This window comes from Pleurodeles waltl, chromosome 4_2, assembly GCF_031143425.1.
Source record: "Pleurodeles waltl isolate 20211129_DDA chromosome 4_2, aPleWal1.hap1.20221129, whole genome shotgun sequence".
In the NCBI taxonomy this organism is placed as follows: Eukaryota; Metazoa; Chordata; class Amphibia; order Caudata; family Salamandridae; genus Pleurodeles; species Pleurodeles waltl.
Window position 1 is genome coordinate 1,068,199,256 of NC_090443.1, and position 72,089 is coordinate 1,068,271,344.

A 72,089-nucleotide genomic window follows, 5' to 3' on the forward strand; every position below is an offset into this window, starting at 1 on the left:
TCACTCCAGCTTCCATCCTCTGCATACAAGACACAATGCATGCCATCACCATCCCTCACTCCAGCTTCCCTCCTCTGTATACAAGACACAATGCATGCCGTCATAGCCCTACGTCCAGCATCCCTCCTCTGCATACAAGACATGATGCATGCAGTCACCATCCCTCACTCCAGCTTACATCCTCTGCATACAAGACACAATGCATGCCATCACTATCCCTCACTCCAGCTTCCCTCCTCTGCATACATAAGACAATGCATGCTGTCACCATCCCTCACTCCAGCATCCATCCTCTGCTTACAAGACACTGTGCATGCTGTCACCATCCCTCACTCCAACTTCCCTCCCCTGCATACAAGACACCATGCATGCCGTCACCATCCCTCACTCCAGCTTCCCTCCCCTGCATACAAGACACAATCCATACCATCACCATCCCTCACTCCAGCTTCCCTCCTATGCATAAAAGACACGATGCATGCGGTCACATCCCTCAGCTCCAGCTTCCCTCCCCTGCACACAAGACACAATGCATGCCGTCACCATCCCTCATTCCAGCATCCCTCCTATGCATACAAGACACGATGCATGCCGTCACCATCCCTCACTCCAGCTTCGCTCCTCTGCATACAAGACACAATTAATGGTGTCATCATCCCTCACTCCAGCTTTCCTCCCCTGCATACAAGACACGATGCATGCCGTCACCATCGGTCACTCCAGCTTCCCTCCCCTGCACACAAGACACGATGCATGCTGTCACATCCCTCCCTCCAGCTTCCCTCCCCTGCATACAAGACACGATGCATGCCATCACCATCCCTCACCCCAGCTTCCCTCCCCTGCACACAAGACACGATGCATGCTGTCACATCCCTCCCTCCAGCTTCCCTCCCCTGCATACAAGACACAATGCATGCCGTCACCATCCCTCACTCCAGCATCCCTCCTCGGGATACAAGACACAATGAATGCCGTCACCATCCCTCACTCCAGCTTCCCTCCTCTGCATACAAGACACAATGCATGCCTTCATATCCCTCAGTCCAGCATCCCTCCTCTGCATACAAGACACAATGAATGCCGTCACCATCCCTCACTCCAGCTTCCCTCCTCTGCATACAAGACACAATGCATGCCTTCATATCCCTCAGTCCAGCATCCCTCCTCTGCATACAAGACACAATGCATGCTGTCACTATCCCTCACTCCAGCTCCCCTTCTCTGCATACAAGACACGATGCATGCTGTCACCATCCCTCACTCCAGCTTCCCGCCTCTGCATACAAGACACGATGCATGCCGTTACCATCCCTCCCTCCAGCTTCCCTCCCCTGCATACAAGACACGAAGCATGCCGTCACCTCCCTCACTCCAGCTTCCCTCCTCTGCATACAAGACACAATGCATGCCGTCACCATCCCTCACTCCAGCTTCCCTCCCCTGCATACAAGACACAATGCATGCCGTCACATCCCTCACACCACCTTCCCTCCTCTGCATTCAAGACACGATGCATGCGTCACATCCCTCTCCTCAGCTTCCCTACCCTGCATACAAGACACAGTGTATGCCATCACAATCCCTCACTCTAGCATCCCTCCTCTGCATACAAGACACGATGTATGCCGTGACATCCCTCACTCCATCTTCCCTCCTCTGCATACAAGACACGATGCATGCTGTCACCATCCCTCACTCCAGCTTACTGCCTCTGCATACAAGACACAATGCATGCCGTCACCATCCCTCCCTCCAGCTTCCCTCCCCTGCATACAAGACAGGAAGCATGCCGTCACATCCCTCAGTCCAGCTTCCCTCTTCTGCATACAAGACAGGATGCATGCTGTCACCATCCCTCACTCCAGCTTACTGCCTCTGCATACAAGACACGATGCATGCCGTCACCATTCCTCACCCCAGCTTCCCTCCCCTGCATACAAAACAGGAAGTATGCCGTCACATCCCTCAGTCCAGCTTCCCTCCTCTGCATACAAGACACAATGCATGCCGTCACCATCCCTTACTCCAGCTTCCCTCCCCTGCATACAAGACACGATGCATGCCGTCACCATCCCTCCCTCCAGCGTCCCTCCCCTGCATACAAGACACGAAGCATGCCGTCACATCCCTCACTCCAGGTTCCCTCCTCTGTATACAAGACACAATGCATGTCTTCACCCTCCATCCCTCCAGCTTCCCTCCCCTGCATACAAGACACGAAGCATGTCGTCACATCCCTCACTCCAGCTTCCCTCCTCTGTATACAAGACACAATGCATGTCGTCACCATCCCTCACTCCAGCTTCCCTCCCCTGCATACAAGACACAATGCATGCCGTCACCATCCCTCCCTCCAGCTTCCCTCCCCTGCATACAAGACACGATGCATGGTGTCTCCATCCGTCACTCCAGCATCCCGCCTCTGCATACAAGACACGATGCATGCCGTCACCATCCCTCACTCCAGCTTCCATCCTCTGCATACAAGACACAATGCATGCCATCACCATCCCTCACTCCAGCTTCCCTCCTCTGTATACAAGACACAATGCATGCCGTCATAGCCCTCCGTCCAGCATCCCTCCTCTGCATACAAGACATGATGCATGCAGTCACCATCCCTCACTCCAGCTTACATCCTCTGCATACAAGACACAATGCATGCCATCACTATCCCTCACTCCAGCTTCCCTCCTCTGCATACATAAGACAATGCATGCTGTCACCATCCCTCACTCCAGCATCCATCCTCTGCTTACAAGACACTGTGCATGCTGTCACCATCCCTCACTCCAACTTCCCTCCCCTGCATACAAGACACCATGCATGCCGTCACCATCCCTCACTCCAGCTTCCCTCCCCTGCATACAAGACACAATCCATACCATCACCATCCCTCACTCCAGCTTCCCTCCTATGCATAAAAGACACGATGCATGCGGTCACATCCCTCAGCTCCAGCTTCCCTCCCCTGCACACAAGACACAATGCATGCCGTCACCATCCCTCATTCCAGCATCCCTCCTATGCATACAAGACACGATGCATGCCGTCACCATCCCTCACTCCAGCTTCGCTCCTCTGCATACAAGACACAATTAATGGTGTCATCATCCCTCACTCCAGCTTTCCTCCCCTGCATACAAGACACGATGCATGCCGTCACCATCGGTCACTCCAGCTTCCCTCCCCTGCACACAAGACACGATGCATGCTGTCACATCCCTCCCTCCAGCTTCCCTCCCCTGCATACAAGACACGATGCATGCCATCACCATCCCTCACCCCAGCTTCCCTCCCCTGCACACAAGACACGATGCATGCTGTCACATCCCTCCCTCCAGCTTCCCTCCCCTGCATACAAGACACAATGCATGCCGTCACCATCCCTCACTCCAGCATCCCTCCTCGGGATACAAGACACAATGAATGCCGTCACCATCCCTCATTCCAGCTTCCCTCCTCTGCATACAAGACACAATGCATGCCTTCATATCCCTCAGTCCAGCATCCCTCCTCTGCATACAAGACACAATGCATGCTGTCACTATCCCTCACTCCAGCTCCCCTCCTCTGCATACAAGACACGATGCATGCTGTCACCATCCCTCACTCCAGCTTCCCGCCTCTGCATACAAGACACGATGCATGCCGTTACCATGCCTCCCTCCAGCTTCCCTCCCCTGCATACAAGACACGAAGCATGCTGTCACCTCCCTCACTCCAGCTTCCCTCCTCTGCATACAAGACACAATGCATGCCGTCACCATCCCTCACTCCAGCTTCCCTCCCCTGCATACAAGACACAATGCATGCCGTCACATCCCTCACACCACCTTCCCTCCTCTGCATTCAAGACACGATGCATGCGTCACATCCCTCACCTCAGCTTCCCTACCCTGCATACAAGACACAGTGTATGCCATCACAATCCCTCCCTCCAGCTTCCCTCCTCTGCATACAAGAGAGAATACATGCCGTCACCATCCCTCACTCCAGCATCCATCCTCTGCATACAAGACACTGTGCATGCCGTCACCATCCCTCGCTCCAGCATCCATCCTCTGCATACAAGACACTGTGCATGCCGTCACCATCCCTCACTCCAGCTTCCCTTCCCTGCATACAAGACACCATGCATGCCGTCACCATCCCTCACTCCAGCTTCCCTCCCCTGCATACAAGACACAATGCATACCATCACCATCCCTCACTCCAGCTTCCCTCCCCTGTATACAAGACACAATGCATGCCGTCACCATCCCTCACTCCAGCTTCCCTCCCCTGCATACAAGACACAATGCATGCGTCACATCCCTCACACCAGCTTCCCTCCCCTGCTTACAAGACGCAAAGCATGCCGTCACATCCCTCACTCCAGCTTCCCTCCTCTGCATACAAGACACAATGCATGCGTCACATCCCTCACACCAGCTTCCCTCCCCTGCTTAAAAGTCTTGCTGCATGCCGTCACCATCCCTCACTCCAGCATTCCTACTCTGCATACAAGACACAATGCATGCCGTCACATCCTTCACCCCAGCTTCCCTACCCTGTACACAAGAAACGATGTATGCCATCACCATCCCTCACTCCAGCTTCCCTCCTCTGCATACAAGAAACGATGCATGCCGTCACATCCCTCACTCCAGCTTCCCTCCTCTGCATACAAGACACGATGCATGCCGTCACCATCCCTCCCTCCAGCTTCCCTCCCCTGCATGCGAGACACGAAGCATGCCGTCACATCCCTCACTCCAGCTTCCCTCCTCTGCATACAAGACACAGTGCATGCCGTCACCATCCCTCACTACATCTTCCCTCCCCTGCATACAAGATACAAAGCATGCCGTCACATCCCTCACTCTAGCTTCCCTCCTCTGCATACAAGACACAATACATGCAGTCACCATCCCTCACTCCAGCTTCCCTTCCCTGCATACCAGACACGATGCATGCCTTCACCATCCCTCCCTCCAGCTTCCCTCCCCTGAATACAAGACACGATGCATGCCGTCACCATCCATCACTCCAGCTTCCATCCTCTGCATACAAGACACAATACATGCCATCACCATCCCTCACTCCAGCTTCCCTCCTCTGCATACAAGACACAATGCATGCCGTCATAGCCCTCATTCCAGCATCCCTCCTCTGCATACAAGACACGATGCATGCAGTCACCATCCCTCACTCCAGCTTACATCCTCTGCATACAAGACACAATGCATGCTGTCACCATCCCTCACTCCAGATTCCCTCCTTTGCATACAAGAAACAATGCATGCCGTCACCATCCCTCCCTCCAGCTTCCCTCCCCTGCATACAAGACACGAAGCATGCCGTCACATCCCTCACTCCAGCTTCCCTCCTCTGTATACAAGACACAATGCATGCCGTCACCATCCCTCACTCCAGCATCCCTCCTCGAGATACAAGACACAATGAATGCCGTCACCATCCCTCACTCCAGCTTCCCTCCTCTGCATACAAGACACAATGCATGCCTTCATATCCCTCAGTCCAGCATCCCTCCTCTGCATACAAGACACAATGCATGCTGTCACTATCCCTCACTCCAGCTCCCCTTCTCTGCATACAAGACACGATGTATGCTGTCACCATCCCTCACTCCAGCTTCCCGCCTCTGCATACAAGACACGATGCATGCCGTTACCATCCTTCCCTCCAGCTTCCCTCCCCTGCATACAAGACACGAAGCATGCCGTCACCTCCCTCACTCCAGCTTCCCTCCTCTGCATACAAGACACAATGCATGCCGTCACCATCCCTCACTTCAGCTTCCCTCCCCTGCATACAAGACACAATGCATGCCGTCACATCCCTCACACCACCTTCCCTCCTCTGCATTCAAGACACGATGCATGCGTCACATCCCTCACCTCAGCTTCCCTACCCTGCATACAAGACACAGTGTATGCCATCACAATCCCTCACTCCAGCATCCCTCCTCTGCACACAAGACACGATGTATGCCGTCACATCCCTCACTCCATCTTCCCTCCTCTGCATACAAGACACGATGCATGCTGTCACCATCCCTCACTCCAGCTTACTGCCTCTGCATACAAGACACAATGCATGCCGTCACCGTCCCGCCCTCCAGCTTCCCTCCCCTGCATACAAGACAGGAAGCATGCCGTCACATCCCTCAGTCCAGCTTCCCTCTTCTGCATACAAGACACGATGCATGCTGTCACCATCCCTCACTCCAGCTTACTGCCTCTGCATACAAGACACGATGCATGCCGTCACCATTCCTCACCCCAGCTTCCCTCCCCTGCATACAAAACAGGAAGTATGCCGTCACATCCCTCAGTCCAGCTTCCCTCCTCTGCATACAAGACACAATGCATGCCGTCACCATCCCTTACTCCAGCTTCCCTCCCCTGCATACAAGACACGATGCATGCCGTCACCATCCCTCCCTCCAGCGTCCCTCCCCTGCATACAAGACACGAAGCATGCCGTCACATCCCTCACTCCAGCTTCCCTCCTCTGTATACAAGACACAATGCATGTCTTCACCATCCATCCCTCCAGCTTCCCTCCCCTGCATACAAGACACGAAGCATGCCGTCACATCCCTCACTCCAGCTTCCCTCCTCTGTATACAAGACACAATGCATGTCGTCACCATCCCTCACTCCAGCTTCCCTCCCCTGCATACAAGACACAATGCATGCCGTCACCATCCCTCCCTCCAGCTTCCCTCCCCTGCATACAAGACACGATGCATGCCGTCTCCATCCGTCACTCCAGCATCCCGCCTCTGCATACAAGACACGATGCATGCCGTCACCATCCCTCACTCCAGCTTCCATCCTCTGCATACAAGACACAATGCATGCCATCACCATCCCTCACTCCAGCTTCCCTCCTCTGTATACAAGACACAATGCATGCCGTCATAGCCCTCCGTCCAGCATCCCTCCTCTGCATACAAGACATGATGCATGCAGTCACCATCCCTCACTCCAGCTTACATCCTCTGCATACAAGACACAATGCATGTCATCACTATCCCTCACTCCAGCTTCCCTCCTCTGCATACATAAGACAATGCATGCTGTCACCATCCCTCACTCCAGCATCCATCCTCTGCTTACAAGACACTGTGCATGCTGTCACCATCCCTCACTCCAACTTCCCTCCCCTGCATACAAGACACCATGCATGCCGTCACCATCCCTCACTCCAGCTTCCCTCCCCTGCATACAAGACACAATCCATACCATCACCATCCCTCACTCCAGCTTCCCTCCTATGCATAAAAGACACGATGCATGCGGTCACATCCCTCAGCTCCAGCTTCCCTCCCCTGCAAACAAGACACAATGCATGCCGTCACCATCCCTCATTCCAGCATCCCTCCTATGCATACAAGACACGATGCATGCCGTCACCATCCCTCACTCCAGCTTCGCTCCTCTGCATACAAGACACAATGAATGGTGTCATCATCCCTCACTCCAGCTTTCCTCCCCTGCATACAAGACACGATGCATGCCGTCACCATCGGTCACTCCAGCTTCCCTCCCCTGCACACAAGACACGATGCATGCTGTCACATCCCTCCCTCCAGCTTCCCTCCCCTGCATACAAGACACGATGCATGCCATCACCATCCCTCACCCCAGCTTCCCTCCCCTGCATACAAGACACAATGCATGCCATCACCATCCCTCACTCCAGCATCCCTCCCTGGCATACAAGACACAATGCATGCAGTCACCATCCCTCACTCCAGCTTCCCGCCTCTGCATAAAAGACACGATGCATGCCGTCACCATCCCTCACTCCAGCTTCCCGCCTCTGCATAGAAGACAGAATGCATGGCGTCACCATCCCTCACTCCAGCATCCCTCCTCTGCATACAAGACACAATGCATGCCGTCACCATCCCTCACTCCAGCTTCACTCCTCTGCATACAAGACACAATGCATTTCGTCATATCCCTCAGTCCAGCTTCCCTCCCCTGCTTACAAGACAGGATTCATGCTGTCACCAACACTCACTCCTGCATCCCTCCTCTGCATATAAGACACAATGCATGCTGTCACCATCCCTCACTCCAGCATCCCTCCTCTGCATACAAGACACGATGCATGCTGTCACCATCCCTCACTCCAGCATCCCTCCTCTGCATACAAGACACAATGCATGCCGTCACCATCCATCACTCCAGCTTCCCTCCCCCGCATACAAGACACAATGCATGCCGTCACCATCCGTCACTCCAGCATCCCGCCTCTGCATACAAGACACGATGCATGCCGCCATCATCCCTCACTCCAGTTTACCTCCTCTGCATACAAGACACAATGCATGCTGTCACCATCCCTCACCCCAGCATCCCTCCTCTGCATACAAGACACGATGCATGCTGTCACCATCCCTCACTCTAGCTTCCCACCTCTGCATACAAGACACGATGCATGCCCTCACCATCCCACACCCCAGCTTCCCTCCCCTGCATACAAGACACAATGCATGCGTCACATCCCTCACCCCACCTTCCCTCCCCTGCTTACAAGACACGATGCATGCTGTCAACATCCCTCAGTCCAGCATTCCTCCTCTGCATACAAGACACGATGCATGCCGTCACATCCCTCACCCCAGCTTCCCTACCCTGCATACAAGACACGATGTATGCCATCACCAACCCTCACTCCAGAATCCCTCCTCTGCATACAAGACACGATGCATGCCGTCACATCCCTCACTCCAGCTTCCCTCCTCTGCATAAAAGACACGATGCATGCTGTCACCATCCCTCACTCCAGCTTTCTGCCTCTGCATACAAGACACGATGCATGCCATCACCATCCCTCCCTCCAGCTTCCCTCCCCTGCATACAAGACACGAAGCATGCCGTCACATCCCTCAGTCCAGCTTCCCTCCTCTGCATACAAGACACAATGCATGCCGTCACCATCCCTCACTCCCGCTTCCCTCCCTTGCATACAAGACACGATGCATGCTGTCACCATCCCTCCCTCCAGCTTCCCTCCCCTGCATACAAGACACGAAGCATGCTGTCACATCCCTCACTCCAACTTCCCTCCTCTGTATACAAGACACAATGCATGTCGTCACCATCCCTCACTCCAGCATCCCTCCTCGGGATACAAGACACAATGCATGCCGTCACCATCCCTCACTCCAGCTTCCCTCCTCTGCATACAAGACACGATGCATGCCGTCATATCCCTCAGTCCAGCATCCCTCCTCTGCATACAAGACACAATGCATGCTGTCACCATCCTTAACTCCAGCTCCCCTCCTCTGCATACAAGACACGATGCATGCTGTCACCATCCCTCACTCCAGCTTCCCGCCTCTGCATACAAGACACGATGCATGCCGTTACCATCCCTCCCTTCAGCTTCCCTCCCCTGCATACAAGACACGAAGCATGCCGTCACATCCCTCACTCCAGCTTCCCTCCTCTGCATACAAGACACAATGCATGCCGTCACCATCCCTCACTCCAGCTTCCCTCCCCTGCATACAAGACACAATACATGCTGTCACCATCCCTTACTCCAGCTTCCCTCCCCTGCATACAAGACACAATGCATGCATCACATCCATCACCCCAGCTTCCCTACCCTGCATACAAGACACAATGTATGCCATCACCAACCCTCACTCCAGCTTCCCTCCTCTGCATACAAGACACGATGTATGCCGTCACATCCCTCACTCCAGCTTCCCTCCTCTGCATATAAGACACAATGCATGCCGTCACCATCCCTCACTCCCGCTTCCCTCCATTGCATACAAGACACGATGCATGCCGTCACCATCCCTCCCTCCAGCTTCCCTCTCCTGCATACAAGACACGAAGCATGCTGTCACATCCCTCACTCCAACTTCCCTCCTCTGTATGCAAGACACAATGCATGTCGTCACCATCCCTCACTCCAGCATCCCTCCTCGGGATACAAGACACAATGCATGCCGTCACCATCCCTCACTCCAGCTTCCCTACCCTGCATACAAGACACAATGTATGCCATCACCAACCCTCACTCCAGCTTCCCTCCTCTGCATACAAGACACGATGTATGCCGTCACATCCCTCACTCCAGCTTCCCTCCTCTGCATACAAGACACAATGCATGCCGTCACCATCCCTCCCTCCAGCTTCCCTCCCCTGCATACAAGACAGGAAGCATGCTGTCACATCCCTCAGTCCAGCTTCCCTCCTCTGCATACAAGACACGATGCATGCCGTCACCATCCCTCCCTCCAGCTTCCCTCCCTTGCATACAAGACAGGAAGCATGCCGTCACATCCCTCAGTCCGTCTTCCCTCCTCTGCATACAAGACACAATGCATGCCGTCACCATCCCTCACTCCAGCTTCCCTCCTCTGCATACAAGACACGATGTATGCCGTCACATCCCTCACTCCAGCTTCCCTCCTCTGCATACAAGACACAATGCATGCCGTCACCATCCCTCCCTCCAGCTTCCCTCCCCTGCATACAAGACAGGAAGCATGCTGTCACATCCCTCAGTCCAGCTTCCCTCCTCTGCATACAAGACACGATGCATGCCGTCACCATCCCTCCCTCCAGCTTCCCTCCCTTGCATACAAGACAGGAAGCATGCCGTCACATCCCTCAGTCCGTCTTCCCTCCTCTGCATACAAGACACAATGCATGCCGTCACCATCCCTCACTCCAGCTTCCCTCCCCTGCATACAAGACACGATGCATGCCGTCACCATCCCTCCCTCCAGCTTCCCTCTCCAGCATACAAGACACGAAGGATGCCGTCACATCCCTCACTCCAGCTTCCCTCCTTTGTAAACAAGACACAATGCATGTCGTCACCATCTCTCACTCCAGCTTCCCTCCCCTGCATACAAGACACAATGCATGCCGTCACCATCCCTCCCTCCAGCTCCCCTCCCCTGCATACAAGACACGATGCATGCCGTCACCATCCGTCACTCCAGCATCCCGCCTCTGCATACAAGACACGATGCATGCCGTCACCATCCCTCACTCCAGCTTCCATCCTCTGCATACAAGACACAATGCATGCCATCACCATCCCTCACTCCAGGTTCCCTCCTCTGTATGCAAGACACAATGCATGCCGTCATAGCCCTCAGTCCAGCATCTCTCCTCTGCATAAAAGACACGATGAATGCAGTCACCATCCCTCACTCCAGCTTACATCCTCTGCATACAAGACACAATGCATGCCATCACCATCCCTCACTCCAGCTTCCCTCCTCTGCATACATGAGAAATTGCATGCCGTCACCATCCCTCACTCCAGCATCCATCCTCTGCATAGAAGACACTGTGCATGCCGTCGCCATCCCTCACTCCAGCTTCCCTCCCCTGCATACAAGACACCATGCATGCCGTCACCATCCCTCACTCCAGCTTCCCTCCCCTGCTTACAAGACACAATGCATACCATCACCATACCTCACTCCAGCCTCCCTCCTATGCATACAAGACACGATGCATGCCGTCACATCCCTCAGCTCCAGCTTCCCTCCCCTGCATACAAGACACAATGCATGCTTCACATCCCTCACACCACCTTCCCTCCCCTGCTTACAAGACACGATGCATGCTTTCACCATCCCTCACTCCAGCATTCCTCCTCTGAATACAAGACAAGATGCATGCCGTCACATCCCTCACCCCAGCTTCCATACCCTGCATAGAAGACACGATGTATGCCATCACCAGCCCTCACTCCAGCATCCCTCCTCTGCATACAAGACACAATGCATGCTGTCACCATCTCTCACTACAGCTTACTGCCTCTGCATACAAGACACGATGCATGCCGTCACCATCCCTCCCTCCAGCTTCCCTCTCCTGCATACAAGACACGAAGCATGCTGTCACATCCCTCACTCCAACTTCCCTCCTCTGTATACAAGACACAATGCATGTCGTCACCATCCCTCACTCCAGCATCCCTCCTTGGGATACAAGACACAATGCATGCCGTCACCATCCCTCACTCCAGCTTCCCTACCCTGCATACAAGACACAATGTATGCCATCACCAACCCTCACTCCAGCTTCCATCCTCTGCATACAAGACACGATGTATTCCGTCACATCCCTCACTCCAGCTTCCCTCCTCTGCATACAAGACACAATGCATGCCGTCACCATCCCTCCCTCCAGCTTCCCTCCCCTGCATACAAGACAGGAAGCATGCTGTCACATCCCTCAGTCCAGCTTCCCTCCTCTGCATACAAGACACGATGCATGCCGTCACCATCCCTCCCTCCAGCTTCCCTCCCTTGCATACAAGACAGGAAGCATGCCGTCACATCCCTCAGTCCGTCTTCCCTCCTCTGCATACAAGACACAATGCATGCCGTCACCATCCCTCACTCCAGCTTCCCTCCCCTGCATACAAGACACGATGCATGCCGTCACCATCCCTCCCTCCAGCGTCCCTCCCCTGCATACAAGACACGAAGCATGCCGTCACATCCCTCACTCCAGCTTCCCTCCTCTGTATACAAGACACAATGCATGTCTTCACCATCCATCCCTCCAGCTTCCCTCCCCTGCATACAAGACACGAAGCATGCCGTCACATCCCTCACTCCAGCTTCCCTCCTCTGTATACAAGACACAATGCATGTCGTCACCATCCCTCACTCCAGCTTCCCTCCCCTGCATACAAGACACAATGCATGCCGTCACCATCCCTCCCTCCAGCTTCCCTCCCCTGCATACAAGACACGATGCATGCCGTCTCCATCCGTCACTCCAGCATCCCGCCTCTGCATACAAGACACGATGCATGCCGTCACCATCCCTCACTCCAGCTTCCATCCTCTGCATACAAGACACAATGCATGCCATCACCATCCCTCACTCCAGCTTCCCTCCTCTGTATACAAGACACTATGCAAGCCGTCATAGCCCTCCGTCCAGCATCCCTCCTCTGCATACAAGACATGATGCATGCAGTCAGCATCCCTCACTCCAGCTTACATCCTCTGCATACAAGACACAATGCATGCCATCACTATCCCTCACTCCAGCTTCCCTCCTCTGCATACATAAGACAATGCATGCTGTCACCATCCCTCACTCCAGCATCCATCCTCTGCTTACAAGACACTGTGCATGCTGTCACCATCCCTCACTCCAACTTCCCTCCCCTGCATACAAGACACCATGCATGCCGTCACCATCCCTCACTCCAGCTTCCCTCCCCTGCATACAAGACACAATCCATACCATCACCATCCCTCACTCCAGCTTCCCTCCTATGCATAAAAGACACGATGCATGCGGTCACATCCCTCAGCTCCAGCTTCCCTCCCCTGCAAACAAGACACAATGCATGCCGTCACCATCCCTCATTCCAGCATCCCTCCTATACATACAAGACACGATGCATGCCGTCACCATCCCTCACTCCAGCTTCGCTCCTCTGCATACAAGACACAATGAATGGTGTCATCATCCCTCACTCCAGCTTTCCTCCCGTGCATACAAGACACGATGCATGCCGTCACCATCGGTCACTCCAGCTTCCCTCCCCTGCACACAAGACACGATGCATGCTGTCACATCCCTCCCTCCAGCTTCCCTCCCCTGCATACAAGACACGATGCATGCCATCACCATCCCTCACCCCAGCTTCCCTCCCCTGCATACAAGACACAATGCATGCCATCACCATCCCTCACTCCAGCATCCCTCCCTGGCATACAAGACACAATGCATGCAGTCACCATCCCTCACTCCAGCTTCCCGCCTCTGCATAAAAGACACGATGCATGCCGTCACCATCCCTCACTCCAGCTTCCCGCCTCTGCATACAAGACAGAATGCATGCCGTCACCATCCCTCACTCCAGCATCCCTCCTCTGCATACAAGACACAATGCATGCCGTCACCATCCCTCACTCCAGCATCCCTCCTCTGGATACAAGACACAATGCATGCCGTCACCATCCCTCACTCCAGCTTCACTCCTCTGCATACAAGACACAATGCATTTCGTCATATCCCTCAGTCCAGCTTCCCTCCCCTGCTTACAAGACAGGATTCATGCTGTCACCAACCCTCACTCCTGCATCCCTCGTCTGCATATAAGACACAATGCATGCTGTCACCATCCCTCACTCCAGCATCCCTCCTCTGCATACAAGACACGATGCATGCTGTCACCATCCCTCACTCCAGCATCCCTCCTCTGCATACAAGACACAATGCATGCCGTCACCATCCATCACTCCAGCTTCCCTCCCCCGCATACAAGACACAATGCATGCCGTCACCATCCGTCACTCCAGCATCGAGCCTCTGCATACAAGACACGATGCATGCCGCCATCATCCCTCACTCCAGTTTACCTCCTCTGCATACAAGACACAATGCATGCTGTCACCATCCCTCACCCCAGCATCCCTCCTCTGCATACAAGACACGATGCATGCTGTCACCATCCCTCACTCCAGCTTCCCACCTCTGCATACAAGACACGATGCATGCCCTCACCATCCCACACCCCAGCTTCCCTCCCCTGCATACAAGACACAATGCATGCGTCACATCCCTCACCCCACCTTCCCTCCCCTGCTTACAAGACACGATGCATGCTGTCACCATCCCTCAGTCCAGCATTCCTCCTCTGCATACAAGACACGATGCATGCCGTCACATCCCTCACCCCAGCTTCCCTACCCTGCATACAAGACACGATGTATGCCATCACCAACCCTCACTCCAGAATCCCTCCTCTGCATACAGGACACGATGCATGCCGTCACATCCTTAACTCCAGCTTCCCTCCTCTGCATACAAGACACGATGCATGCTGTCACCATCCCTCACTCCAGCTTACTGCCTCTGCATACAAGACACGATGCATGCCATCACCATCCCTCCCTCCAGCTTCTCTCCCCTGCATACAAGACACGAAGCATGCCGTCACATCCCTCAGTCCAGCTTCCCTCCTCTGCATACAAGACACAATGCATGCCGTCACATCCCTCACTCCCGCTTCCCTCCCTTGCATACAAGACACGATGCATGCTGTCACCATCCCTCCCTCCAGCTTCCCTCCCCTGCATACAAGACACGAAGCATGCTGTCACATCCCTCACTCCAACTTCCCTCCTCTGTACACAAGACACAATGCATGTCGTCACCATCCCTCACTCCAGCATCCCTCCTCGGGATACAAGACACAATGCATGCCGTCACCATCCCTCACTCCAGCTTCCCTCCTCTGCATACAAGACACGATGCATGCCGTCATATCCCTCAGTCCAGCATCCCTCCTCTGCATACAAGACACAATGCATGCTGTCACCATCCTTAACTCCAGCTCCCCTCCTCTGCATACAAGACACGATGCATGCTGTCACCATCCCTCACTCCAGCTTCCCGCCTCTGCATACACGACACGATGCATGCCGTTACCATCCCTCCCTCCAGCTTCCCTCCCCTGCATACAAGACACGAAGCATGCCATCACATCCCTCACTCCAGCTTCCCTCCTCTGCATACAAGACACAATGCATGCCGTCACCATCCCTCACTCCAGCTTCCCTCCCCTGCATACAAGACACAATACATGCTGTCACCATCCCTTACTCCAGCTTCCCTCCCCTGCATACAAGACACAATGCATGCATCACATCCATCACCCCAGCTTCCCTACCCTGCATACAAGACACAATGTATGCCATCACCAACCCTCACTCCAGCTTCCCTCCTCTGCATACAAGACACGATGTATGCCGTCACATCCCTCACTCCAGCTTCCCTCCTCTGCATATAAGACACAATGCATGCCGTCACCATCCCTCACTCCCGCTTCCCTCCCTTGCATACAAGACACGATGCATGCCGTCACCATCCCTCCCTCCAGCTTCCCTCTCCTGCATACAAGACACGAAGCATGCTGTCACATACCTCACTCCAACTTCCCTCCTCTGTATGCAAGACACAATGCATGTCGTCACCATCCCTCACTCCAGCATCCCTCCTCGGGATACAAGACACAATGCATGCCGTCACCATCCCTCACTCCAGCTTCCCTACCCTGCATACAAGACACAATGTATGCCATCAAATCAAATCAAATCAAATCAAATCAAATCATTAACATTTATAAAGCGCGCTACTCACCCGTGCGGGTCTCAAGGCGCTAGGGGGGAAAGGGGGGGTTATCGCTGCTCGAACAGCCAAGTCTTTAGGAGTCTCCGGAAAGCGGAGTGGTCCTGGGTGGTCCTGAGGCTGGTGGGGAGGGAGTTCCAGGTCTTGGCCGCCAGGAAGGAGAAAGATCTCCCACCCGCCGTGGAGCGGCGGGTGCGAGGGACGGCAGCAAGTGCGAGCCCAGCGGAGCGGAGGGGGCGGGTGGGGACGTAGAAGCTGAGGCGTCTGTTGAGGTATTCCGGTCCCTTGTTGTGGAGGGCTTTGTGTGCGTGGGTGAGAAGACGGAAGGTGATCCTTTTGCTGACTGGGAGCCAATGCAGGTGTCTCAGGTGTGCGGAGATGTGGCTGTTGCGGGGTACGTCGAGGATGAGGCGGGCCGAGGCGTTTTGGATGCGTTGCATGCATGCATCACCAACCCTCACTCCAGCTTCCCTCCTCTGCATACAAGACACAATGTATGCCGTCACATCCCTCACTCCAGCTTCCCTCCTTTGCATACAAGACACAATGCATGCCGTCACCATCCCTCCCTCCAGCTTCCCTCCCCTGCATACAAGACAGGAAGCATGCTGTCACATCCCTCAGTCCAGCTTCCCTCCTCTGCATACAAGACACGATGCATGCCGTCACCATCCCTCCCTCCAGCTTCCCTCCCTTGCATACAAGACAGGAAGCATGCCGTCACATCCCTCAGTCCGTCTTCCCTCCTCTGCATACAAGACACAATGCATGCCGTCACCATCCCTCACTCCAGCTTCCCTCCCCTGCATACACGACACGATGCATGCCGTCACCATCCCTCCCTCCAGCTTCCCTCTCCAGCATACAAGACACGAAGCATGCCGTCACATCCCTCACTCCAGCTTCCCTCCTTTGTAAACAAGACACAATGCATGTCGTCACCATCTCTCACTCCAGCTTCCCTCCCCTGCATACAAGACACAATGCATGCCGTCACCATCCCTCCCTCCAGCTTCCCTCCCCTGCATACAAGACACGATGCATGCCGTCACCATCCGTCACTCCAGCATCCCGCCTCTGCATACAAGACACGATGCATGCCGTCACCATCCCTCACTCCAGCTTCCATCCTCTGCATACAAGACACAATGCATGCCATCACCATCCCTCACTCCAGCTTCCCTCCTCTGTATGCAAGACACAATGCATGCCGTCATAGCCCTCAGTCCAGCATCTCTCCTCTGCATAAAAGACACGATGCATGCAGTCACCATCCCTCACTCCAGCTTACATCCTCTGCATACAAGACACAATGCATGCCATCACCATCCCTCACTCCAGCTTCCCTCCTCTGCATACATGAGACATTGCATGCCGTCACCATCCCTCACTCCAGCATCCATCCTCTGCATAGAAGACACTGTGCATGCCGTCGCCATCCCTCACTCCAGCTTCCCTCCCCTGCATACAAGACACCATGCATGCCGTCACCATCCCTCACTCCAGCTTCCCTCCCCTGCTTACAAGACACAATGCATACCATCACCATACCTCACTCCAGCCTCCCTCCTATGCATACAAGACACGATGCATGCCGTCACATCCCTCAGCTCCAGCTTCCCTCCCCTGCATACAAGACACAATGCATGCTTCACATCCCTCACACCACCTTCCCTCCCCTGCTTACAAGACACGATGCATGCTTTCACCATCCCTCACTCCAGCATTCCTCCTCTGAATACAAGACACGATGCATGCCGTCACATCCCTCACCCCAGCTTCCATACCCTGCATAGAAGACACGATGTATGCCATCACCAGCCCTCACTCCAGCATCCCTCCTCTGCATACAAAACACAATGCATGCTGTCACCATCTCTCACTCCAGCTTACTGCCTCTGCATACAAGACACGATGCATGCCGTCACCATCCCTCCCTCCAGCTTCCCTCTCCTGCATACAAGACACGAAGCATGCTGTCACATCCCTCACTCCAACTTCCCTCCTCTGTATACAAGACACAATGCATGTCGTCACCATCCCTCACTCCAGCATCCCTCCTTGGGATACAAGACACAATGCATGCCGTCACCATCCCTCACTCCAGCTTCCCTACCCTGCATACAAGACACAATGTATGCCATCACCAACCCTCACTCCAGCTTCCCTCCTCTGCATACAAGACACGATGTATTCCGTCACATCCCTCACTCCAGCTTCCCTCCTCTGCATACAAGACACAATGCATGCCGTCACCATCCCTCCCTCCAGCTTCACTCCCCTGCATACAAGACAGGAAGCATGCTGTCACATCCCTCAGTCCAGCTTCCCTCCTCTGCATACTAGACACGATGCATGCCGTCACCATCCCTCCCTCCAGCTTCCCTCCCTTGCATACAAGACAGGAAGCATGCCGTCACATCCCTCAGTCCGTCTTCTCTCCTCTGCATACAAGACACAATGCATGCCATCACCATCCCTCACTCCAGCTTCCCTCTCCAGCATACAAGACACGAAGCATGCCGTCACATCCCTCAGTCCAGCTTCCCTCCTTTGTAAACAAGACACAATGCATGTCGTCACCGTCCCTCACTCCAGCTTCCCTCCCCTGCATACAAGACACAATGCATGCCGTCACCATCCCTCCCTCCAGCTTCCCTCCCCTGCATACAAGACACGATGCATGCCGTCACCATCCGTCACTCCAGCATCCCGCCTCTGCATACAAGACACGATGCATGCCGTCACCATCCCTCACTCCAGCTTCCATCCTCTGCATACAAGACACAATGCATGCCATCACCATCCCTCACTCCAGCTTCCCTCCTCTGTATGCAAGACACAATGCATGCCGTCATAGCCCTCAGTCCAGCATCCCTCCTCTGCATACAAGACACGATGCATGCAGTCACCATCCCTCACTCCAGCTTACATCCTCTGCATACAAGACACAATGCATGCCATCACCATCCCTCACTCCAGCTTCCCTCCTCTGCATACATGAGACAATGCATGCCGTCACCATCCCTCACTCCAGCATCCATCCTCTGCATAGAAGACACTGTGCATGCCGTCGCCATCCCTCACTCCAGCTTCCCTCCCCTGCATACAAGACCCCATGCATGCCGTCACCATCCCTCATTCCAGCTTCCCTCCCCTGCTTACAAGACACAATGCATACCATCACCATCCCTCACTCCAGCCTCCCTCCTATGCATACAAGACACGATGCCTGCCGTCACATCCCTCAGCTCCAGCTTCCCTCCCCTGCATACAAGACACAATGCATGCTTCACATCCCTCACACCACCTTCCCTCCCCTGCTTACAAGACACGATGCATGCTTTCACCATCCCTCACTCCAGCATTCCTCCTCTGAATACAAGACACGATGCATGCCGTCACATCCCTCACCCCAGCTTCCCTACCCTGCATAGAAGACACGATGTATGCCATCACCAGCCCTCACTCCAGCATTCCTCCTCTGCATACAAGACACAATGCATGCTGTCACCATCTCTCACTCCAGCTTACTGCCTCTGCATACAAGACACGATGCATGCCGTCACCATCCCTCCCTCCAGCTTCCCTCCCCTGCATACAAGACACGAAGCATGCCGTCACATCCCTCAGTCCAGCTTCCCTCCTCTGCATACAAGACACAATGCATGCCGTCACCATCCCTCACTCCCGCTTCCCTCCCTTGCATACAAGACACGATGCATGCCGTCACCATCCCTCCCTCCAGCTTCCCTCCCCTGCATACAAGACACGAAGCATGCCGTCACCATCCCTCCCTCCAGCTTCCCTCCTCTATATACAAGACACAATGCATGCCGTCACCATCCCTCACTCCAGCATCCCTCCTCGGGATACAAGACACAATGCATGTCGTCACCATCCCTCACTCCAGCTTCCCTCCTCTGCATACAAGACACAATGCATGCTGTCACCATCCCTCACTCCAGCTTCCCGCCTCTGCATACAAGACACGATGCATGCCGTTACCATCCCTCCCTCCAGCTTCCCTCCCCTGCATACAAGACACGAAGCATGCCGTCACATCCCTCACTCCAGCTTCCCTCCTCTGCATACAAGACACAATGCATGCCGTCACCATCCCTCACTCCAGCTTCCCTCCCCTGCATACAAGACACAATACATGCTGTCACCATCCCTCAATCCAGCTTCCCTCCCCTGCATACAAGACACAATGCATGTGTCACATCCATCACCCCAGCTTCCCTACCCTGCATACAAGACACGATGTATGTCATCACCAACCCTCACTCCAGCTTCCCTCCTCTGCATACAAGACACAATGTATGCCATCACATCCCTCACTCCAGCTTCCCTCCTCTGCATACAAGACAGGAAGCATGCTGTCACATCCCTCAGTCCAGCTTCCCTCCTCTGCATACAAGACACGATGCATGCCGTCACCATCCCTCCCTCCAGCTTCCCTCCCCTGCATACAAGACAGGAAGCATGCTGTCACATCCCTCAGTCCAGCTTCCCTCCTCTGCATACAAGACACGATGCATGCCGTCACCATCCCTCACTCCACCTTCCCTCCCCTGCATACAAGATACGATGCATGCCGTCACCATCCCTCCCTCCAGCTTCCCTCTCCTGCATACAAGACACAAAGCATGCCGTCACATCCCTCCCTCCAGCTTCCCTCCCCTGCATACAAGACACAATGCATGCCGTCACATCCCTCACTCCAGCTTCCCTCCTCTGTATACAAGACACAATGCATGTCGTCACCATCCCTCACTCCAGCTTCCCTCCCCTGCATACAAGACACAATGCATGCCGTCACCATCCCTCCCTCCAGCTTCCCTCCCCTGCATACAAGACACGATGCATGCCGTCACCATCCATCACTCCAGCTTCCCTCCTCTGCATACAAGACACAATGCATGTCGTCACCATCCCTCACTCCAGCTTCCCTCCCCTGGATACAAGACACAATACATGCTGTCACCATCTCTCACTCCAGCTTACTGCCTCTGCATACAAGACACGATGCATGCCGTCACCATCCCTCCCTCCAGCTTCCGTCCCCTGCATACAAGACACGAAGCATGCCATCTCATCCCTCAGTCCAGCTTCCCTCCTCTGCATACAAGACACAATGCATGCCGTCACCGTCCCTCACTCCAGCTTCCCGCCTCTGCATACAAGACACAATGCATGCCGTCACCATCCCTCCTTCCAGCTTCCCTCCCCTGCATACAAGACACAATACATGCTGTCACCATCCCTCACTCCAGCTTCCCTCCCCTGCATACAAGACACAATGCATGCGTCACATCCATCACCCCAGCTTCCCTACCCTGCATACAAGACACGATGCATGCCGTCACATCCCTCACTCCAGCTTCCCTCCTCTGCATACAAGACACGATGCATGTCGTCACCATCCCTCCCTCCAGCTTCCCTCCCCTGCATACAAGACAGTAAGTATGCCGTCACATCCCTCAGTCCAGCTTCCCTCCTCTGCATACAAGACACAATGCATGCCGTCACCATCCCTCACTCCAGCTTCCCTCCCCTGCATACAAGACACGATGCATGCCGTCACCATCCCTCACTCCAGCTTCCCTCCCCTGCATACAAGACACGATGCATGCCGTCACCATCCATCACTCCAGCTTCCCTCCTCTGCATACAAGACACAATGCATGCCGTCACCATCCCTCACTCCAGCTTCCCTCCCCTGGATACAAGACACAATACATGCTGTCACCATCTCTCACTCCAGCTTACTGCCTCTGCATACAAGACACGATGCATGCCGTCACCATCCCTCCCTCCAGCTTCCGTCCCCTGCATACAAGACACAAAGCATGCCGTCTCATCCCTCAGTCCAGCTTCCCTCCTCTGCATACAAGACACAATGCATGCCGTCACCGTCCCTCACTCCAGCTTCCCGCCTCTGCATACAAGACACAATGCATGCCGTCACCATCCCTCCTTCCAGCTTCCCTCCCCTGCATACAAGACACAATACATGCTGTCACCATCCCTCACTCCAGCTTCCCTCCCCTGCATACAAGACACAATGCATGCGTCACATCCATCACCCCAGCTTCCCTACCCTGCATACAAGACACGATGCATGTCGTCACCATCCCTCCCTCCAGCTTCCCTCCCCTGCATACAAGACAGTAAGTATGCCGTCACATCCCTCAGTCCAGCTTCCCTCCTCTGCATACAAGACACAATGCATGCCGTCACCATCCCTCACTCCAGCTTCCCTCCCCTGCATACAAGACACGATGCATGCCGTCACCATCCCTCACTCCAGCTTCCCCCCCCTGCATACAAGACACAATGCATGCCGTCACCATCCCTCCCTCCAGCTTCCCTCCCCTGCATACAAGACACGATGCATGCCGTCACCATCCGTCACTCCAGCATCCCGCCTCTGCATACAAGACATGATGCATGCCGTCACCATCCCTCACTCCAGCTTCCATCCTCTGCATACAAGACACAATGCATGCCATCACCATCCCTCACTCCAGGTTTCCTCCTCTTTATGCAAGACACGATGCATGCCGTCATAGCCCTCAGTCCAGCATCCCTCCTCTGCATACAAGACACGATGCATGCAGTCATCATCCCTCACTCCAGCTTACATCCTCTGCATACAAGACACAATGCATGTCATCACCATCCCTCACTCCAGCTTCCCTCCTCTGCATACATGAGACAATGCATGCCGTCACCATCCTTCACTCCAGCATCCCTCCCCTGCATACAAGATACGATGCATGCTGTCACCATCCCTCACTCCAGCTGCCCTCCCCTGCATACAAGACACAATGCATGCCATCACCATCCCTCACTCCAGGTTTCCTCCTCTTTATGCAAGACTCGATGCATGCCGTCATAGCCCTCAGTCCAGCATCCCTCCTCTGCATACAAGACACGATGCATGCAGTCATCATCCCTCACTCCAGCTTACATCCTCTGCATACAAGACACAATGCATGTCATCACCATCCCTCACTCCAGCTTCCCTCCTCTGCATACATGAGACAATGCATGCCGTCACCATCCCTCACTCCAGCATCCCTCCCCTGCATACAAGATACGATGCATGCTGTCACCATCCCTCACTCCAGCTGCCCTCCCCTGCATACAAGACAGTAAGTATGCCGTCACATCCCTCAGTCCAGATTCCCTCCTCTGCATACAAGACACAATGCATGCCGTCACCATCCCTCACTCCAGCTTCCCTCCCCTGCATACAAGACACGATGCATGCCGTCACCATCCCTCACTCCAGCTTCCCCCCCTGCATACAAGACACAATGCATGCCGTCACCATCCCTCCCTCCAGCTTCCCTCCCCTGCATACAAGACACGATGCATGCCGTCACCATCCGTCACTCCAGCATCCCGCCTCTGCATACAAGACATGATGCATGCCGTCACCATCCCTCACTCCAGCTTCCATCCTCTGCATACAAGACACAATGCATGCCATCACCATCCCTCACTCCAGGTTTCCTCCTCTTTATGCAAGACACGATGCATGCCGTCATAGCCCTCAGTCCAGCATCCCTCCTCTGCATACAAGACACGATGCATGCAGTCATCATCCCTCACTCCAGCTTACATCCTCTGCATACAAGACACAATGCATGTCATCACCATCCCTCACTCCAGCTTCCCTCCTCTGCATACATGAGACAATGCATGCCGTCACCATCCTTCACTCCACCATCCCTCCCCTGCATACAAGATACGATGCATGCTGTCACCATCCCTCACTCCAGCTGCCCTCCCCTGCATACAAGACACAATGCATGCCATCACCATCCCTCACTCCAGGTTTCCTCCTCTTTATGCAAGACACGATGCATGCCGTCATAGCCCTCAGTCCAGCATCCCTCCTCTGCATACAAGACACGATGCATGCAGTCATCATCCCTCACTCCAGCTTACATCCTCTGCATACAAGACACAATGCATGTCATCACCATCCCTCACTCCAGCTTCCCTCCTCTGCATACATGAGACAATGCATGCCGTCACCATCCCTCACTCCAGCATCCCTCCCCTGCATACAAGATACGATGCATGCTGTCACCATCCCTCACTCCAGCTGCCCTCCTCTGCATACAAGACACGATGTATGCTGTCACCATCCCTCACTCCAGCTTCCCTCCTCTGCATACTAGACACAATGCATGCCGTCACCATCGGTCACTCCAGCTTCCCTCCCTTGCATACAAGACATAATGCATGCTGTCACCATCCCTCACTCCAGCATCCCTCCTCTGCATACAAGACATAATGCATGCTGTCACCATCCCTCACTCCAGCATCCCTCCTCTGCATACAAGACACGATGCATGCCGTCTCCATCCGTCACTCCAGCATCCCTCCCCTGCTCACATCCTCTCACTACAGGCAGAGTGAAGCTGACGTGTAATCGTTTATCTTTACACGTCTTTAATTCACTGTTCCCTTTTCCTGTGACTTATCAATCTCAAGGTTCTTCCCTTGTGATTTTGCTGTGATCGCAAGTCGTACTGATTTTCAGATAGGATTATTGGTGAATGTTTCATATTTTGTTCAAATATCTCCGTTTGATATTAACATAGAGGTTGTTGAAAAATGTCTTAAATATTGGGATGGTGCTCATGCTTTAAGGTAATGACGTTTATTTATTTGTGTTCCCATTTGCTAAATAATAATAATTGATGTTTTTGCTCACACCCTGATGACTCTGCCCTTTTATTATTTTGATATTGAAGAACTGTGTATAAGAGCCCCTTGGTTTTGGGGGTACACCAGAACCCTTTTCTATTCTACTAGGGATGCTGTGTGATTTCTGCCCGAGTTTGCTGTTCACTTGGGACGTAAAATAATTTCTGATTTAACCTACTCTGTATAACTTTGCATTGAGAGCCTTCATGATATTGATTTTGCACTGCTTAATTTTGAAATTTTTCCATTAAAACCCTTTAACTTTTCTATGATCTAGAACTCAATTATTGAGTGCTCCCCATTTACTTTATGAACTGCTGACCCTAACACTGAGGTTGAGAGAGTGGCATCGCGTGCCAATTAAGGGGAATATTTAAGAGCCCCTAGTGCCATTCCAATTCCACATTACCATCATTTTTTTACATTAATGTGGCATTAAAAGGCCAAAAACGCCACGCTATATTTACAAAGTGGCGCAATGCATGCATTATGCCACTTTGTAACCCTTTGCTCTACATTATGTCGGCTTGAGGCATAATGTATGCAAAGGAGGCGTTCCCCCATTAAGGGGGACTGAAAAAATCGGACAAAGAAATCTAATAGATTTCCTTGCATCATGTTTTTGGCACTTTTGACGCCTGCTCAGAGCAGGTGTTAAAAGGGGCATGCCATTGAATACAATGAGCCCCCTATCCTGCGCCATGATGCACGTTATTTTAAATATGGTCCACACATTGTGGCTGTAGGGGGCCGCTAAGGGGCGCAGGGAAAGTGGCGCTAAACTGTGTCCAGCGCCACTTTTCTTAAATATGCCCCTAAATCTCTAAGAGCTGTCTATGGTCAAATCTGAGGTATAGGAAGTCTTGAGGTGTCTTATCTGATAGTGTTCAGTTTTGCATCCACAAAGGTATGTTCAACATGACCTACTTTGTGGACCAAGAGGTTATATTTAGCTTTACTTTGATTCATGCATTGACCTTTGCCATATAACAGATCTACCTTCCCATATTCCAGACCTAAGTCCAGGTGGATGAATGTTTCTATTGGTTTCTGCTTCAATAGGCAGGTCTTTCATGGCTCATTTTTGGAAAACCCCAAGTATCTCCAGCGTCCGCAGCATGCCCTAACAAATGAACAATGTTGGGAGCAGACGTTCTGCATCGTACTGCATCAGGCTGCCCATGGAAAATGCAGAAAGATTTAGGGTAAAGTTAATGTAATGAAGGGAGGCAAAAGCCAAATCATTGTATGTTTTTATAAACAATGGTTTGGCCATTTTTGCTTAAAATCTGTTGCAAAAAGTATTTATTTTTGCTTGTCATTCTGATTCTAAAAAGTGCAAAACTAAAAAGAGGTCCCTATCAGAAACTGGCAGGTGTTGGGTTCAGAGAAGATACCATTGTAAAGCAAACGGGCACGACCAATCATAAGAGTCATATGAGGAGAACCTACTTGTCGCTGATTCTGAGCTGGTGGCGGTTGTTCTGGTGGTCGATGTGGTTGTCCTTGGCGTAGTTGTCGTTATGACTTGAGAGCCAGCATGTGCAGCTGAAGTTGTTCCTGATGTAGTGACTGGTCCAGTGGGCGCAGCTATTGTGATCATGGGTGACGGCATAGGTTCTATTATTTGCACAGCTGTGGTGGGCATGGCTGGTGTCGGAGGCATGGCTGCTTGCACAGTTGTGGTGGGCATGGCTTGTGTCAGAGGCATGGCTGCTTGCACAGTTGTGATGGGCATGGCTTGTGTCGGAGGCATGGGTGCTTGCTCACTGGTGGGGGGCATGGGTGGTGGTGGAGGCGTTATTGTTTGCACAGTTGTGGTAGGCATGGCTGGTGTCAGAGGCATGGCTGCTTGCACAGTTGAGGTGGGCAAGGCTTGTGTCGGAGGCATGGGTGTGTGCTCACTTGTGGGGGGCATGGATGGTGGAGGAGGCGTTATTGTTTGCACAGTTGTGGTAGGCACGGCTGGTGTCGGAGGCACGGGTGCTTGCTCAGTTGTGGTGGGCATGGCTTGTGTCGGAGGCATGGGTGCTTGCTCACTTGTGGGGGGCATGGGTGGTGGAATGGGCACAGTTGTCACATTAGCTATTTCAAACTGAGAGACCAGTTCTTCTGCAATGCCCGTAGCTTGTCCTACTGTTGAGTCCATAGTTTGTATCTCCGCTGTCGGTGGAGTGGGTGTTACTTGTGCAGTAGTCACTGGTGCAGCTATGGTTGTTTGCTCAGCTGAGGGATTCAAGGCTGATTGCTCAATTGTAGCCATGATGGGCTTCTCTTTTCTAGTTGTGCTTATTTCAGGTGGTGTGGCTGTCGTTGTTGGTTCCACCACCACTAATGTGTTGCCAGTCAGTTCTTCAGTTGAGGACTGTGTTTGGCTTCCTGCTTTAGACATGGCTGTGGCCACCGTTGGAGGTTCTGTCCGGGTTGAAGGTTCTGTTGAGGTTGTCGCGTACAGTTCCATAGGTGTTGCAATGGTCCCCACTGCAAATTGCGTTGTTGTATCAGTGGCCATTTCCAATGCTATCAAATCTGCAGGGACAACAGTTGCATTGGTGGGTTGTGCGTGTTCAGTGGACACTGTAGGCTTTGTTATCGTGGCTGCTTCAGGGGTCATGCCGAGGTCAGGGGTCATTGTTGATTGAAAAGAGGGTGACTCGCTCAGTCCCACCTTCACTGAGGTAATCTCGGTGGTACCAGTCTGTTGCTGTGAGGTTCCCGGGGGCATTGCGGGTTCCTGTGACGAGGCTTCCACCGCTAAGGAGAGAAGGGAAATAGAACAAGCTGGTGAGTACTTTCTGCACCAGAAGAAGACACATGTGTGCAGTTCACATGAACAGACTTTGATCTCATGGCTTGATTGCCATCAATGTTCTGCCATGGATTGCCCCAAACTTTCCCAAAACCAAAAGCTCTTCCATTTTGCAGGAAAATTGTGTTTTCACACCTTACATAAGCCCCTGCCATTAAACACAATAAAGTGAATACAATCAATACATTCATCGTTTTTCTACAGACCATCAGAGCAATGAGTGGCATTTCTGAACGTCATGTGTTTGGTAAAAGCAGATGCATTAGGCTGGGCAATCTTCTTTACAAAACATCATAAAATGAAACAAATAAAAAAATACCTAGAGCCATATCTATGACCCCCTTTGTGTCACTCTTGCATCATGCAATGCAGTGCAAGAGCAACGCAAGTGAAAAATTAGATGTGTGAGGCCACACTAGGCCACCTTGCATGGCCCTGCGTGGCTGCCTAAATCTCGGGTAATGTGACACATCGTGACTCGATGCGTTACATTGCTCTGTGCCAGGGAGGTGTTCCATGGGCATTGTGTGGGTGCATAAATCTTGGGTAATGTCACAGCGCGGATCAATGCGTTACATTGCGCTGTGCCAGGGAGGTGTTCCATGGGCATTGTGCGGGTGTATAAATCTCGGGTAATGTGACACTGCGTGAATCGATGCTTTACATTGCTCTATGTCAGGGAGGTGTTTAATGGGCATGCTGTGGCTGCCTAAATCTCGGGTAATGTGACAGCGCAGATCGATGTGTTACATTGCGCTGTGCCAGGGAGGTGTTCCATGGGCACTGTGTGGGTGCATAAATCTCAGGTAATGTGACAGTGCGGATCGATGTGTTACATTGCACTGTGCCAGGGAGGTGTTCCATGGGCATTGTGTGGATGCATAAATCTCAGGTAATGTGACACAGCGTGAATCGACCCGTTACATTGATCTGTGCCAGGGAGGTGTTCCATGGGCATTGTGAGGGTGTATACATTTCGGGTAATGTGACACAGTGCGGATCAATGAGTTACATTGCTCAGTTCCAGGGAGGTGTTCCAGGGGCATTGTGTGGGTGCATAAATCTCAGGTAATGTGACACAAAGCAGATCGATGTGTTACATTGCTCAATGCCAGGGAGGCGTTCCATGGGCATTGTGTGAGTGCATAAATCTCGGGTAATGTGACACAGCGCAGATCGATACATTACATTGCTCTGTGCCAGGGAGGCGTTCCATGGGCATTGTGTGAGTGCATAAATCTTAGGTAATGTGACCCAGCGTGAATCGATGCGTTACATTGCTCTGTGCCAGGGAGGTGTTTCATGGGCATGCTGTGGCTGCCTAAATCTCGGGTAATGTGACAGCGCGGATCGATGCGTTACATTGCGCTGTGCCAGGGAGGTGTTCCATGTGCATTGCGTGGGGTTCACATGCAACATTCAAGGATTTTGACGCATTCTCAGATTTATAACAACAGGTAAACCTGGAAATGTGCCAAAAAGATACGCCTCCCACGAGAGGCATATCAAGGAGAAATATCTTTATTTCTCCTCTATTCCTCTTTCTATGTGTGCTGCATTGTGCATCAGACATAGGAGAAGGGGAAAGACTATCAGGATTGTTTTTGTACAGGAAGGTGTCCCTTCCTGCACAAACAAATCCTGCATGCAACGCAGACACCCTTGCACCATGGTGCAGGGGTAAGTGTGTTGGTGCTAGGCTCCCAAAAGGGGCCCAGCGCAGGGGAAAAGGCGGGAGTGCACAGTATTCTTTTAAATACTGCGCATTCCTGCCCATTCCCTGTCACACAGTGCGGCGCAACGAGATGACTTGCTACGCTGCATTGCAAAACTACCCTCATGAATACACCCCCTACTTTGTTAGACTTTTTGTCATGCTTCATTCTTCTAAATACATGAAAAACAAGCATTGGCAAAGCCAATAACTCCAGTCCAGCAAGTTGGTGAGATATGTATTCTTTATTACTGTAAGGAAATGCCTTGAATATAAAAAGAAGATGCAGCTTAACAACAGTTTTACATTAAAGGTTATATTAATCACAAACAATTTTAGAAGAGCAGTGAAGGTTCTTCCTTGCAAATCAAATCAAATCAAATCAAATCATTAACATTTATAAAGCGCGCTACTCACCCGTGCGGGTCTCAAGGCGCTAGGGGGGAGGGGGGGTTACTGCTGCTCGAAAAGCCAGGTCTTGAGGAGTCTCCTGAATGCGGAGTGGTCCTGGGTGGTCCTGAGGCTGATGGGGAGGGTGTTCCAGGTCTTGGCTGCCAGGAAGGAGAAGGACCTCCCACCCACCGTGGAGCGGCGGATGTGAGGGACGGCAGCGAGCGCGAGGCCAGAGGAACGGAGGAGACGGGTGGGGGCGTAGAAGCTGAGGCGACAGTTGAGGTATTCCGGTCCCTTGTTGTGGAGGGCTTTGTGTGTGTGGGTGAGGAGTCGGAAGGTGATCCTTTTGCTGACTGGGAGCCAATGCAGGTGTCTCAGGTGTGCGGAGATGTGGCTGTTGCGGGGTACGTCGAGGATGAGGCCGGCCGAGGCGTTTTGAATACGTTGCAGGCGTTTTTGGAGTTTAGCGGTGGTCCCAGCATAGAGGGTGTTGCCGTAGTCCAGGCGGCTCGTGACGAGGGCGTGGGTCACGGTTTTTCTAGTGTCGGCGGGGATCCAGCGGAAGATCTTGCGGAGCATGCGGAGGGTGAGGAAGCAGGCGGAGGACACGCCGTTGACTTGCTTGGTCATGGTGAGAAGAGGGTCCAAGATGAAGCCGAGGTTGCGGGCGTGGTCTGAGGGGGTCGGTGCGGTGCCAAGGGCCACCAGGAGTCGTCCCAAGCGGACGGGGTGTTGCTGAGGATGAGGACTTACGTTTTGTCAGAGTTCAGCTTTAGGCGGCTGAGCCTCATCCAATCTGCGACGTCCTTCATGCCCTCTTGTAGGTTGGTCTTGGCGCTGGCGGGGTCTTTGGTGAGGGAGAGTATAAGTTGGGTGTCGTCGGCGTAGGAGGTGATGATGATGTCGTGCTTGCGTACGATGTCGGCGAGGGGGCTCATGTAGACATTGAAGAGTGTCGGGCTGAGCGATGAGCCTTGAGGTACGCCACAGATGATCTCGGTGGGGTCTGAGCGAAACGGTGGGAGGTAAACTCTTTGAGAGCGGTTTGAGAGGAAGGAGGCGATCCAGTCCAGGGCCTGGCCTTGGATCCCGGTGGAGCGGAGGCGGGTTATTAGGGTGCGGTGACAGACGGTGTCGAAGGCAGCCAAGAGGTCGAGGAGGATGAGGGCGACTGTTTCACCGTTGTCCATCAGGGTTCTGATGTCGTCTGTGACTGAGATGAGGGTGGTTTCAGTGCTGTGGTTGGTTTGGAATCCGGTTTGTGAAGGGTCGAGCAGGTTGTTGTCTTCCAGGAAAGTGGTAAGCTGTTTGTTGACGGTCTTCTCTATTACCTTGGCAGGGAAGGGGAGGAGCGAGATGGGGCGGAAGTTTTTCAGGTCGCTAGGGTCAGCCGTAGGTTTCTTTAGTAGAGCGTTGACTTCGGTGTGTTTCCAGCTTTCGGGGAAGGTAGCAGAAGAAAATGAAGAGCTGATGACGGCCTGGAGGTGCGGGGCGATGATGTCGTCGGCTTTATTGAAGATGAAGTGAGGGCAGGGGTCCGATGGGGCGCCGGAGTGGATAGAGTTCATGGTGGTTTTGGTTTCTTCAGTGTTGATGTGGGTCCAGGCGTTGAGGGTGATGGCCGGGGGTGTGGGTTCGGTGATGCTTGGTTGGGTCTGGTGTCCGAAGCTGTCGTGGAGGTCGCTGATCTTGCGATGGAAGAAGGTGGCGAGGGAGTTGCACAAGTCTTGTGAGGGCGTGACGGCGTTGGCGTTGGGGTTGGAGAACTCTTTGACGATGCTGAAAAGTTCTCTGCTGTTGTGGCTGTTTTTGTCCAGTCTGTCGGTGAAAAAGTTCCTTTTGGCTGCGCGGATCAGGTGAGGGCGTGACGGCGTTGGCATTGGGGTTGGAGAACTCTTTGACGATGCTGAAAAGTTCTCTGCTGTTGTGGCTGTTTTTGTCCAGTCTGTCGGTGAAAAAGTTCCTTTTGGCTGCGCGGATCAGGTGGTGGTGTTCGCGGGTTGCGTTTTTGAGGGCGGTCATGTTGTCGGCGGTGTGGTCCTTGCGCCAGGCCTTCTCGAGGGCGCAACATGTTTTCTTCGATTCTTTAAGGGTGTCAGAGAACCAGAGAGGTTTTTTGGTGATGGCCTCTTGATGCGTGCGTCTGAAGGGAGCAAGGTTGTCTGCGCAGTTGGAGATCGAGTTCGAGAGGCTGAGGGCTGCGTTGTTGGGGTCGGTGGTGAGGGTAGGTTGGTTGACGGCGAGTGCGGAGAAGAGTTGCTCTTCGGGGATTTTGTTCCACTGTCGACGAGGGATGGGTTGAGTGCGGAGGTGGCGGGTCTCGCGTCGGAATGTGAAATGGACACAGCTGTGGTCGGTCCAGTGTAGAGCAGAGGCGTGGCTGAAGGAGACGTGTTTGCTGGCGGAGAAGATAGGGTCAAGCATGTGTCCGGCGATGTGGGTGGCGGTGTTCACCAGTTGCTTGAGGCCGAGGTTGGCGAGGTTGTCGAGCAGGGCGGTGGTGTTGGGGTCGTTGTTTTGTTCCAGATGGAAGTTGAGGTCACCTAGGAGGATGTAGTCCGGCGAGGCGAGGGCGTGCGGGGAGACGAAGTCGGCGATGGAGTCGCTGAAAGGGGCGCGCGGTCCGGGGGGGCGGTAGACGAGGGATCCTCTGAGGGTGGTCCTGGGGTCGGTGCGAATCTGGAAATGCAGATGTTCAGCGGGGAGAGGGGTGTCTTCGGTGGAGGTGGTGACGCTGATGGAGTCTTTGAAGACGATGGCGATACCTCCTCCTACTTGGTTGGTGCGGTCTTTTCTGGAAATCTTGAAGCCTTCGGGGATGGCAGTGGCGATGTCTGGGGCCGAAGAGGCGTTCATCCAGGTCTCCGTGATGAAGGCGATGTCCGGTGCTGTGGAGTCCAGGAGGTCCCAGAGTTCAACGGCGTGCTTGTGGACAGATCGAGCGTTGACCAGGATGCACTTGAGGTGGTTGATGGCGCGTGGGCTGGTGGTCGTGGTAGTTGCGTGGTGGAAGATGTGTTTGCAGGAGTTACAGGCGAAGGGTGCATGGGTGCGTTTGGGGTGAGCTTGGAAGCAGGTGTTGGAGCACCCTGGGTTGAGGGCGTGGAGGGTGGTGGGGTCGTAGCGGAGCAGCGGGGTTTGGGAGAGCTGGGGACCAGGGGTCGTGGCGCTGGGCGCGGGCCAGGGAGAGAGATGAGACAGGAGCAGGAGGGCAGGCGCGGGAAGAACAGAAGACGGAGGACGAAGAAACAGAAGAACAGAAGACAGAAGAACAGAAGAACAGAAGACAGAAGATGAAGAACAGAAGACAGAGGACGAAGAAGCAGAAGACAGAAGATCACAGAAGAAGATACAGAAGACGAAGAACAGACGGCAGAAGACCACAGAAGAAGATGAAGAAGAAGAGAGGCAACAGGAGAGGCTGAGAAGCACACAGGTGAAGAGAGAAGACGGGGAAAAGAAGAGTACAGAAGAAGATTACAGAAGAGGAGCGAGGAGGAAGAAGAGAGATGAAGAAAAGAAGCAGGAGCAGGAGAGAGGGTGAGTAGCGAGGGGCAGGGCGAGGGGCTGGGAGGTACTTACTGCGAGGTAGCTGGGCGGTCTCAGGAACCTGGAGGAGCTGGAGGAGCTGCAGCGGCAGGGGGAGCGACCTACCCTTGGGTAGTGTATTTTAACCCCTTCGGTGCCAGGACTTTTCCACCTCATGGGGCCAGGCCTTTTTTTGGCTATTTGAGGCGGGGCACGCTTAGGCCCTCATAACTTTTTGTCCACATAGGCTACCCATGCCAAATTTGCGTCCTTTTTTTCCAACATCCTAGGGATTCTTGAGGTACCCAGACTTTGTGGTTTCCCCTGAGGGAGACCAAGAAATTAGCCAAAATACAGTGACAATTTCGATTTTTTAAAACAAATTGGAAAAACGGGCTGCAGAAGAAGGCTTGTGGTGTTTTCCATGAAATTGGCATCAACAAAGGGTTTGCAGAGCTAAAATCACCATCTTCCCAGCTTTCAGGAAAAGGAAGACTTGAATCAGAAAACACAATTTTTCAACATAATTTGGCATTTTACTGGGACATACCCCATTTTTACGATTTTTTGTGCTTTCAGCCTCCTTCCAGTCAGTGACATAAATGGGTGTGAAACCAATGCGGGATCCCAGAAACCTAAACATTTCTGAAAAGGAGAGAAAATTCTGAATTCAGCAATGGGTAATTTGTGTAGATCCTATAAGGGTTTCCTACAGAAAATAACAACTGAAATGAGAAAATATTGAAATTGAGGTGAAAAAAACAGCCATTTTTCTCTACGTTTTACGCTGTAACTTTTTCCTGCAATGTCAGATTTTTTAAGGCAATATACCGTTACGTCTGCTGGACTCTTCTGGTTGCGGGATATATAGGGCTTGTAGGTTCATCAAGAACCCTAGGTACCCAGAGCCAATAAATGAGCTGCACCTTGCAGTGGGTTTTCATTCTATACCGGATAAACAGCAATTAATTTCTATAAAGAGTGAAAAATAGGTATCAAGGAAACCTTTCTATTTCCAAAATGGGCACAAGATAAGGTGTTGAGGAGCGGTGGTTATTTGCACATCTCTGAATTCTGGGGTGCCCATACTAGCATGTGAATTACAGGGCATTTCTCAAATAGACGTCTTTTTTACACACTGTCTTATATTTGGAAGGAAAAAATGTAGAGAAAGACAAGGGGCAATAACACTTGTTTTGCTATTCTATGTTCCCCCAAGTCTCCCGATAAATAAGGTGCCTCACTTGTGTGGGTAGGCCTAGCACCCGCAACAGGAAGTGCCCCAAAACACAACGTGGACACATCAAATTTTCCCAAAGAAAACAGAGGTGTTTTTTGCAAAGTGCCTACCTGTAGATTTTGGGCTCTTGCTCAGCCGCCACCTAGGGAAACCTACCAAACCTGTGCATTTTTGAAAACTAGAGACCTGGGGGAATCCAAGACGGGGTGACTTGTGGGGCTCTCACCAGGTTCTGTTACCCAGAATCCTTTGCAAATCTCAAAATGTGGCCCAAAAACACTTTTTCCTCATATTTCGGTGACTGAAATTTCTGGAATCTGAGAGGAGCCACAAATTTCCTATCCACCCAGCGTTCCCCCAAGTCTCCCGATACAAATGATACCTCACTTGTGTGGGTAGGCCTAGTGCCCGTGACAAGAAATGACCCAAAACACAAAGTGGACACATCACATTTTCTCAAAGAAAACAGAGGTGTTTTTTGAAAAGTGCCTACCTGTGGATTTGGGCTTATAGCTCAGCCGCCACCTAGGGAAACTTACCAAACCTGTGCATTTTTTAAAACTAGAGACCTAGGGAAATCCAAGATGGGGTGACTTGTGGGGCTCTCACCAGGTTATGTTATCCAGAATCCTTTGCAAACCTCAAAATGTGGCCAAAAAACACTTTTTGCTCACATTTCAGTGACAGAAAGTTCTGGAATCTGAGAGCAGCCACAAATATCCTTCCACCCAGCGTTCCTCCAAGTCTCTCGATAAAAATGGTACCTCACTTGTGTGGGTAGACCTAGTGCCCGTAACAGGAAATGCCCCAAAACACAAAGTGGACACATCACATTTTCTCAAAGGAAACAGAGGTGTTTTTTGCAAAGTGCCTACCTGTGGATTTTGGCCTCTGGCTCAGTCGCCATCTAGGGAAACCTACCAAACTTGTGCATTTTTGAAAACTAGAGACCTAGGGGAATCCAAGATGGGGTGACTTGTGGGGCTCTCACCGGGTTCTGTTACCCAGAACCCTTTGCAAACCTCAAAATGTGGCTAAAAAAACACGGTTTCCTCACATTTTGGTGACAGAAGTTCTGGAATCTGAGAGGAGCCACAAATTTCCTTCCAACCAGCGTTCCCCCAAGCCTCCCGATAAAAATGGTACCTCACTGGTAGGCCTAGTGCCCGCGACGGGAAATGCCCCAAAACACTATCTGGACACATCAAAATTATCAAATAGAAAACTACCTGTTTTTGCAGGGGGGGGTATCTGCGTTTTTGGTCCTGGGCTCAGCAGCCATCTAGGGAAATCTACCAAACGCAGACATTTCTGAAAACTAGACACCCGAGGGATTCAAGGTAGGTGTGACTTGTGTGGATCCCCCCAATGTTTTCTTACCCAGAATCCTCAGCAAACCTTAAATCTAGCTAAAAAATCACATTTTTCCCACATTTCTGTGTGGGATCACCGCACCGGGACACATTTCCTATCACCCAACGTTCCCTTTAGTCTCCCGGTAAAAATGGTACCTCGCTTGTGTAGGTGGGCCAAGTGTTTGTGACAGGGAAAAGCCAAAAACACATTGAAATTGAGGGGGAACCAAAGTGGGTCCAAAAGGGCAGTTTGAAACAAAACATTTTTAGGCTGACAAGTGCAGCAGAAATTTTATCGGTATAGACAAGACAATGCTGGGTGGTAGGAATTTTGTGGATTCCTGCAGATTCCGGAAGGTTTCATCACAAAAATGTGGGAAAAATGTGTGATTTCCAGCAAAGTTGGAGGTTTGCAGGGCATTGTGGGTAAGGAAATGGTGCGGGTGCATGTGAAGCACACCACCCTCAAATCAACTAGATGTTTAGTTTTCAGATGTGTCTAGGTCTTGTGGATTTTTCTACTTGGCTGCGTCCCAAAGTAAAAAGAAGTGCAGCCCTCACCATTCCAAGTGGGAGGATTTTGAGAGTTACCAAGCTCTCCTGGCCCAAATGTAAAACAAAAACCCAAAAAATCAAATGTCCTCTGCTTGCCATGGGATAAGATGTTTTAGTGTGCGGGGGAGAGCTGAAAGACTGTTAGCCCCTGGACTGTTAGCCATCGCGATCGGGCAGCAGAAATGCTCAGAATGACATTGTAAGAAAGGAAAAGCCTTTCTTCCGATGTCTCTCCCGCCCCCCTCCTCCCGAGCGGAAGAGAAATGATAAACATTTCTCTTCTGCATCGCGCTGGAAGCAAGCGTCCAGCGCGACGGGAGGCGACCTCCGATGAGGTCAGCATGCAATCGCGTGCTGATGTCATCAGACGTCATGGGGGGGTCGGGGTCAAAGGGGAAGCGATTCCCCTTTCATCCCTGATGGGGGGTGTGGGTGGGGGACCACGGGGGGTGTGCTAGCGCTCCCCCCCAGGGCCGGGTGAAGGATGAGGTGATCTCGTCCCAGGCACACGGGAACCGTGTGCTGGGACGAGATCACCTTGTCCAAGGAACCCAGGGGGTTAAATAGGTAGAGAAACTGTTTCCTTTTAATGCTTGTGACAGTAACATATGTTTCTTACTGGCACAAAGGAAAGATACTATCGGCTCTGATTACTGTAACCTGAAGGTATAGTTTAAACACACAAGGATGCCTAAAAATAAGGACAGAAAGAGGATGGGAAAAAAGCTTTGAAAAAGTAAAGGGTTCGGCTGCCACCCCTGGCACTGAAGTGCTCTTTTTAGGCAGACGTATGTATGTCATCAGACACAGCACAAGCACCAATGCATGAAGTGGGCGGACCCACTGCTCCGTGCTGTACGCTGCAGTGCGCGGCCAAAACAAAAACATGAATGACAGCTGAACAGACCAATGGATGAAGTTGGCAGACCCACTGCTCTGTGCTGTACGCTGCAGTGCGCGGCCGAAACAAAAACATGAATGGCAGCTGAACAAACCAATGGATGAAGTGGGCAGACCCACTGCTCCGTGCTGTACACTGCAGTGCGCGGCCGAAACAAAAACATGAATGACAGCTGAACAGACCAATGGATGAATACAGTTGACCCAGAGCCCCTCTACGTCTGACTTAGCTGTATTGCTTCATGTATGTTTTTCTCATTACATATGGATGGTGAAACAACTAAAGCTGACTTTTGGACACACCTAATGACGTGTTTGAATAAAACGGTCACCTCTGTGCTTCGCAAGTGAAATGATTCCTTACAATGGATCATAAATCAAAACTTTGTTAAAAAACGAGTAAATCAAGCCAGTAATATAGTCCATATTCACTGTATGATCAATATGGGTCACTAGTGGACGTGACTACTATTGTTTTTTAAAACGCCTTTTTTGTGAATGTCTCTGTGACATGTCAATAGACTTTCTCTTTGAGAAACAGACCGAGCTTTAGTGGTATCAATGATTGTATTGTCCTTTATCAAGGTCATTTTATGTCACTAATTGAGATTTGGTGTCAAAGGCCATATGTCCTGAGGTGTCACTGAGGTCACGAGTGTGTGATGTCACTTCCGCTACCCTGGTGTTGAGATGAATCTACGTCTATGAGAGACAGGTCTACAGTTTTTGAAAGACCAGGTGGTCGTAAAGGTTCTGCATCTGCGCAGGAAGCGTGTTCCAAAGTTGAGTCTCAAACTCACAAACTTGTGTGTGTTGTTTTTCAACGGAGACATCATCCTGGGTGATTTCGACCAAGGAGGATGGAGAGTTCTGTTCTATGTAAAGAGATTATAAATTGTATGAACTATGGACAGGTTAGTGTGGCCTCAAGAATTGATACTTATTTTTGGCCTTTCATGCTAGGTCGAGCGTCAGTTTAAATATGCACAATCATGCTGCAATGCCAGCCCTGAGATCTGCTTAGTAAGTGGGTGGCACAGTCAGTACTGCAGGCTCGTAGCATTTACTGTACACACCCTGGGTACATGTGGTACCACTCTACCAGGGATTTATAAATCATTTAAATGTGCCAAATGGGTATAGGAATATTCCACCATGTTTTCAGGAGAGAGCACAAGCACTTTAGCACTGGTCAGCAGTGGTAAGGTCTGCAGAGTCATAAGGCCAACAAAAACGAGATCAGCACAAATAGGAGGGGTCATGGCAAAGCGTTTGGGGAAGACCATCCTAAGGCTCACACAGGCCCCCCCAGCTGAAAGTGGGGAGAACTAACCAAGCCCCTGGGAGTTCTCATTGCTAAGGTCGAAAAGCCTGGAGAGATAATCAACTTTGGAGTGGTCTGACAACCGGAAAGTCCATTCCCTTTAGGGAGATGGATCACCTCAACAATTTTTGGATTCTTACCCCTCATCTGCAGGAGTCGTGTGAGGGGCTTATGGTCTGTCTGAACCCAGAAGCGAGTCCCAAACAGGTAATGTCTTAGCTTTTTCGGTGCTCAGACCATAGCAAAGGCTTCTCTCTCTATAGCATTCCACCTCTTTCCCCGGGGAAGTAACCTTCTACTAATGAAGGCTACAGGATGGTCCAGGCTCTCCTCTTTTACCTGTGAGAAGACTGCCCCCATGCCATGCTCTGAGGCATCAGTTTGCACAATTCATTATTCGGCCCCAAGAGCACTCCAGGACAAATAGAGGGGACCCCATCTCACAGTGGAGAAAAAAGGTGAGATCACCTATTTGGTAGACCTGGGCACTGCCAGAAGTCCCCTTAGGGTGCTTCATGTCAATGACAGGGCTGACTTAACCCTGCTCATGGCCACTGATGAGGGGCAGGAAGAAGAGAGTGACCCTCTCCCTGACCTCTTCTTAACCACTGAAGCTGATGGCTTGGTGGAGGGAGTGGTGCTTGCACATTGCCTTACTACTGAGCAGAAGGACAACTCTATAAATCTCCTAGGCCAGTTCTCTGACCTCTTCTCACTGATCCCAGGTACAACTACCTGGTGTGAGCACACAATCAACACTGGAGACAGTTTGCCTGTCAAAAGTAAGATTTATAGGCAGCCTGACCATGTCAGGGATTGCATAAAACAAGAAGTACAGAAAATGTTAGATCTAGGAGTGATTGAACCTTCTGAAAGTCCCTGGGCTAACCCAGTGGTACTTGTCCCCAAACCTCATAGTAAAGATGGTAAAAAGGAAATGCGGTTTTGTGTTGGCTATAGAGGTCTCAATCAAGTAACCAAAACTGATGCTCACCCTATACCCAGGGCAAATGAGCTTATAGATACACTGGCATCTGCCAAGTATCTAAGCACTTTTGACTTAACTGCAGGTTATTGGCAGATCAAATTGTCAGAAGATGCTAAACCTAAAACAGCATTTTCAGCCATTGGAGGGCACTATGAGTTCACTGTTATGCCCTTTGGATTAAAAAATGCACCTGCCACTTTTCAGAGGTTGGTGAATACAGTCCTGCAAGGGTTGGAGGCTTTTAGTGCAGCATATCTAGATGATATAGCTGCCTTTAGCTCCACCTGGGATGATCACCTGGTCCACCTATGGAACGTTTTGGAGGCCCTGCAAAAGGCAGGCCTCACTATCAAGGCCTCAAAGTGCCAGATAGGGCAGGGAAAGGTGGTTTATCTGGGCCACCCGGTAGGTGGAGAACAGATTGCACCACTTCAGGGGAAACTCCAGACAATCATGGATTGGGTTCCCCCTACAACTCAGACCCAGGTGAGAGCCTTCTTTGGCCTCACTGGGTACTATAGGGGGTTCATTAAGAACTATGGCACCATAGCTGCCCCTCTTAATGACCTCACATCCAAAAAGATGTCTAAAAAGGTATTATGGACAGCTAGCTATCAAAAGGCTTTTGATGAGCTTAAACAGGCCAGGTGCTCTGCACCTGACCTAAAAAGCCCATGTTACTCCAAAAAATTCATAGTCCAAACTGATGCATCTGAATTAGGGGTAGGGGCAGTCTTACCACAACTCAATTCTGAGGGCCAGGATCAACCTGTTGCTTTTATCAGCAGAAGGTTGACCCCTAGAGAAAAGCGTTGGTCTGCCATAGAGAGGGAGGCCTTTGCTGTGGTCTGGGCACTGAAAAAGTTGAGACTATACCTCTTTGGTACTCACTTTATTGTTCAGACAGACCACAGACCTCTATTATGGCTTAAACAAATGAAAGGTGAAAACCCTAATTTGTTGATGTGGTCCATCTCCCTACAGGTAATGTACTATACAGTGGAACATAGACCTGGGAGTACCCACTCCAATGCAGATGGACTCTCCAGATATTTCCACTTAGACTATGAAAACTCATCTGGGCAAGGTTAGCCTTATTGTCCCTTGTTTGGGGGGGGGTTGTGTAGGAAAGTACCATCTTGCCTGGCATGTTACCCCCATTTTTACATGTGTGTAAGTTTGTTTTTGCCTGTCTCACTGGGATCCTGCTAGCCAGGACCCCAAGGCTCATAATTTGTGGCCTGAATGTGTGTCCCTGTGTAGTGACTCTCTGTGTCACCGAGGCTCTGCTAACCAGAACCTTAGTGCTTATGCTCTCTCTGCCTTTAAAATTGTCACTATAGGCTAGTGACCTATTTTACCAATTCCAATTTGCACACTGGAACACCCTTATAATTCCCTAGTATATGGTACCTAGGTACCCAGGGTATTGGGGTTCCAGGAGATCCCTATGGGCTGCAGCATTTCTTTTGCCACCCATAGGGAGCTCAGGCAATTCTTATACAGGCCTGCCACTGCAGCCTTAGTGAAATAACGCCCACGTTATTTCAAAGCCATTTTCACTGCACTTAAGTAACTTATAAGTCACCTATATGTCTAGCCTTCACTTGTTGAAGGTTAGGTGCTAAGTTACTAAGTGTGAGGGCACCCTTGCACTAGCAAAGGTGCCCCCACATAGTTCAGGGCAATTTCCCCGGACTTTGTGTGTGCGGGGACACCATTACAAGCGTGCACTTCTGTGCAAAGGAGAAGTTCCTGGTATCTTCCGTTGTTGCAGAATTTTCAGCTTCTTCCACCCAGAGGCAGCCCTTTTGCCCCTTCATCCAGGGTTTAGTGGCCTCCTGCATCCCCTGGACACTTTTGTGACTCTTGGACTTGGTCCCCTTCCTTTACAGGTCCTCAGGTCCAGGAATCAATGTTCAGTGCTTTGCAGTCAGTTGTTGTCTTTGCCGAATCTCCTATTACGACTTTAGTGTGTTTCTGGGGAAGGAGGGTAACTTTACTCCTACTTTTCAGGGTCTTGGGGTGGGGTATCTTGGACACCCCTACTGTTTTCTTACACTCCCAGCGACCCTCTACACACTACACTAGGCCTGGGATCCCTAAGTGGTTCGTATTCCACTTCCTTAGTATATGGTTTGTGTTGGCCCTAGGCCTATTGTGTCCTATTGTATTCTACAGTGTTTGCACTACTTTTCTAACTGTCTACTTACCTGATTTTGGTTTGTGTATATTTTGTGTATTTTACTTACCTCCTAAGGGAGTATATCCTCTGAGATATTTTTGGCACATTGTCACTAAAATAAAGTACCTTTATTTTTAGTAACTCTGAGTATTGTGTTTCTTATGATATAGTACCTATATGATATAAGTGGTTTAGTAGGAGCTTTGCATGTCTCCTAGTTCAGCCTCAGCTGCTCTGCTATAGCTACCTCTATCAGCCTAAGCTGCTAGAAACACCTCTTCTACACTAATAAGGGATAACTGGACCTGGTACAGAGTGTAAGTACCCTTGGTACCCACTATAAGCCAGGCCAGCCTCCTAGATGGGGGACTGAAAAAAATCACTCAAGGAAATCTAATAGATTTGCTTGCGTCATTCTTTTTGGCACTTCTGACGCCTGCTCAGAGCAGGTGTTAAAAGGGGCATGCCATTGAATACAATGAGCCCCCTACCCTGCGCCATGATGCACGTTATTTTAAATACGGTCCACACATTGTGGCAGTTGGGGGCCGCTAAGGGGCGCAGGGAAAGTGGCGCTACACTGTGTCCAGCGCCACTTTTCTTAAGTATGCCCCTAAATCTCTAAGAGCTGTCTATGGTCAAATCTGAGGTACAGGAAGTCTTGAGGTGTCTTATCTGATAGTGTTCAGTTTTGCATCCACAAAGGTAGGTTCAACATGACCTACTTTGTGGACCAAGAGGTTATATTTAGCTTTACTTTGATTCATGCATTGACCTTTGCCACATAACAGATCTAACTTCCCATATTCCAGACCTAAGTCCAGGTGGATGAATGTTTCTATTGGTTTCTGCTTCAATAGGCAGGTCTTTCATGGCTCATTTTTGGAAAACCCCAAGTATCTCCAGCGTCCGCAGCATGCCCTAACAAATGAACAATGTTGGGAGCAGACGTTCTGCATCGTACTGCATCAGGCTGCCCATGGAAAATGCAGAAAGATTTAGGGTAAAGTTAATGTAATGAAGGGAGGCAAAAGCCAAATCATTGTATGTTTTTATAAACAATGACTTGATTAAAATCTGTTACAAAAAGTATTAAATGTATTTTTGCTTGTCATTCTGATTCTAAAGAGTGCAAAACTAAAAAGAGGTCCCTATCAGAAAATGGCAGGTGTTGGGTTCAGAGTAGATATCAATTGTAAAGCAAACGGACATGGCCAATCATAAGAGTCATACGAGGAGAACCTACTTGTTGCTGATTCTGAGCTGGTGGCGGTTGTTCTGGTGGTCGATGTGATTGTCCTTGGCGTAGTTGTCGTTATGACTTGAGAGCCAGCATGTGCAGCTGAAGTTGTTCCTGATGTAGTGACTGGTCCAGTGGGCGCAGCTATTGTGCTCATGGGTGACGGCACAGGTTCTATTGTCTGCACAGTTGTGGTGGGCATGGCTGGTGTCGGAGGCATGGCTGCTTGCTCAGTTGTGATGGGCATGGCTTGTGTCGGAGGCATGGGTGCTTTCTCACTGGTGGGGGGCATGGGTGGTGGTGGAGGCGTTATTGTTTGCACAGTTGTGGTAGGCATGGCTGGTGTCAGAGGCATGGCTGCTTGCACAGTTGAGGTGGGCAAGGCTTGTGTCGGAGGCATGGGTGTGTGCTCACTTGTGGGGGGCATGGATGGTGGTGGAGGCGTGGGTGCTTGCTTACTTGTGGTAGGCATGGCTTGTGTCAGAGGCATGGGTGCTTGCTCACTTGTGGGGGGCATGGGTGGTGGAATAGGCACAGTTGTCACATTAGCTATTTCAAACTGAGAGACCAGTTCTTCTGCTATGTCCGTAGCTTGTCCTACTGTTGAGTCCATAGTTTGCATCTCCGCTGTCGGTGGAGTGGGTGTTACTTGTGCAGTAGTCACTGGTGCAGCTATGGTTGTTTGCTCAGCTGAGGGATTCAAGGCTGATTGCTCAATTGTAGCCATGATGGGCTTCTCTTTTCTAGTTGTGCTTATTTCAGGTGGTGTGGCTGTCGTTGTTGGTTCCACCACCACTAATGTGTTGCCAGTCAGTTCTTCAGTTGAGGACTGTGTTTGGCTTCCTGCTTTAGACATGGCTGTGGCCACCGTTGGAGGTTCTGTCCGGGTTGAAGGTTCTGTTGAGGTTGTCGCGTACAGTTCCATAGGTGTTGCAATGGTCCCCACTGCAAATTGCGTTGTTGTATCAGTGGCCATTTCCAATGCTATCAAATCTGCAGAGACAACAGTTGCATTGGTGGGTTGTGCGTGTTCAGTGGACACTGTAGGCTTTGTTATCGTGGCTGCTTCAGGGGTCATGCCGAGGTCAGGGGTCATTGTTGATTGAAAAGAGGGTGACTCGCTCAGTCCCACCTTCACTGATGTCATCTCGGTGGTACCAGTCTGTTGCTGTGAGGTTCCCGGGGGCATTGTGGGTTCCTGTGACGAGGCTTCCGCCGCTAGGGAGAGAAGGGAAATAGAACAAGCTGGTGAGTACTTTCTGCACCAGAAGAAGACACATGTGTGTAGTTCACATGAACAGACTTTGATCTCATGGCTTGATTGCCATCAATGTTCTGCCATGGATTGCCCCAAACTTTCCCAAAACCAAAAGCTCTTCCATTTTGCAGGAAAATTGTGTTTTCACACCTTACATAAGCCCCTGCCATTAAACACAACAAAGTGAATACAATCAATACATTCATTGTTTTTCTACAGACCATCAGAGCAATGAGTTGGCATTTCTGAACGTCATGTGTTTGGTAAAAGCAGATGCATTAGGCTGGGCAATCTTCTTTACAAAACATCATAAAATGAAACAATTTAAAAAATACCTAGGGTCATATCTATGACCCCCTTTGTGTCACTCTTGCACCACACAATGCGGTACAAGAGCAACGCAAATGAAAAATGAGATGTGTGAGGCCACACTAGGCCACCTTGCATGGCCCTGCGTGGCTGCATAAATCCCGGGTAATGTGACACATCGTGAATCGATGCGTTACATTGCTCTGTGCCAGGGAGGTGTTCCATGGGCATTGTGTGGGTGCATAAATCTCGGGTAATGTCACAGCGCGGATCAATGCGTTACATTGCGCTGTGCCAGGGAGGTGTTCCATGGGCATTGTGCGGGTGTATAAATCTCGGGTAATGTGACAGCGTGAATCGATGCGTTACATTGCTCTGTGCCAGGGAGGTGTTCCATGGGCATGCTGTGGCTGCCTAAATCTCGGGTAATGTGACAGCGCGGATCGATGCCTTACATTGCTCTGTGCCAGGGAGGTGTTCCATGGGCATTGTGTGGGTGCATAAATCTCGGGTAATGTGACAGCGCGGATCGATGCGTTACATTGCGCTGTGCCAGGGAGGTGTTCCATGGCCATTGTGTGGGTGCATAAATCTCGGGTAATGTGACACAGCGTGAATCGATCCGTTACATTGATCTGTGCCAGGGAGGCTTTCCAGGGGCATTCTGTGGGTGCATAAATCTCGTGTAATGTGACACAGCGCAGATCAATACGTTACATTGCTCTGTGTCAGGGAGGCGTTCCATGGGCATTGTGTGGGTGCATAAATCTCGGGTAATGTGACACAACGCGGATCGATGCGTTACATTGCTCAGTGCCAGGGAGGCGTTCCATGGGCATTCTGTGGGTGCATAAATCTCGGGTAATGTGACACAGCGCAGATCGATACATTACATTGCTCTGTGCTAGGGAGGTGTTCCATGGGCATTGCGTGGTGTTCACATGCAACATTCAAGAATTTTGACACATTCTCAGATTTATAACAACAGGTAAACATGGAAATGTGCCAAAAAGATATGCCTCCCACAAGAGGCATATCAAGGAGAAATATCTTTATTTCTCCTCTATTCCTCTTTCTATGTGTGCTGCATTGTGCAGCAGACATAGGAGAAGGGGAAAGACTATCAGGATTGTTTTTGTGCAGGAAGGTGTCCCTTCTTGCACAAACAAATCCTGCATGCAACGCAGACACCCTTGCACCATGGTGCAGGGGTAAGTGTGTTGGTGCTAGGCTTCCAAAAGGGGCCCAGCGCAGGGGAAACGGCAGGAGTGCACAGTATTCTTTTAATTACGGCACATTCCTGCCCTCTCCCTGTCACACAGTGCGGCGCAACGAGATGACTTGCTACGCTGCATTGCAAGACTACCCTCATGAATACACCCCCTACTTTGTTAGACTTTTTGTCATGCTTCATTCTTCCAAATACATTAAAAACAAGCATTGGCAAAGCCAATAACTCCAGTCCAGCAAGTTGGTGAGATGTGTATTTTTTATTACTGTAGGAAATGCCTTGAATATCAAAAGAAGATGCAGCCTAACCGTGGTGTCATACGCTTGCAACAACAGTTTTACATTAAAGGTTATATTAATCACAAACAATTTTAGAAGAGCAGTGAAGGTTCTTCCTTGCAGGCAAGTGTACTTTAACCCCTTCGCTGCCAGGCCTTTTTCGCCTCAGGGGCCAGGCCTTTTTTTGGCTATTTGGGGCAGGGCGCGCTTAGGCCCTCATACCTTTTGTCCATATAAGCTACCCACGCCAAATTTAAGTCCTTTTTTTCCACCATCCTAGGGATTCTAGAGGTACCCGGACTTTGTGGTTTCCCCTGAGGGAGACCAAGAAATTAGCCAAAATACAGTGACAATTTCGATTTTTTAAAACAAATTGGAAAAAAGGGCTGCAGAAGAAGGCTTGTGGTGTTTTCCCTGAAATCGGCATCAACAAAGTGTTTGCGGTGCTAAAATCACCAGCTTCTCAGCTTTCAGGAACAGGCAGACTTGAATCAGAAAACCCAATTTTCCAACACAATTTTGGCATTTTACTGGGACATACCCCATTTTTACGATTTTTTGTGCTTTCAACCGCCTTCCAGTCAGTGACAGAAATGGGTGTGAAACCAATGCTGGATCCCAGAAACCTAACCATTTCTGAAAAGTAGAGAAAATTCTGAATTCAGCAATGGGTAATTTGTGTAGATCCTAGAAGGATTTCCTACAGAATGTAACAACTGAAATAAAAAAAATATTGAAATTGAGGTGAAAAAAGCAGCCATTTTTCTCTATGTTTTACTCTGTAACTTTTTCCTGCAATGTCAGATTTTTTAAAGCAATATACCATTACGTCTGCTGGACTCTTCTGGTTGTGGGGATATAGAGGGCTTGTAGGTTCATCAAGAACCCTAGGTACCCAGAGCCAATAAATAAGCTGCACCTTGCAGTGGATTTTCATTCTATACCGGGTAAACAGCAATTCATTTGCTGAAATATAAAGAGTGAAAAATAGGTATCAAGGAAACCTTTGTGTTTCCAAAATAGGCACAAGATAAGGTGTTGAGAAGCAGTGGTTATTTGCACATCTCTGAATTCTGGGGTGCCAATACTAGCATGTGAATTACAGGGCATTTCTCAAATAGACGTCTTTTTTACACACTGTCTTATATTTGGAAGGAAAAAATGTAGAGAAAGACAAGGGGTAATAACACTTGTTTTGCTATTCTATGTTCCCCCAAGTCTCCTGATAAAAAAGGTGCCTCACTTGTGTGGGTAGGCCTAGCGCCCGCAACAGGAAGTGCCCCAAAACACAACGTCGACACATCCCATTTTTTGACAGAAAACAGAGCTGTTTTTTGCAAAGTGCCTACCTGTAGATTTTGGCCTCTAGCTCAGCCGGCACCTAGGGAAACCCACCAAACCGGTGCATTTTTGAAAACTAGAGACCTAGGGGAATCCAAGGAGGGTTGACTTGTGGGGCTCTCACCAGGTTCTGTTACCCAGAATTCTTTGCAAACCTCAAAATGTGGCCAAAAAAACACCTTTTCCTCACATTTCGGTGACAGAAAGTTCTGGAATCTGAGAGGAGCCACAAATGTCCTTCCCCCCAGCGTTCCATCAAGTCTCCCGATAAAAATGATACCTCACTTGTGTGGGTAGGCCTAGCGCCCGCGACAGGAAATGCCCCAAAACACAACGTGGACAAATCCCATTTTCTTATGCTTATTTTATTGAGAAAATGCATTTTTTTAAATTACATTTTTGGGTTTTTGTCTGAATTTCATTTATTTAAATAATTGTGATATGTTAGTGTGAATAAATGTTTGTCAATTTTTATGGTTGAGTTATTGCATGTAACATTGATGTATTCTTTTTGAATTGTTTAGTGCGTTATGTTTCTAGTATATTCATACATATATTTATTTATCAATTTATAGTATTGATTAAAACAATTTTTTACATGAAGTTTCATTTTTAAATTAGGTTTGATATACATTTTGATGATTTATATGTTAGTAAATGTTTACTTTTAACTGACTGCAAATATATTAAAGTTAATGTATTTTGAAATGATTTACTTATTACTTTAATATTTTTAGGTGATATATAATCTCTGTAAAGTATATGGAGACTTTTACAAACCCCGTGCGCCACTGGTGCGTCACTGTTAGTGATGCAGCGACGGCGCATAGTGCAGGCCCGTATCTACAAGGCCACGCAAAGACACTTTGCGTGACTTTTCATGGCCTTGTACGGTGTAAGGCCATGCAGCGCAAGGTACTGCGTTGCCTTACCGTGCGTCAGGGACGCGTACCATGAGCATTGCAGTGGGCGGTCCCATGCACCACCCACGGGGTTTGACGCATTCTCAGATTTACTAGAATCTGTAAACCTGGGAATACGTCTAAGCAGTACGCCTCCGCAGGAGAGGCGCGACGAGGGGAAATATCATTATTTCTCCTCATTGACTCCTCTTCCCATGAGCGCTGCATTCTGCAGCACACATAGAAAGAGGAAATGCCTCTCTGGATTGTTTTCTGTGCCGGAAGGGGTCTCTTCCTGCACAAAAACAATCCTGCTGACAATGCAGGCACCCACGGGTGCCTGCATTGGTGCTGAGCAGCCCATTCTACGCCAGCGCAGGGGGAAAGCACAGAAATGCACCGTATCTTGTAAATACGGTGCATTTCTGCCCTATCCTTGTGGCGCAGGGCAGCGCAGCACAGCAAGGTCACTTGCTGTGCCGGCCTGCGCCATGGGGCTTGTAAATATACCCCTACAGATTTTAAGCTATATATATTTATATGAATATGTTTTATTTACATTACTTGCTAAATCCTTTTTATTTTAATTTATTATTTTTTAGTTTGCTATTTTAAAAACATTATTAAAATACTATATACATTGAAAATGTGATATTCTTAATTTTAAGGATATAGGGGGTCAGCCAGGGTCGGAGGGAGCACCGCCAACAGGCTGGCGGTGCTCCACAGGGTATTCTGACCACGGCGGTTCAGCCGCGGTAAGAAATGGAAAACCGGCGGTCTCCCGCCGGTTTTCCGCTGCCCTGTAGAATCCTCCATGGCGGCGCAGCTCGCTGCGCCGCCATGGGGTTTCTGACACCCCATACCGCCATCCTGTTCCTGGCGGCAGAGCCGCCAGGAACAGGATGGCGATATGGGGTGTCGTGGGGCCCCTGGGGGCCCCTGCAGTGCCCATGCCAATGGCATGGGCACTGCAGGGGCCCCCGTAAGAGGGCCCCACTTTGTATTTCAGTGTCTGCTTTGCAGACACTGAAATACGCGACGGGTGCCACTGCACCCGTCGCACCTTCCCACTCCGCCAGCTCAATTCTGAGCCGGCGCCCTCGTGGGAAGGCCGTTTTGCACTGGGCTGGCGGGCGGCCTTTTGGCGGTCGCCCGCCAGTCCAGTGCAAAACCCAAAATACCCTCAGCGGTCTTTCGACCGCGGAGCGGTATTTTGGAGGGGGGAACTCTGGCGGGCGGCCTCCGCCGCCCGCCAGGGTGAGAATCACCCCCATAGTGTTTCACATTCTTGACACAATATTTGGTAATTTACATACAAAGTGTGTAAATGCACCATTTTTGTAGACACTATTTTTGACATGATATTGTTGTGTCATGATACTGTTCACTATATTTTTCCATACAGACATTGTAATGGTGAGCAGGCTCTATGTGTTCGTTACGGAAGACCTCATTTGATTTTATGGTTTGTTGCGGTGGATCATGAGTGCATGCTAGAGGGGCTGCTTATCTTCCATCCAACTTTCTCAAGTGAAGTGGATACAGGTTGTTTTGTAACATAATACATATAGGACCTTAAGGAATTAGTCCTGATGAATGCACTTGACTCATTTAGACGACAATGATGTGCAGAAACATGTTGACGTTATGATTTTGAGATAGGGTTCAGAACTGGGGATGCGGCCTCAGGACATTTGACTATATGTGGGGAAGACAGGAATAAATTGTATTGTGCTTTGACCCTGAATATTTTAGGGGCTCATTACGAGTTTGGTGGCCGAACAAGGTAACCGTCAAACTTGCGGGGATGATGCAGCCGTTAACCCGGCTGCCTCAACCCCCGTCATAATACGACCTTCCCGCCGGTCAGCCCGGGGGAAACAGTGCTATGGTATTGCTCTCGGCTCCCTTAAGGGAGCTGAAGCCAATACCATAGCACACCAGCACCTTTGGAATGCGCGCTGTCTGATAAGCATTGCGCATTCTGAGGGCGCTGGGAGGGGGGCCCCTGCACTTCCCATGATATGGTGGGCACTTCCTTTCCACCAGCCTTTTCAATGTGATTGAACCGCCATGAAAAGGCTGGCGGAAAGGGGACTCGTAATCGGTAATCGCGAGACTAACCATCGTTGGCCAGTCAGGAACCATGTTCCTGGTGGGGATGGCAGTCCCCTGGGGGTCGGACTGCCAGGGTTGTAATGTGGGGGTCGGACCACCTGGAGTGCAGTAGTCCAACCGCCACCATGAGACTGGCAGTCTCAAGACCACCAGCCTCGTAATCAGGCCCTTAGAGGCATATATACAAGCTCTAGCACTGCATTAATGTCGCTATAGTGTCATTTTTTTGCAATAAGCGGTGCAAAGGTGGCTTTTCCCCGTGCTCTATTTACAAACTGGCACAAGTGCTGCATTGCACCACTTTGCAACCCCTTGTGCCACATTATGGGCCTCATGACGAACCTGGCGGTCACTAGACCACCAGGTTCGCCGGTGGCAGTTAGACCTCCGCCAATGCTGCAGTCCGAGCACCACATTTCAATCCTGGCATTCGGGCCACCAGGGAACCGCCAAGGTCCTAATCCGCAAGTCAGTGCTGGAAGCAAAGCTGCCCTGGGGATTACCGCCAGTGATTGGCAACACCGCTATGAAAAGGCTGGCTGAGAACAGGTGCACGGGGGGCTGGGGGGGGGCCTGCTCTGCCCATGCCCTTGGCATCACTTGGCATGCCCTTGGCATCACTTGGCATGGACAGTGCAGGGTTCGCCCTGGCCAGCACCATTGCAATGTTCACTGTCTGCTTTGCAGACAGTGAACTTTGCGAGGGTGCTGGTGCACCCTGCAGGCCACAGCATTGCTGCTGGCTCGATTACAAGCCGGAGAAAATGCTGTAGCCTGTTTACCGCTAGGCCAGCGGGCAGAAACGTAGGTTTCTGCCTGCAGACCTAGCAGAAAACTTTATTAATTCCGGTGGGGAGGTCACCACGTAGGCTGTGGCCACCCTGTCTGGAGTTTGGCAGACAGAGTTTTCCATCCAACAATTTCGAAATCGTGCTCTATGCCAGCGTCAGGCTTGATGCATGCAAGGTGGAGGGGCGTTACGACAAAGAGAGGCCCAAAAAATGGCACAGTGAAATTTAGAACATTTCACTGCACCATTTTTTTGGACATTTTTAAAGCCTGCTCAGAGCAGGTGTTAATATGACGCACCCATTTTAATGCGCCTCCATGTGCTTTGCTGCACTAGTGGCAAAAATTTTTATGCTAGTGCAGCAAAGCGCCACAATAGCGTAAAAAATGTTTACGCTGTTGTCCTACCGACTTCCATGGTGTGCCGTTTTGTAAATACGGTGCAACCATGGTGTGACTAGGTGGGGCAGGGGTAACGCAAGAAAAGTGGTGCACCAGGACTGATGCGCCCCTTTATTGTGTTGGCACATTAACACTTCTAGCTGAGAGATTCAGAAACACATGTGCACCTATTAAATGTGTTTCTAGGTGTCAAATGGAGGGGCCCAAGGATGAAGCATGCCAGTAGGTGGGTGAGGGTCCTGTACAAAAACAAAGAAGGTTCCTATTGATGTTTATATTTGTGACTGTGTCGCTGAGCTGCACAGTAAAAATATAAACATGAGTAGGAAGCTATTCTATTGGACTGCTGGGCACACAGGAACGGCACTGCTGCAGTGTTTGAGTAGGTGGGGTGTGTGGTACTCTCCTGGCTCCTCTCTCTCCCCAGACACCTTGTAGAATCTGTTCCATGCAGACCACAGTGAGTGATGCAGAGTTCCTTGTAGGAGGTTCTCCTTGCTTCTGTCAAGCAGTGGCTGGGCTGGTTTCCTCCTGCGGTTACAGGTGCAGAAGCCGGGATGGTGTTGTTAGTGTGTTGCAGCGTGTGATGCTGGTGCCTAGGATTGCCAGGGTTCAGAATCATATACATTACACTAATAAAGTAGCTTGGTTGTTCAATACAGGGATTCTAGAGAGTTGCATGGAGTCATCAGCGTATCCACCAAGAGTGTCCAAACATTACTGCGCTTCAGGAAGGAGCCGAGGGCGCAACTCTTCAAGGAGCACAAGACAATGTGATAACAGTCCACACACCAGCCACCTCTCAAGTCACTTGTTGACTATACACCTTGGCTGTGACCCTGTAGAGCGCTCCACGGATTGGCTACATTCACACATTACAAATAGGTCATACATAAATATAATTCTAGTTACATACATATATGTTTAGTTACATATGGCCATCTACAGTGTGTATATTAACCCTATGAGCTTCATCACAGGCTTAACAGCCAGATTAGGGTAAATAATTCTGAATATATGTCAAGACGTTGGCCCAAAAAGAGACCCAATGACAGAGGTACCAATGAAACCTGTCTGCCGGCACAGGCACACGGCTGGAGTGTGTAGTGTGTTGAGTAGAAGTGTGTGCTGTGTTTTTCTTTACATAGGACGCATCCTTCTGTATAGACCTGTTTGGGTGGTTATATTAAATAAAGTCGATAATACATTCCTTATTTATAGGGTTTCGACGAGGGCAGCGCAGCAAGTCACCTTGATGTGCTGCCCTGGGTCAGAGGGAAAGGGCAGGAATGCACCCTACCTCTGGGGAAGTAGGGATATTTCTCCTACTTGTGCCTCCTGTTGTGAGGATAAGGTTTTGGCACATCGTCAGGTTTACAAAGCCTTGTAAATCTGGGGCAGCATCAAAATCCATGGGTGTTGCATGGAAAAATCTACTGCAACACACATAGAACGCCTCCCTTGTGCGGAATACGGCATGGCTGCGATTTGCTCTGCCTTACCTTACTCCATGTCTATCTGGCCACTTAAACCACAGAAAGTGGCTTTGCGTGACCTCACCTATATGAATATATGATTTCAAGGTCTGTGCTGCCGTTGCGTCACAAAAAGTGGTGGAACAGCGGCGCAAGAGGTTCGTAAATATCCCCCTTAGTATGTCTTGTGCATTAATTTCACCCATGAGGTCCGGATTGTAAACACGACTGGTTGAAGTTCCCCCCACACCACTACCACCTACCCCAGAGGAGGAGGAAGAGGAAGACTCGAAGCGCCATGGTGACCATCATCCGTTTCAGGGGTTCAAATGTCTCCTTCAGCATCACTTCTGGAGAGGAAACATCTGTCTGTGAAGAGAGAGAACACATGTGTGGTTAGAAAGGTGTGTGAAACCCAGCTGATATCACTGGAGACCAGTGCCCTGAGCTGGACTGACCACACCCGACCTAAGGAGAAGCCACCGGAGGATTAAAGAGGATGAGTGGACCAGTCCTGAGACCCTGGGAGACCCCTCAGATACAGGGACAGAGGAGTAGCTAGAACGTATGAGATACAGGGAGAGACCTCTTGGTGGGCTCTTCCCTGGGAGACCCCTCCGATACAGGGACAGAGAGGTAGATAGAATGTATGAGATACAGGGAGAGACTTCTAGGGGGGGGGCTCTCCCCAGGGAGACCCCTCAGATACAGGGACAGATGAGTAAATAGAACGTATGAGATACAGGGAGAGACTTCTAGGGGGGGCTCTTCCCAGGGAGACCCCTTAGATACAGGGACAGAGGACTAAATAGAACGTATAATATACAGGGAGGACCTCTTGGGGGGCTCTTCCTTGGGAGACCCTGGGAGACCCCTCAGATACAGGGACAGAGAACTAGATAGAACGTATGAGATACAGAGAGAGACCTTTTGGGGGACTCTTCCCTGGGAGACCCCTCAGATACAGGGACAGAGGAGTAAATAGAACGTATGAGATACAGGGAGAGACCTCTTGGGGGGCTCTTCCCTGGGAGACCCCTCAGAGGCAGGAACGGAGGATTAGATAGAACGTATGAGATACAGGGAGAACCTCTTGGGGGGCTCTTACCTGGGAGACCCCTCAGATAAAGGGACAGAGAGGTAGATAGAATGTACGAGATACAGGGAGAGACCTCTAGGGGGGCTCTTCCCTGGGATACCCCTCAGATACAGGGACAGAGGAGTAGCTAGAACGTATGAGATACAGGGAGAGACTTCTAGGGGGGGCTCTTCCCAGGGAGACCCCTTAGATACAGGGACAGAGGACTAAATAGAACGTATAATATACAGGGAGGACCTCTTGGAGGGCTCTTCCCTGGGAGACCCCTCAGAGGCAGGAACGGAGGAGCAGATAGAACGTATGAGATACAGGGAGGACCTCTTGGGGGGCTCTGCAGAAGAAGAGTGGACTCTGTTTGAGACCCAAAGATGCCTCCTAGGGGGCAAGGGGAGGGGACTGGACCGGCCCCACAAGTCACGGGGTGAACCACTCAAATGCTGGGGGCAGAAGAGTGATGGGGAAAACCAGTCAAAAGTGGGATGATTGGAGCTGTACCCTACTGCCAAGGCTTAAATATGATAAAACTGATGTACAGTTGGTCTGGTAATTGTCTGAGGTGGTCTGGTGGGCAGAAAAATATGATCAGATGAATTGCAGTCCAGAGTACCAGTGGCTGAAATTAATTAAAAGAATCCACCCAACACTTTGTTGTTTTCCACAGAGCTGTGACCGAAGTGGGAGGGGCATGAGCAGAGGTGGGTGCTGGGCTCACAACGCCACAAAGGGGCATGAGCAGAAGTGTGTCCCGGGCTCACAATGCCACAAAGGGGCATGAGCAGAAGTAGGTGCCGGGCTCACAGCGCCACAAAGGGGCAGGAGCAGAAGTGGGTCCCGGGCTCACAGCGCCACAAAGGGGCATGAGCAGAAGTGGGTCCCGGGCTCACAACGCCACAAAGGGGCAGGAGCAGAAGTGGGTCCCGGGCTCACAGCGCCACAAAGGGGCATGAGCAGAAGTGTGTCCCGGGCTCACAACGCCACAAAGGGGCATGAGCAGAAGTGGGTGCCGGGCTCACAGCGCCACAAAGGGGCATGAGCAGAAGTGGGTCCCGGGCTCACAACGCCACAAAGGGGCATGAGCAGAAGTGGGTCCCGGGCTCACAACGCCACAAAGGGGCATGAGCAGAAGTGGGTCCCGGGCTCACAGCGCCACAAAGGGGCATGAGCAGAAGTGGGTCCCGGGCTCACAATGCCACAAAGGGGCATGAGCAGAAGTGTGTGCCGGGCTCACATCGCCACAAAGGGGCATGAGCAGAAGTGGGTCCCGGGCTCACAACGCCACAAAGGGGCATGAGCAGAAGTGGGTCGTGGGCTCACATCGCCACAAAGGGGCATGAGCACAAGTGGGTGCCTGGCTCACAACGCCACAAAGGGGCATGAGCAGAAGTGGGTGCTGGGCTCACAACGCCACAAAGGGGCATGAGCAGAAGTGGGTGCCGGGCTCACAGGGCCACAAAGGGGCATGAGCAGAAGTGGGTCCCGGGCTCACAGCGCCACAAAGGGGCATGAGCAGAAGTGGGTGCCGGCCTCACAACGCCACAAAGGGGCATGAGCAGAAGTGGGTCCCGGGCTCACAGCGCCACAAAGGGGCATGAGCACAAGTGGGTGCCAGGCTCACAACGCCACAAAGGGGCATGAGCACAAGTGGGTGCTGGGCTCACAACGCCACAAAGGAGCATGAGCACAAGTGGGTGCTGGGCTCACAACGCCACAAAGGGGCATGAGCAGAAGTGGGTCCCGGGCTCACAACGCCACAAAGGGGCATGAGCAGAAGTGGGTGCCGGGCTTACAACGCCACAAAGGAGCATGAGCAGAAGTGGGTCCCGGGCTCACAGCGCCACAAAGGGGCATGAGCAGAAGTGGGTGCCGGGCTTACAACGCCACAAAGGAGCATGAGCACAAGTGGGTGCTGGGCTCACAACGCCACAAAGGGGCATGAGCAGAAGTGGGTGCCGGGCTTACAACGCCACAAAGGAGCATGAGCACAAGTGGGTGCTGGGCTCACAACGCCACAAAGGGGCATGAGCCGAAGTGGTTCCCGGGCTCACAACGCCACAGGAACTGAACTACACCGGGTTGTTGAGGCATGGGCGGGTGGAAGCCAGTCTTGGATTACTTGTGTTCCTGCTCAGAGGGAATCTGTCCTGGCGGGTGGCACTTGAACCTTTCCCATGGGAGAGGGTTCAGGAAGAGAAATGTCCCATTCAAAGCTCACCCTCCACTCCGTGGTCCAGACCAGAGAAGGTTACTTTTACAGGAGCACATTGTAGTGTTAGTAGCATTAATACCTTAATACTGTGTAATTCAGGCCCGTCTGTTGCCACTTGCGACCCTCTGTTGATCTGTAGGGCTTGACCCATAGGGTCTTAACACAAACATTGTAGCAGACAGCCCTGACCCTACAATCCCTACAATCCGTTCCTCGTGCCTAAGTGATTGTGGTTTCATAGTCACAACACTGCACCTGTCCCTCCAGAGCCTTAGAAGGGTCCATATATGATAATCAGAGAAACGGGCCTTTCAATTCCAACAAAAAACATTTCTTTCGATTCCCAAGCAATGGGCTCAATATTCCGAAAACCAATGTAGCCTTTAGAGCAAAACTCCCCAAACTGGGAGATGTTAGGATCGTAAAATCAGGAGCTCCCAGGAAACACAGAGTACAGTGTTGCACACCCTCAGTAATGTTTGAAAACACAGGGTACAGTGTTGCACACTCAGAGCGATGTTTGAAAACACAGGGTACAGTGTTGCACACTCAGAGCGATGTTTGAAAACACAGGGTACAGTGTTACACACCCACAGCGATGTTTGAAAACACAGGGTAGAGTGTCACACACCCTCAGTAATGTTTGAACACACAGGGTACAGTATCGCACACCCACAGCAAAGTTTCAAAACACAGGATAAGGTGTTGCACACACACATCAACGTTTGAAAACACAGGGTACAGTGTTGCACACCCACAGCAAAGTTTGAAAACACAGGGTACAGTGTCACACACCGTGAGTAATGTTTGAAAAACAGGGTACACTGTTGCACACCCACAGCAATGTTTGAAAACACATGGTAGAGTGTCGCACACACACAGCAATGTTTGAAAACACAGGGTACAGTGTCACACACCGTGAGTAATGTTTGAAAAACAGGGTACACTGTTGCACACCCACAGCAATGTTTGAAAACACATGGTAGAGTGTCGCACACACACAGCAATGTTTGAAAACACAGGGTACAGTGTCACACACCGTGAGTAATGTTTGAAAAACAGGGTACACTGTTGCACACCCACAACAATGTTTGAAAATACATGGTATAGTGTCACGCACCCTCAGTATGTTTGAAAACACAGGGTAGATTGTCTCACACACATACACATCAATGTTTGAAACCACAGGGTAGAGTGTCACACACCCACAGCAATGTTTGGAAACACAGGCTACAGTGTTGCACACACACACACACCAATGTTTGAAAACACAGAGTACAGCATCACACACCCACAGCAAAGTTTGAAAACACAGGGTAGAGTGTCGCACACACCCAGCAATGTTTGAAAACACTGGGTACAGTGTCACACACCCTGAGTAATGTTTGAAACACAAGCTACAGTGTTGCACACCCACAACAATGTTTGAAAATACAGGGTATAGTGTCACACAACCTCAGCAATGTTTGAAAACACAAGGTAGAGTGTCACACACCCACAGCAATGTTTGAAAACACAAGGTACAGTGTCCCATACTAATGTTTGAAAACACAGAGTGGTGGGCAGAGAAGAGGGACAGAGTGGGCGAACAGAGTGGAGGGCAGAGAGGAGGGACATATTGGAGGGACAGAGTGGTGGGCAGAAGGAGGGATAGAGTGGAGGGGCGAAGAGGAGGGCAGAGTGGAGGGCCAGAGAGGAGGTCAGAGTGGGGGGCAGAGTGGAGGGCAGAGCAGAGGGCAGAGTGGAGGGGAGAAAGGAGGGCATAGTGAAGGAACAGAGTGGAGGGACAGAGTGGTGGGCAGAGAGGAGGGACAGGTTGGAGGGCAGAGAGGAGGGCAGAGTGTAGGGATACAGTTGAGTTGACCCTGAGGCCCGGCTGTGTCCTGCCAGTAACTCACATCTATTGTTCCTGTCACAGTTCTGGCTTTGACTGTACGTCAACACCTTGCAAAGCCCAACATATGAGTCACCTACAGACCTCAGATTACAGTTGACAGATTACAGACTCCTTTAATGGAAGATTACAGAGGCCAGATTACAGACTACTTTAATGGAAGATTACAGAGGCCATATTACAGACTCCTTTCACAGAATATTACAGAGGCCAGATTACAGACTCATTTCACAGAAGATTACAGAGGCCAGTGTCTTTAACAAAAGATTACAGAGGCCAGATTACAGATTACAGACTCCTTTCACATAAAATTACAGAGGCCAGGGCCCTTTAAATAAAGGCGTGCAGCTGAAAGAAGCCGTTGACATGAGAAGAGTTACTGGATCCATTTAACAAACAACTACAGCTCCCAGAGGCCTTCAACAGACCCAGAGCGCTATGCAGACCTCCCAGCTCCCACCGCACCCCAGGTGTGATCTTGGCTCACTCCTGACCTTAAATTTACCTTTTAGACCCGAAACAATCTGCAGAAGAGAGAGGGGGTCCAGTCTGCGGCTCATGTCCCCTCCACACCCCCAGCCAGCTCATGTCATTGGATGGAGGAAGCTCAGGCAGACCCCAAAGACATCAGACCCCCCCCCCCCTCCCCGCGGGCCTGCTGGTAGAGAAGTGAAAGCACCTACCTGAGGGGAGTGCAGCAGGGGAGGGTCACGCGGCTGTGCCCCTTCTCTGAAGGAACCTTTACTGCTCCATCCTCAGGATCTGTGCGCCTCGAAGCCAGGCCAGAGCCTCTGTCAGCACTAACCTCTGTGCACCTCGAAGCTAGGCCAGCGCCTCTGTCAGCACTAACCTCTGTGTGCCTGGAAGCCAGGCCAGCGCCTCTTTCAGCACTAACCACTAACCTCTGTGTGCCTCGAAGCCAGCGCAGAGCCTTTGTCAGCACTAACCGCTGTGCGCCTGGAAGCCAGCCCAGAGCCTTTGTCAGCACTAACCTCTGTGCGCCCAGAAGCCAGCCCAGCGCCTCTGTCAGCACTAACCTATGTGTGCCTGGAAGCCAGGCCAGCGCCTCTTTCAGCACTAACCACTAACCTCTGTGTGCCTCGAAGCCAGCGCAGAGCCTTTGTCAGCACTAACCTCTGTGCGCCTGGAAGCCAGTCCAGCGCCTCTCTGCAGTGAACTGTGCGCCTGGAAGCCAGCCCAGCGCCTCTCTGCAGTGAACTGTGCGCCTGGAAACCAGGCCAGCGCCTCGCTCGCTGCAGACAGAAGGGATCCGTGCAAGGTCACCTTCAGTGTGCAAGATCACACGACTGGTCGGACAGGTCATTCACTCGCCCCTGAAGCCACTCAACAGGTTTAGGGCTCCCCCCTTCCCCTCCCCCTCAGCCCTGGAGACAAACTCTGTGCTTGGACCTTCCCTCACTTCTCGCTTCCTCATTGCTGGGCTGTTTACCACACAAGACTCGAGGTGGGGGGCCCCCTCCTAGCAGAGTTCACTCCTGGGTGAGAGCTGTGACTGAATATAACTGGGGCCCTCAGTCTGAGCGGCACCAGGCCGGTCCACGTGCCCCCAGGAGCCCTTGTTATTATCCGAGATGTTGAACATGTCCAAGGCTTCTCATCCCAGCAGATGGTACAGACCCTGTGCCATCGATGTGAGACATGGAATACCGTGCCTTGTGCTACCCGACGCGGTTGACACCCCACAATACCGTGCCCTGTGCCTCGTCTTCATGGGTGAGACACAACAATACAGTGCCCCGTGCCAGCCTACGTGGGTGAGACACAACAATACAGTGCCCCGTGCCTCGCCTTCATGAGTGAGACACAACAATACAGTGCCCCGTGCCAGCCTATGTGGGTGAGACACAACAATACAGTGCCCCTATGCCACACCCACGTGGGTGAGACATAGCAATACAGTGCCTTGCCTTCATGGGTGAGACACAATAATTCAGTGCCCTGTGCCACTCCTTTATGGGTGGGACCCAACAATACAGTGCCCTGTGCCACCCACTCAGTGCTTAATTTGTAAATAAAAACGTGCCGGTGCCCAAAGCCCACCTCTTAAACATGCGGCTGCTGCATTTAAATGTGCGAGCATGGAATACTGAGACAGCGTAATCCTGAAGCCATCGCGGGCCTCTTCAATCCATTTACAGCCACTCCCTGCCCCTTCAGCTCACTCTGCAGCTTCCTGCTTTCTAACTTTCTGACTCTTTTTCGTTTTTCCCTTCTTCCGTGTTTCCTATGTGTGTCTTTTGCTCGCAGCAAATGCTTGAGGCAGAAGACTAAGCGCCCGCCCTCAAAAATAAGTGCTGGTGCTTAGCACCGGAAACAACAAGCACAAATTAAGCACTGCACCCACTTAAGTAGCACTTCAAACATATCTCAAGACTGTCATTGCAGAGCATGTGTGTACAATTTGAACTGCCATTTTGACATGGTAAAATAAACTTTTTGCCAAGCCTCAACCAAGTTTGTCTTTACCACTGATGCCCTCCTTGGTTTCCACTTCCTGTCAACCACCAGCTACCTGGGCCAAATTTAGAACTGGACGAGGGACACTGTGTCCAGATTATTTCTTACTCAGGAGTCTTCACAGAGCCCCGAGTGCCATCTTTCACCCTCCTTAAGTGCTATGATTGTGAAGCCAGCTCCAAAGAGGGACAGGTAGTCAAACCCAATGAAAGCCTGATCCCTGCCAGCCATTGCTTTGCACATGCGTAACCAACGCATTTTATTGCGGTGATGCTGAGACTGGCATTAAAGTGCGTTTGTCTAATCAATGATGCATGGCACTTGGCAGGGCTGCTCGTCTGACCCCTGCCAGACATTACTTTGTACTTCCTGCACCCCTCCCCCAGAGGCCAGTCTGACAAGTTCGTCTTCGGAGTATCCTGAAGCACATGTGACTGGGTTCTGCCCTAGGACAGGTTCAAGGTGTTCAGAGCGTCAGGCCATGGACTCCAAGGCACCTACCTCCTTTGTGGGGGAGACACAGGTTCAGGAAACTACACAACATATCAGAGAAATGCGTCCACCCTGTCATGCACAGGGTCATATATCCAGCAGCTATCATCCTCAAGCAGATGGCCGGGTGAAAGGAGTAAATTACGTAATCAAACAATATTTACGCTGTATGCTCATGTAATATTACCCTGATTAGATTAGATGGATTCACATGGCAGAATTTGTTTCTGATAATTTGCTTCACAGTGCTGTTCACTAATCATGTTGCACCTATGGATTTCATCCTTGAGGGCTGCCCATTGGTAAAGCACTCTCAGCCTCTTCAGTGCCTCACTTCTGAACAAATTATGATCTGTTCATCAAAATGGCATCAGAAACCTGAGTACACAAAGTATGCAGATAGTCATTGTCATTCTTCTCCAAATTATCAAGTTGGCAACATGATTTGACTTTCTGCAGATTACTTACGGCTACCTGGTTATCTATCAAAGTTTACTCAACATTTTGTAGTCCCCTTTCTGTCTCCCAGGCAATCCCTACTGACTCTGGTGTATTCATCCTGTTTTACAGATTTCCATTTAAAACCACTGTGACTCCTCTGAGAGAAGCACCTCATCCTGTTCCGGTAGCGGTGAAAGAAAACATTGTGGCCCATATTTATGGGCTTTGGGAGCAGAGCACCTTGCTGCACTGTCCTGCGTCAGTAGGAAAGGGCGGGAATGCACCGTATTTAAGCAATACTGCACACTCCTGCCCTTTCCCACTGCACGGGCCTTTTGGGCAGCCTACAACCAAGTCAGACCGCCCTGCGCGATGGCGCAAGGTTGTCTGCGGTGTAGGCTGGATTGCTTGTGTTCAGGAAGGGACACCTTCCTGCACAAAAACAATCTTGAGATGCATATTCCTCTTTCTATGTGTGACATAGAAAGAGGAAGAAATGAGGAGAAATAAAGATATTTCTCCACAATGCACCTCCCCAGGGGAGGTCTAAGTTTTTGGCGCATTCCCAGGTACACCAACTCTTGTAAATTTGGAGATGCATCAAAATCATGGGTGTTGCGTGGGAAAACCAATGCAAAGCCCATGCATCACCTCCCTGGTGCAAGGTAAGGCAACGCAGCGATCTGCGCTGCCTTGCTTTATTCCATATTTACAAGGACATTCAAAGCTACGCAAAGTGACTTTGGGTGGTCTCATAGATAGGAATTCAAAGTTTGCACTGCCGGAACGTCACAAAAAGTGATGCAACTGAAGCATAAATGTGCCCCCTGACTGTGAAGCTAATGCCGCCCTGGACTCCTGTATCCAGTTTTTGGTGTCTTGGAAAGGATATGGTCTAAGTGAACGATCATGGGAGCATTTTTCTTTTGCGCATGCTACCAGGCTGGTACTCTCTCTCTTCTCATTTTACCTTGGAAGCCTGGGGACCTTTCTAGGAAGGAGGTTACTGTTGGAATTCAGCATTAACCACAGCATTGCACTAGGCTGCATGTGACCACTTACGTACAGAGGGCTGTTCCTGAGTCAAGAATTCACCAATGACAGCTGTGGAACCAGGAATTTTCTGCATGCGCGGTCTCCATATTGGGAAGAGAAAGGGGTTGCACAGAATGGGCACTACGGAGTGACCCATTGGCCAGTGACCACACAAACTTTGATGATTGCAATAAGTCTAACCACTGGCAATCACTCAGGATAGCATTCCAACTCATCGTTCTTTTGCCCACCATGCCACATCAGATTAGGCCCATCCATCTGCAAATAAGCCCTGACCCTGCCCCATTGGAAAGAGTCAAGCACAAACTGCTAATCCGCATACTTTCTGAACCAGAAAACAAGCAACCCAAGACAGGTTTCACTCTGATAGGGGCTTGTCAGTCTTGTGTAGCCTGGTATTAGTCTAAAAAAACAAAAGGTGATGGGAGAAATGCTTGGAATAAATCGACCCACTGGCAATCTCCTGGGGTACCGTCCCAACCCATCATTCTTTTGCCACCAAGATGAAACCGGTCCTGAGTTACTTGTGTTCTGGTTTGGCAAGCACCTAGCCTGGCAGTTCAGGCAGGGTTATTTCTATTGGAGCATGGAGACGACCGATTTGCATATGGCTGGGTCCAAACTGTGGTGGCATGATGTGTGGACTGGGATGCGGCCTTAGAAATTACCAGTGGCTGAGATTAATTCAAACATCCATCCATCATCTTTTTGTATACTTCAGTGCAATGACCTGTTGGCCAGTGGCCTTCTTGCATTGGGGTATCTCTCATAAGGCACACTGTCCTTTACCATATCGTGCACCTTTTCACATGGAAAACCACACTGCCTTCCAACATTGCGAGTCAGAAGTTTTTCATTGCTTCTCATAAAATTTGTTCTTGAGATCTCTTGTTTCTTGCAATCCCTTTTTTCCCTTTGGTAGCTGGCTTACTGTTGCATTGCTTGTTCTTTCCTCCTATTTTAGTTTCCTGTAGGACCCTGGTTCACCTTTGAGGTCTTCCAAGCTCCTCCTCAGACCTCCAAAGACACCTGGCCTTTGGAAAGTGAGTTTATCGATGCTAGACTTGACAGCCTTGGAGTGGTCATCCCCCAACTTTTTCCCTGCCTCCCTCCACTTTTCTGACACTGTATTTGCTGGTTTAAGGGTGCTGCACACTTTGCCACTGCTAACCAGTGCTAAAGTGCACATGATCTCTCACTTAAACATGGTAACAGTGGTTCAGTCCCATTTGGCACATCTGATTTACTTGTAAGTCCCTAGTAGAGTGCACTATATGTGCCCAGGGCCTGTAAATTGAATGCTGTTAGTGGGCCTGCAGCACTGATTGTGCCACCCACATAGGTAGCCCCTTAACCATATCTCAGGCCTGCCATTGCAAGGCCTGTGTGTGCAGTTTCACTGCTACTTCGACTTCTCTCCGTTTTCTACATATAATTTACCCCAAAGGTAGGCCCTAGGTAACCCATAGGGTAGGGTGTTGTGTTGCTAAAAGCAGGACATGTACATGTGTGTTTTGTGTGTCCTGGTAGTGTAAAACTCCTAAATTCCTTTTCCACTGCTGTGAGGCCTGATCCTTTCATAGGCCAGCTTTAGGACTGCCCTCATATACTTTCTGAGTGATAGATTCTGATCTGAAAGGGGTAACCAGGTCATATTTAGTATGGCCAGGATGGTAATAGAAGATCCTGCTTATTGGTGAGGTTGGATTTTATATCACTATTTTGGAAATGACACTTTTAGAAAGTGAGCATTTCTCTGCACCTAAAACCATCTGTGCCTTGCAGGCTGTCTCCAATCAACATCTGATCTGTGCTGGTTGATAGCTCCCTTGTTTATTTCACCCAGACAACCACAAACACAGGACACTCTGTCACATCTGCATTCGTCTGTATACTGAACGGGGCTTCCTGGCATGGAAAGGTGGTGTGCCTGAAACTTAAATTTCAAAGGCCAGTGGCCTGCCCTCACACAATGGACTGATAACCCCCCACTCGGATCCTGGCATACAGGACTGGGCTGAAAGTGGAACTTGTGCACTTCAAAACCACTCTTTGAAGTCTCTCCCGCCTGAAAGGCATTTTGGGGTATATAAACTGGGTCTCTGACCCCACCAACTCAGACACTTCTGGACCTACACCCACACCTTGTCTGTCCAAAGGACTCATCTGGACTGCTTTGCTGGAAAGGACTGCTGCCCTTCTGTTGCCCTGTTGCCTTGCTGGCCTCTGACTTTGCTGGAAGGACTCTGCCTTCCCCAAAGTACTCTGCAAGGGCTTGGATTGAGCTTGCCTCCTGTTTCTGAAGTCTCAGGGCCAACTAAGACTTCACCTCTTCAAGAAATTCCTTGTGCATTGAAAATCTACACAACGGCTGCCAAAATCGACAGAAAGGCTGCATTGCGGCCAAGAAATCGCCTCACAGCTGACCGGAATGATGCAGCCCCAACTTCCAGACTGGAAATTCAATGCAGCGCCTACCTTGCAATGGAAAATTAGACGCATCGCCTACTGCATCCACGCAGCGCCTGTGCCTTCTTCCAGTGTGTCAAGGATTTGCAATGCATCATCCCTGGGCATCAACATATCCCTGCATCGCAGTGAGGAACTAAACCCCTTGCAGCGTGGAAAGTAAAGAAGCATTGTCTGTGCTGAGTTGGATGATCCGATGAAACACCTCGTTTTTTCATGCATAACCTCCACTGTGGTCTCCATGCGTTGTTATTTGTTATGCATCCCATGTACTGTGTGTAACAAAGAGACAATTGTTAATTTTGAAAGATTGAGACTCTTTTAATCTTTTTAAATGTGATATTTCAACTTGTGCTTATTGGATCTTTGTCATTTTTACCTTATTGCGTTCAGATTAATATTATCTATTTATTATTGTTTTCTCTTTGTTACTGTATGATTTATTGCACAAATACTATAACATGACCTTCTAAGTTAATCCTGACTGCTCAGTGCCAAGCTATAAGAGGGTGGGCACAGGATAATTTAGATTGTCTGTGACTTACCCTGACTAGGATTGTGGTCCCTACTTGGACAAGGCTGTATACCTCTTCCAACTAGAGATTCAATTTCTAACAATCATTCACTCTCTTTGTGCCATATTCTTAATAAATACAGATACTATTAGTTACAGATTCCTTGTTTCAATCTTCCCAGCATTTGGAGTCATCTCGTAGACTTTCTTCAGACAGAGCTAAATCATCTCCACTTGTTTTGTTCCCCGGTTCCTCCAGGTGCCCTGTGCATCAGCACCCTCTCCAGCGCTTTCCTGGCCATGCGGTTCTTGTGAAGAATGCGGGTTTAGCAGCAGCTTTGGCTTGTATGTACTCCTTGCTGGCTGTTTGATATGAAGCTCCTGGGTAATTACTTTCACACAAAACCTTGCCAATGCTTGTTTTATTTTTATTGACTTCTGTAGATCATTGTATTTTAGATTTCAGTTGTTTATGAGAAATGGGTAATAAAGCACCACTAAATATTTGCATTATTTTGGGTGTGTGTGGATCCTAGCAGGAGCGGCCATGGTATAATCTGGGGAGAAAGAGCAGCAGCCATGGTAAGGTCCGGGGAGCGGAGAAGAAACCATGGTACAGTCCGGGGAGAAGAAGCAACAACCATGGTACAGTCCGAGGAGAAGGAGCAGCGACCATGGTACAGTCCAGGGAGGGGAGCAGCGACCATGGTACAGATGGGGAGAAGGACCAGCGACCATGATACAGTCCAGGGAGGGGAGCAGCGACCATGGTACAGATGGGGAGAAGGACCAGCGACCATGATACAGTCCAGGGAGGGGAGCAGCGACCATGGTACAGTCCGAGGAGAAGCAGCAGCGATCATGGTACAGTTAAAAGAGAAAGAGCAGCGACCATGGTACAGTCCAGGGAGAGGAGCAGCGACCGTGGTACAGTCTGGGGAGGGGAGCAGCGACTATGGTACAGTCCAGGGAGGGGAGCAGCAGTGACCATGGCACAATCTAGGAAGAAGGAGCAGCAGCCATGATACAGTCCAGGGAGAAGGGGCAACGACCATGGTACAGTCCAAGAAGAAGAGGCAGCGACCATGGTACAGTCCAGGGAGAAGGAGCAGCGACCATGGCACAGTGTGGAGAGGGGAGCAGCGTACATGGTACAGTCTAGGGGAAAGGATTAGTGTTCATGTTACAGTCTGGGGAGGGAGCAGCGACCATGGTACAGTCTGGGGAGAACGGACAGCGACCATGGTACAGTCCGTGGAGGGAGCAGTGCCCAGGGTAGTCCGGGGAGATAGACCATTGACCAAGGTACAATCTGGGGAGAAGGAGCAGTGACTATGGTACAGTACGGAGAGGGGAGCAGCGACCTTGGTACAGTCCTGAGAGAGAAAGCAGCAACCATGGTGCAGTCAGGGGAGAAGGACCAGCGACCATGATACAGTCCAGGGAGGGGAGCAGCGACCATGGTACAGTCCGAGGAGAAGCAGCAGCGAACATGGTACACTCGGGGGAAGGAGCAGTGACCATGGTACAGTTCAGGGAGAAGGAGCAGTGACCATGGTACAGTCTGAGAAGAAGGATCAGCGATCATGGTACAATTAAAGGAGAAAGAGCAGCTGTTGTGTAGCCATTATATGTATAGCTTCTTGCATGTTAGTTTAACTTACTAGGCTGCCGTGCACCTTGCCCTAGATATATTTTATTCAGCATCGCACTGTTATTTTACAATAACCAGTTTTTACGGTCCTGTTTTAATTTCTTCTATCAAACTGTTTAGCTTAGTTCAGCACTATGTTCTCAAACAATGCATTCTTGATCGCCCTGTGCTTTAGTCAAGGCTACAGTCTGGTACATAGCCGGTAAATGTGGTAGAAGTTTAGTCTCCAACATTCGTAGAAAATACACATCCTTACGTAGGGACATTTTCTTAGAACATCTGCGTGTTAGTTATAAAAAACTTTCTAGTCCTAGTACACGTCAAGAGGGAGATTCCAGCCAGGGAACCACAACTGTATGCTAAATGCCTTGTTGCAGATGCTGACGCAGATTACAGGCCTTTGCTCAGGTATGAGGATTGATGACCTCCCGGGGAAACCTGAAAGGCAGGATTAGAGCTTCACAGGCTGTGCTCAACATATAACTTAAAGAGAAAATAATATAGCAGCACTATGATAGTCTTATTCTTGTGGTTCACTCTCATCGTTACTATTTTAATATTACTGTGTTGTGTAGTTCTGGTTATTGCAGCTCACGCTTTGCTGTCCAAAATGCAGTCATTTAATTAATCCAATCTTTAAAACTTATACTGTCTTTATTGTCATTTATATATGAGACTGTATTGTGTATGAGAGAACCGGTTGTGACCTGAGTGACCACGACTTCCCTGAGAAGTACTGATATGTCATGCGCTCGGCTATCCAATTGTCTCTGCCATTTGGGAGAGATGAGGCACTGCTAGTTAGCCGGAGCAAAACCCGGATTTGGAGTGACAAGCGTCATCCACCGTGGGTCAGACTCAGTCTCCCACATTGTGGACGATCTTGCTGCTCAAAATCCAGTAGTCTCATTAAGATAATGAGAGCCTACGCGACATGGCGCCCCCAACGTTTGGTCAGGCTCTAATTTTCAGGTCCACCGGAATATCTCAGTCTCATTTTATAGAATGACACCTCAGTTCCGTATATGGAGATGTCCGTGGTACTGAGGATTTCCACCACAGCCGTATAGGTAATCCTATTTTCAGCTGGCGGTTGTTCAAGCTTGAACTTTAAAAGGAAAAAAACCCATCTTGGTGTGCCTTCTCTGAACTCTTAGTGCTTCTATGATGGTGAATCCCCAGGTTGTACAAATAGTTGTTAACATGAGACAACCTCTCACAGCACACCTACTAGCAAATGGCCTCACGGCCCAGGGAGGTCCAGTCATGTTTGTGGTGGACGCCCACGTAGCTTATAGAACAGAGCTTTTTTACTCTTGGGTCACATTTCCAGCAGTTGATGGAAACTCAAATACATTTCAGACATATACAGTTGCGAACGCTCCTGGACAATACAGGGCGTACGCATACTTAGAGAAACCTCTATCTTATCAAGAACATAATAATTGGCTTGATGGCGCCCTACCCCATACAATATTACCAGTAAGGTTAGGTCCACTAAGTAATGACGGTCCTACCTGGCCTTTCTTGGCCACATATACACCACATCCTGCGGTTGCGAATTTAGCAGTAGCTGAGGTTCAATGCTTATATGTTGAGTTAATAGCAATATACAGACGAATAGTGCAATTTGTGATGCAAACTTTAAATACAAAACCAGTGTGTGCTACTCCAGCACAACCACATGCTGTAACACCAGGTATAAATCCGTTGACTATACATTCAATTATGGGTAAGGTCCCAGCCAAACGAGAGTTTTGGCTAGCACAAAAAATTAATAAGCTGGAAGCAGTATTTCCCCATACGGGACCTCAGGATAAACATAGAATATTGACTATGTGCTTGCCCTTTGGGATGGTACCTACAGTTGAACACTGTAATACATGGGGCACGGTATTTGCCGCGCTGTATGCAACCGCACACGGTACTCCGACACTTGCCAACCTACCGGAAGTGCTTAAACAAATTCACGATGAATACGGGGCTGCCCCCGCCCTAGACTTGGGAATGCAACTGATGGGCAACTTTCTTCAATCATCCTAAGTAACCTTAAAGGGGAAGCGGTTGCACTCGCAGTGCGCGTGCAGCTCCGTGACGTTCCGCAACAAGTTCAGGAATGGGAGCTGCCTAAAATTATAGCGGAAACATATTCCAGTATCGGTCGAGATAGCCTAGGGGCTAGACCACAAAAACCTCAATTTCAGGGTAAAATTAATAAAGATAATACTAAACAACCTGAGGGTAATAAGAAACACTGGGATAAAAAGCAACAAACACCTAAAAAAGAAAGGGGAGAATCTCCACGGACGGAGACCCCACAGAATAGGTATAATCTCAGGAATAGAGAAAATATAAAAACACCTGATAGATATCAATATACTGATACACGCCAATCTCGTCCCTTTCAGGACTCATCAGAAAAAAGAAATGAGAGAAGTGGGCGATCAGAGTGAAGAACAGAGTACGTGAAACCAAGACAGGAATCACAACGCTCTTCAGAGGTTTCTGTTAAAAAGGAAGAGAAACCTGCAAAGCACACCTGTACAGCAAAAACAACAATTTAAAAAGAAAAAAGTGGCAGCAGTCTCAGTTCGACATGCCACTCAGGAAGAGGGTTCTCTTGAAGAACAAGACTTGGGCTCTAGCACTACTAGACAGCGCGGCAGATTTCACAATAGTTCGCCGGAATCTTCTAGAGCATCTGGAGGAGAAAGCAACTGATGACTTTATACAAGTAGAAACAGCGGACATGCGTGTCTCCGAGCCTGATAGGGTGTACAAAGTAACACTGTAATTAGATACACGCAATATTTTGGGACCGTGTAGTTAAAGTATATGATATCTTGTTGGCTGAACAAGATTGACCGCCTGATTTCGTCCGCACCTGCCCATATGGCGAAGAGGTAATTAAACCTTCTTTCTCGCCACTTGTTCCGGATGATCTCGCCGAGTCCTATTCTATAGAATGGGCTCTAGCACAAGCACCCGCGTTATATAGAAATCACGTGGGGTGGGATAGGGATTCTCCATACCATGTCATTCCTATTAAAAGTGAACCTCAGCCACAACCGCAGTATCCTATAAAACATGAAGCAAGGGCACCGGTGAGAGAAATACTTACACAATTAGAATACCAGGGTGTGATTGAACCCTGTGTCTCACCGATGAACATCCTTTATTCCCTGTAGCTAAGCCAGACCATTCATACAGAAAAGTCTTAGACTACAGACATTTGAATGGACATATACGTACATATGCTATACAAAACTCACATAGCACTGCACTAATGAGCAACATAGTGCGGAAAAAATACAAAACAACTTTAGGCATCTCAAATGGATTCTTCTGCCAGAATATAGCGCCTGAAAGCAGGGACTTAACAAGCTTTAGCGCATTAGGCTCTCAGGAAAAATTCTGTTGTTTGCCTCAGGGGTATACAAACCGCCCAGGACTGTTTGCGGCTCGTGTGACTGCTATTTTACACGAGATAGACCCTGAAGCATTGTCATATGTGGATGATATATATCTCACGGATGACGAGTTACTACAACATTTAAGACGGGTAGCCTGCATTGTTGTAGGGTTTGCCGAACTCGTCTACAAATTTAACTTTAAAAAATAAAAAATTGTCTTCCTCAGCGTCCTGTTCGTGGGATATGAGCTGTCGAGTGAAGGGAACAGCCTAGCGCCACAGTTTTTTGAAAAAGTTGCTCAATTACGACCACCAAATACGATTAAAAAACTTCAATCGTTTTTGGGTTTTCTAAATTTTGACAGAACATACATTCCTGATTATGCAACACGCATAAAACCTTTATATGAATTAATACGTCCTGATTTTTCTAGTAGATTTTGGACAGTTGAACATGCACGCACTCTTCGAGAATTGCAGACAGATATGCTAGCAGTAAAACATTTACACACAAGGGACAACAAAACAGATTTGGTCATCAGGGTAATAGCTGGGGCCATCGGTTTCACCTATGTGACATTTAATGAAGGTGAGACAGTCCCGATAGAATACAAATCACATTTGTATTCAGCTGCTGAACAACGCTTTGCACCCACTGAAAAAATTCTCACTGCTGTGCAGATGGCTGTTATTAAAGAAAGACCTCTTGCCCAGGGAAACACATTATTGTCGTTTCTCCTATTCCGGCCCTCGAGGCTGTTACAAAAGCTAGCATCCCAAACGCGAAAGCACTTCACCCGCGTTGGATACAATGGGCTACGTCTTTAACAGCCACTACGTAGATTACATATTTGACCCAAAGTTACAAACTCAGGAATTTCTGCAATATGAAGTTGAATATCCAGTTCCCGCCGACACATTGCCGATTGATCAATATCAAGTAGTCATGTACACCAATGGCTCTGCGCAACCTGCGAATGGAACAAAACACCAATATTTGGCTGCATGTGCGGTAGTGAGCGGCTATATGGAGGGGAAGAGATTCTGCCCCCAACATACCTATACGCAGAACTTAGGGGATTGTACAGCACAATTGGCTGAGCTAAAAGCTCTGCTGATGGCACTAGAACAT

The 72,089-nt window shown here is 50.3% G+C and overlaps 1 protein-coding gene across 1 annotated transcript; it reads right to left on the reverse strand.

Annotated features, from left to right (window-relative positions):
- Window positions 1–26,223: 26,223 nt before the first annotated feature.
- LOC138293777 (mucin-2-like) lies at window positions 26,224–59,752 on the reverse strand. Its single transcript, XM_069233119.1, has 4 exons — window positions 59,576–59,752; window positions 53,506–53,611; window positions 43,143–44,354; window positions 26,224–27,659 (listed from the first exon to the last, which is right to left on the reverse strand). Exons 2-4 carry the CDS (start codon window positions 53,585–53,587, stop codon window positions 26,290–26,292), a joined length of 2,664 nt encoding a protein of 887 aa, XP_069089220.1. The 5' UTR covers window positions 53,588–53,611; window positions 59,576–59,752; the 3' UTR covers window positions 26,224–26,289.
- Between the last annotated feature and the right edge of the window lie 12,337 nt (window positions 59,753–72,089).

Excerpts from the sequence above, each read along its gene's own strand:
- LOC138293777 (XM_069233119.1), bottom strand. The coding sequence starts at position 53,587 with ATGCTGAAGGAGACATTTGAACCCCTGAAACGGATGATGGTCACCATG. Across the intron at positions 44,355-53,505 it reads CCTCTTCCTCCTCCTCTGGG|CGGCGGAAGCCTCGTCACAG; the intron begins GTAGGTGGTAGT and ends TTCTCTCCCTAG. Across the intron at positions 27,660-43,142 it reads CAGCTCAGAATCAGCAACAA|CGGTGGAAGCCTCGTCACAG; the intron begins GTAGGTTCTCCT and ends TTCTCTCCTTAG.